Source organism: Phaenicophaeus curvirostris, unplaced genomic scaffold (genome assembly GCF_032191515.1).
Source record: "Phaenicophaeus curvirostris isolate KB17595 unplaced genomic scaffold, BPBGC_Pcur_1.0 scaffold_428, whole genome shotgun sequence".
In the NCBI taxonomy this organism is placed as follows: domain Eukaryota; kingdom Metazoa; phylum Chordata; class Aves; order Cuculiformes; family Cuculidae; genus Phaenicophaeus; species Phaenicophaeus curvirostris.
This window is the reverse complement of record NW_027207012.1, coordinates 1,333-68,987: the sequence shown is the minus strand read 5'-3', so window position 1 is coordinate 68,987 and position 67,655 is coordinate 1,333. Positions and strand designations below refer to the sequence as shown.

At 63.1% G+C, this 67,655-nt stretch overlaps 3 protein-coding genes across 3 annotated transcripts in view; all 3 read left to right on the top strand.

The window, feature by feature from the left end:
• Positions 1–3,070, top strand: part of MECP2 (methyl-CpG binding protein 2) — an 8,159-nt gene extending 5,089 nt beyond the window's left edge. Inside the window, exon 3 of the mRNA XM_069882944.1 lies at positions 1–3,070. This exon is cut by the window's left edge and continues 1,005 nt beyond it. Within this exon, the coding sequence (XP_069739045.1) occupies positions 1–118 (118 nt within the window). The 3' untranslated portion in view covers positions 119–3,070.
• A 7,553-nt stretch (positions 3,071–10,623) lies between these two features.
• On the top strand, positions 10,624–52,851 carry HCFC1 (host cell factor C1). Its single transcript, XM_069882946.1, has 27 exons — positions 10,624–11,165; positions 13,110–13,325; positions 14,534–14,682; positions 16,299–16,459; positions 17,459–17,667; positions 18,749–18,833; positions 19,855–19,961; positions 22,005–22,184; positions 23,204–23,608; positions 24,693–24,856; positions 26,776–26,967; positions 27,960–28,190; positions 29,863–29,967; positions 31,912–32,143; positions 34,599–34,741; positions 36,432–36,570; positions 39,124–39,329; positions 40,153–42,523; positions 43,382–43,518; positions 45,365–45,737; positions 46,424–46,738; positions 47,822–47,934; positions 48,351–48,476; positions 49,172–49,357; positions 50,240–50,534; positions 51,746–51,809; positions 52,732–52,851. The coding sequence occupies exons 1-27, from the start codon at positions 11,075–11,077 to the stop codon at positions 52,769–52,771; spliced, it is 7,035 nt and encodes a 2,344-aa protein (XP_069739047.1). The 5' UTR covers positions 10,624–11,074; the 3' UTR covers positions 52,772–52,851.
• A 393-nt stretch (positions 52,852–53,244) lies between these two features.
• Positions 53,245–65,100, top strand: RENBP (renin binding protein). The gene is made up of 11 exons (XM_069882945.1): positions 53,245–53,279; positions 54,387–54,490; positions 54,963–55,038; positions 55,235–55,310; positions 56,951–57,123; positions 58,313–58,552; positions 58,958–59,039; positions 60,047–60,222; positions 63,889–64,020; positions 64,716–64,803; positions 64,894–65,100. Exons 2-11 carry the CDS (start codon positions 54,396–54,398, stop codon positions 64,974–64,976), a joined length of 1,221 nt encoding a protein of 406 aa, XP_069739046.1. The 5' UTR covers positions 53,245–53,279; positions 54,387–54,395; the 3' UTR covers positions 64,977–65,100.
• The last annotated feature ends 2,555 nt before the right edge of the window (positions 65,101–67,655 follow it).

Sequence of the window (67,655 nt, the reverse complement as noted above, 5' to 3'; positions counted from 1 at the left end):
ATCGTCGCCGCCGCCGCCGCCGCCCCCCCCGCCCCCCAACGCCTCCGCGGTGCCGCGGCCGCCGGGCCGGGAAGAGCCGGTCGACACCAGGACGCCTCTTCCCGAGCGAGTCAGCTGACTGTGAGCCCGCACGGACGGACGCACGGACGGACGCACGGACGGACGGACCCACCCCCCCCCCCAACCCCCCGAGACACCCCCCCCCCACCGAGACCCCCCAATCCCCCCAGCACCGCCCCGCCCCGGTTTTGTTACGGAAAAGCACAGCGAGGGGCGACCCCCCCGGCACCTTCGGCTCCAAAAATGGGGGGGGAGGGGGGGGGAAAGTGGGGGGGGCGCTTCCCCTCCCCCCCCCGGCGCCGTTTTCCTCGTTCTTCCAGGGTTTGGTTCGTTTGTAGCCGGCGGGAGCCATTTGCACTAAGGGGGGGGGCGAGCTGGAGCCCATCGGGAGAGGGATCAATAGCGGCTGGAGCCGATCAGGACGGGTGATCGATAGGGACGGGGTCTGGGCTGGAGCCGATCAGGAGACGTGATCAATAGCGGCTGGAGCCGATCGGGACGGGTGATCAATAGGGATGGGAGCCAGGCTGGAGCCGATCAGGAGACGTGATCAATAGGTGAGGGATCTGGGCTGGAGCCGATCAGGACCAGTGATCAATAGGTGAGGGATCTGGGCTGGAGCCGATCAGGAGGGGTGATCAATAGGGGCTGGAGCCAATCAGGAAACGTGATCAATACAGGCTGGAGCCGATCAGGAGGGGTGATCAATAGGGATGGGATCCGATCAAGGCGGGTGATCAATAGGGATGGGATCTGATCAAGGCAGGTGATCAATAGGGATGGGATCCGATCAGGACAGGCGATCAATAGGGATGGGATCCGATCAGGACAGGCGATCAATAGGGATGGGATCCGATCAGGACAGGCGATCAATAGGGATGGGATCCGATCAGGACAGGTGATCAATAGGGATGGGATCTGATCAGGACAGGTGATCAATAAGGATGGGATCTGATCAGGACAGGTGATCAATAAGGATGGGATCTGATCAGGACAGGTGATCAATAGGGATGGGATTTGGTCTGCAGTTGGTTGGGACCCGTGATCAATAGAGGAGGAATCTGGGCTGGAGCTGATCGGGAGGTGTGATCAATAGGGATGGGAGCCAGGCTGGAGCCGATCGGGACAGGTGATCAATAGGGGCTGGAGCTGATCGGGAGAGGTGATCAATAGGGATGGGAGCTGGGCTGGAGCCAGTGAGGACTTGTGATCAATAGGGACAGGACTTGATCCGGACAGGTGATCAATAGGGACGGGATCCATTCTGGAGCCGATCAGGACAGGTGATCAATACAGGCTGGAGCCGATCAGGATGGGTGATCAATAGGGGTGGGATCTGGTTGAGCCGATCAGGATGGGTGATCAATAGGGGAAGGATCTGGTTGAGCCGATCAGGATGGGTGATCAATTAGGGCTGGAGCCAATCGGGACGGGTGATCAATAGGGACGGGATCGAGTCTGGATCCAGTCGGGAGCCACGATTTATTGGGACGGGATCTGGTGTGAGAGAACCCGGAGCAGCACGCGAGGCCTGGGGGATCCGGGCTGGAGCAGGATCTGGTTCAGGTGGGATCCACTCTGGAGCCACTTGGGATCCACTCAGTGGGGCTTTGGCTCTGGGATCCGCTCAGTCGGGATTTGGCTCTGGGATCCTGCAGGATCCACTCAGTCAGGCTTTGGCTGTGGGATCTGCTCAGTCGGGATTTGGCTCTGGGATCCCGCGGGATCCGCTCAGCGGGGGCAGGGTTGGTCCCCGGGCGGGCCGGAGCGACGCTGGGTGGGGGCGGGATCCGGCCGGGATCCAATCGGGAGTGGCTGTGGATTGGAGGGGCGGGTCCGGCCCCCACCCAGGGGATCCGGCCGGGACGGGGCGGGATCCACTCCAGAGCCTGTCAGGAGCGGGTCCCGTCCAGAGCCAATCAGGGCGGGATCCACTTTAGAGCCGATCAGGAGCGAACGTGGGTTGGGATCGGGTCTGGGATCCAGTTTAGAGCCGATTGGGTGTGAACGTGGGTTGGGATCAGGTCTGGGATCCACTTTGGGGCCGAGCATGTGAGTGTGAGCTGAGGGGGATCCAGTCCGGGGCCAATGGGGTGTGAATGTGCATTGGGATCCAATATGGGATCCAGTTTGGAGCTGATCAAGTGCAAACATGGGTTGGGATCAGGTCCGAGATCCAGTTTGGAGCCAATCTGCTGCAAGTGTGGGTTGGAATCTGGCCTGGGATCCAGTTTGGAGCTGATCAAGTGCAAACACGGGTTGGAATTGGGTCTGGGATCCAGTTTGGAGCTGATCAAGTGCAAACACTCATCAGGATCGGGCCTGGGATCCAGTTTGGAGCCGAACGAGTGTGAACGCAGGTTGGGATCGGGTCTGGGAATCAGTTTGGAGCTGATCAAGTGCAAACACTCATTGGGATCGGGTCTGGGATCCAGTTTGGAGCCAATTGGGTGCGAACGCGGGTTGGGATCTGGCCTGGGATCCAGTGTGGAGCCAATCAAGTGCAAAAACAGTTTGGGATCAGGTCTGGGATCCAGTTTGGGGCCGATTGGGTGTGAACATGGGTTGGGATCAGGTCTGGGATCCAGTTTGGGGCCGATTGGGTGCAAACACTCGTTGGGATCAGGTCTGGGATCCGGTTTGAAGCTGACCAAGTGCAAACACTCGTTGGGATCGGGTCTGAGATCCAGTGTGGAGCCGATCGGGTGCGAACGCGGGTTGGGATCGAGTTGTGGATCCAGTTTGGAGCCGATCGGTCTGGGATCCAGTTTGGGGATCGGGTGGGATGCGGTCGGGGGGTCCCCGTCCTGCACTTTAGGGGGGATCGGGGGGGATGGGGAGGGGCCCCCCTCCCTTCCAGCCCCTCCCCCGCGGCGGCTCCTCACGGCAATAAGGGGGGACGGGGGGTCCCACTATTTATTGCCCCGGGCGGGGGCGGCGCCGGGATCCCCCGCGATCCCCGGATCCCCCCGCGCCGCCCCCGCCCCCGCTATAAATCTGTGTACCCACAGCACGGCCCCGCGCCTCACTGGGGGTACTGGGGGGCACTGGGACGGGGTTAGGAGGGGCTGGGAGGCACTGGGACGGAGCTAGGAGGGACTGGGAAGGGACTGGGAGGCACTGGGACTGGGCTTAGGGGAACTGGGAGGGAGGATCCCGGGCCCTGGGAATCCCCGGGGGCTCTGACGTCACGGCAGTGACGTCATCGCCACGACGTCGCAGCCGCGGTGACGTCACCGGCTGCGGGAGGCCCCGCCCCCCCGGGCCGTCCCGCCGCGCTCAACATGGCGGCGGTTGCCATGGAAACGGGGGGCGGGGCTCCCGCCACCATGGGGAGGGACGGGGCGGACTGGGATGGGACTGAGGGGGACTGGGAGGCACTGGGAGACACTGGGAAGGGGTTAGAGGGGACTGGGAGGGACTGGGAAGGGGTTAGAGGGGACTGGGAGGCACTGGGAAGGGGTTACAGGGGACTGGGAGGGACTGGGAAGGGGTTCGGAGGGGACGGGGAGGGACTGGGAAGGGGTTTGGAGGGGCTGGAGGGGACTGGGACAGGACTGAGGGGGACTGGGAGGCACTGGGACGGGGTTAGAGGGGACTGGGAGGCACTGGGACGGGATTAGAGGGGACTGGGAGGCACTGGGAAGGGGTTCGGAGGGGCTGGAGGGGACTGGGACAGGACTGAGGGGGACTGGGAGGCACTGGGACGGGGCTGAGGGGGTCTGGGAGGCACTGGGAAGGGGTTAGAGGGGACTGGGAGGCACTGGGACGGGGTTAGAGGGGACTGGGAGGCACTGGGAAGGGGTCAGAGGGGACTGGGAGGCACTGGGAAGGGGTTAGAGGGGACTGGGAGGGACTGGGAAGGGGTTAGAGGGGACTGGGAGGCACTGGGACGGGGTTAGAGGGGACTGGGAGGCACTGGGAAGGGGTTAGAGGGGACTGGGAGGCACTGGGACGGGGTTAGAGGGGACTGGGAGGCACTGGGACGGGGTTAGAGGGGACTGGGAGGCACTGGGACGGGGTTAGAGGGGACTGGGAAGGGGTTACAGGGGACTGGGAGGGACTGGGAAGGGGTTACAGGGGACTGGGAGGCACTGGGAAGGGGTTAGGGGGGACTGGGAGGCACTGGGACGGGGTTAGGGAGGACTGGGACGGGCTGAGAGGGACTGGGAGGGACTGGGATCGGGCTGGGCGGGACTGGGAGCTGGCTAGGTGGGGACTGGGAGGGACTGGGACGGGGCTAAGGGGAATTGGGAGGGGCTGGAGAGGGACTGGAAGGCACTGGGGCGGGGCTAAGGGAAACTGGGAAGGGACTGGGAGGGACTGGGACAGGGCTAAGGGGGACTGGGAGGGACTGGGAAGTGGCATGGGGGGACTGGGAGGCACTGGGACACGGCTGGGGTGACTGGGAGGCAGTAACAGGCACTGGGAGGAGACTGGGTTAGGGCTTGGGGGGACTGGGATGGACTGGGGGGTGTGACTGGGAGGTACTGGGAAGACTGGGAGCCGCTGGGATGGACTGGTGAGGGGCACTGGGAGCACTGGAGGCACCAACCCCCCAGCGCCTCCCCAGTGTCCCCCCAGTCCCTCCCAGTCCTTCCCAGTGCCCCCCAGTCCTTCCCAGTGTCCCCCCAGTCCCTCTCAGTGTCCCCCGTGCCCCCCCAGTCCTTCCCAGTGGCCTCCCAGTGCCTCCCAGTGGCCCCTAGTCCCTCCCAGTGCCCCCCAGTCCCTCCCAGTCTCTCCCAGTGCCACCCCAGTCCCTCCCAGTGTCCCTCCAGTCCCTCCCAGTCCCCCCCCGTGCCCCCGCAGTCTCTCCCAGTCCCTCCCAGTGTCCCCAGTGTCCCCCAGTGCCCCCCAGTCCTTCCCAGTCCCTCCCAGTGTCCCCCCAGTCCCTCCCAGTCTCTCCCAGTGCCTCCCCCGTGCCCGCCGAGTCCCTCCCAGTCCCTCCCAGTGTCTCCCCGTGCCCCTCCAGTGTCCCCCCAGTCCCTCCCAGTGTCTCCCCGTGCCCCCCCAGTCCCTCCCAGTCTCTCCCAGTGCCACCCCAATCACTCCCAGTCCCTCCTAGTGTCCCCCCAGTGCCTCCCAGTGTCCCCAGTGCCCCCCCAGTCCTTCCCAGTGTCCCCCCAGTCCCTCCCAGTGTCCCCAGTGCCCCCCCAGTCCTTCCCAGTGTCCCCCCAGTCCCTCCCAGTGTCCCCCCAGTACCTCCCAGTGCCCCCCTTGTCCCTTCCAGTGTCCCCCCATTCCCTCCCAGTCTCTCCCAGTGCCCCCCCAATCCCTCCCAGTCCTTCCCAGTGTCCCTCCAGTCCCTCTCAGTGTCCCCCCAGTCCCTCCCAGTGTCACCAGTGCCCCCCCGTGCCCCTCCAGTGTCCCCCCAGTGCCTCCCAGTCCCTCCCAGTGTCCCCAGTGCTGCTTCGTGCCCTCCCAGTGTCCCCCTCAGGCCCCCCCCCCCCGTGCCCCCCGTCCCTCCCGGTGCTCTCCCAGTGTCCCCAGTGCCTCCCAGTCCCTCCCAGTGTCCCCCCAGTCCCTCCCAGTGCCTCCCCAGTGCCTCCCCCGTGCCCCCCGAGTCCCTCCCAGTCCCTCCCAGTCTCTCCCAGTGCCTCCCAGTGCCTCCCTCGTGCACTTCAGTCCCTCCCAGTGTCCCCAGTGCCCCCCTCGAGCCCCCCCCAGTGTCTCTCCAGTCCTTCCCAGTACCTCCCAGTCACCCCCCAGCCCCTCTCAGTGTCCCCAGCGCCCCCCCCCGCACCCCCCAATCCCTCCCATTCCTCCCCCCAGTGCTTCCCAGTCCCCCCAGCCCTGTCCCAGTTCCTCCCAGTCCCCCCAGTACCCTCCCAGTCCCTCCCAGTGTCCCCAGTGCCTAGCCCGAACACACCCCAGGACCCCCCCAATCCCCTAGTGGGGGCACTGGGGATACTGGGGGGCACTGGGGGTACTGGGGGTACTGGGGAGGGCACTGGGGACACTAGGGGATACTGGGGGGGCACTGGGAATACTGGGGGCACTGGGGGTACTGGGAGGCAATGGGGATACTGGGAGGCAATGGGGGTACTGGGGGGCATGGAGGATACTGGGGGCACTGGGGATACTGGGGGTGCGAAGGGGGGCACTGGGGGGATACTGGGGGGCACTGGGGGCACACTGGGGATACTGGGGGTGCCAAGGGGGGCACTGGGGGGATACTGGGGGGCACTGGGGGCACACTGGGGATACTGGGGGTGACAAGGGGGGCACTGGGGGGATACTGGGAGGCACTGGGGGCACACTGGGGATACTGGGGGTGACAAGGGGGGCACTGGGGGGATACTGGGAGGCACTGGGGGCACACTGGGGATACTGGGGGTGCCAAGGGGGGCACTGGGGGGATACTGGGGGGCACTGGGGGCACACTGGGGATACTGGGGGTGATAAGGGGGGGTCACTGGGGATACTGGGTGGGCGCTGGTGGGGCACTGGGGTTACTGGGGGAGCCAAGGGAGGCACTGGGGATGCCAAGGGGGGGCACTGGGGGGCTATGGGGATACTGGGGATACTTGGGATACTAGGGGGCAATGGGGATACTGGTGAGCACTGGGTATACTGGGGACTCGACTCTGTGGGGACACTGGGGACACTGGGGGATACTGGGGGGACACTGAGGGCACTGGGGGATACTGGGGAGGGCACTGGGGATAGCGGGGCCACTGGGGATACTGGGGGGCACTGGGCATACTGGGGGAGCCAAGGGGGGGGGCACTGGGGATACTGGGGGAGGCAAGGGGGGCACTGGAGAGACTGGGGGGGGCACTGGGGGAGCCAAGGGGGGGGCACTGGGGATACTGGGGGGGGCACTGGGAGAGCCAAGGCGGGGCACTGGGGATGCCAAGGGGGGGCACTGGGGGAGCCAAGGGGGGGCACTGGGGATACTGGGGGGGCACTGGGGATGCCAAGGGGGGGCACGGGGGATACTGGGGGGGCACTGGGGGAGCCAACAGGGGGCACTGGGGACACTGGGGGAGCCAAGGGGGGCACTGGGGATACTGGGGGGCACTGGGGACACTGGGGGGGCACTGGGGATACTGGGGGAGCCAATGGGGGCACTGGGGATACTGGGGGGGCACTGGGGGAGCCAACAGGGGGCACTGGGGACACTGGGGATGCCAACGGGGGGCACAGGGGATACTGGGGGTCACTGGGGGAGCCAAGGGGGGGCACTGGGGATACTGGGGGGCACTGGGGGAGCACGGGGTGGGGGGTGTCACCGTGTGTCTGGGATTTGGGGGCCGGGGCCGAGGCCCCCGCAGCGCCCCGTTTGGCCCCATGGGGGGGAGGGGCAGGGGGCGGGGCCGCTCTGCGCATGCGCGGGCTCCGGGCCCGCCTCGCCCCCCTCCCCCCGGCCTCCGCCCCGCCCCGCGCACGCGCCGCGCGCGCCGCCGCCCGTTGGCGCCACATCCGGGTCCCCGCGCGGCGCCATCTTGGTGGCGGGTGGAGGAGCCGCGTCCAAGATGGCGGCTCCCAAGAGCCCGTAGTCGCGGCGTCGGGAGGGCCCTTCTCGGCCTGTCGGCGAGGCGGCGGCGGCCCCGGGCGAGCGGCGGCGGCGGCGCGGAGCGGCGGGAGGCGGCGGCGAGCGAGCGAGAGGCGCGAGGAGGTGCGGAGCGGGCGGGGAGCCGCGAGCCCGGGCGCAGCGGCCGCATCCGGGTCCCGCGGCCGCCGCCATCTTGGAGCCGCCGCGGCTTCGCCCCCCTCCGCCATCTTGGGGCGCAGCATCCGGGCTCTTCCCGCGCAGAGCGGGACGACGAGGGTGGGGGGAGGGGGGGCGGCGCCATCTTGTCCCCCTCAGCCTCCCGCGCTCCTGTTCCCTCCGCGAGGCCTCGCGGCCGCTCGCGGAGGCTGCGGGGAGCGGCGGGAGGCGGGGTGGGAAGCGGAGGCGGTGGCTCCGCCCGTGAGGGCGAGCGGGAGCGGCCATTTTGGGAGGGAACATCCGGGTCCTTTCCCCGCCTGCCGCCATCTTGGGTGTCCGTGCAGGTGTTTTTTGTGGGGGTGGGGAGGAGAAGCGGGAAAGGCCGCGATGGCGGCGGCGCGCGGGGCCTTTATTTGTGGGAGGGGGGGATTAGGGTTGTAGAGGAGGAGGAGGAGGAGGAGGGAGAAGAAGAGGAAGGCCCAAAATGGCGTCGGCCAAGATGGCGGCGCGGTCCGTACAAGGAGGGGGGTGGGGGGGGGTGTTGTCTTTGTGCGGGGCCCGAGGGGGCGTGGCCTCGCCGGCCAGCCAAGATGGCGCCCGGGTGGGCGTGGCCTCGAGTGGCCCCGCCCCCCTTCTCCCCCCTCCTCCCCTCAGTGCGCGCGCGATCGTCCCGGCGCCGCCGCCTGGGTCCGCGCAAGATGGCGGCTCCCAGGGCGGCGTGAGCGTCGCCTTCGCCCCCGCCCCGCGCGGCCCCCGCGGCCCCCGCAGCCCCCGGGGCGGCAGCAGCGAGCGGAGACAGCGCCGACCGAGCCGGCGAGGCCCCCGGGAGCGGTGCGGGACGGGCCCGGGGCGGCGGCGGCGCCCGGCGGGGAGGGAGGAGGGGGCCGCCATTTTGCGGGCGGGCAGCGGCGACAAGATGGCGGCGGCGGAGGGGGGGGGGGGGGCAATTAGCGGGGGGGTAATTGGGGAGAGGGGGTGGGGGGGAAGCGGTGTGTGGGGGGAGTTAGCGGGGCGAAGGGGAGGGAACGGGGGGTAATTAACGGGGTGCGGGTAATTGGGGTGTTGGAAAAGGGGGGTGGGGTAATTAGGGGCAAGGGGGGCGGGAAGGGGGGTAATTAGTGAGGTGGGAGGTAGGAAACAGTGGGGTAATTAGCGGTTGCGGGTAATTGGGGGGCTGGGGGTAGGGAACGGGGGTAATTAGCGGGGTGGGGGTAATTGGGTGTTGGAAAAGGGGGGTGGGGTAATTAGGGGCAGGGGGGCGGGAAGGGGGGGGTAATTAGTGGGGTGGGGGGTAATTGGACGTCTGGGGGTCGGAAATGGTGGGTAATTAACGGGGTGGGGGTAATTGGGGTGTTGGAAAAGGGGGGTGGGGCAATTAGTGGGGCTGAGGGGGGCAGGAAAGGGGGGAGAGAAAGGGGTAATTAGCGGGGTGGGGGTAATTGAGCTCTTTAAAAAGGGTGTTGGGGTAATTAGTGGGGTCGAGGGGGCGGGAAAGGGGGGTAATTAGCGGGGTGGGGGTAATTGGCGATCTGGGGGTAGGTAATGAGGAGCAATTAGCGGGGTGGGGTAATTAAGGGGGCCGGGGGGGCTGGGAAGGGGGGTGATTAGTGGGGTGGGGGTAATTGGGGTATTGGAAAAGGGGGCTGGGGTAATTAGAGGGGCGAGGGGTAGGAAATAGGGGTGATTAGCAGGGTGGGGGTAATTGGGGTATTGGATGAGGGGTTGGGGTAATTAGTGGGGCTGGGTAGGCAGGACGGGGGTAATTAGTGGGGTGGGGGTAATTGGAGATCTGGGGGTAGGAAATGGGGGGTAATTAGTGGGGGGGTGATTAGTGCGGTGGGGGTAGTTGGGGTCTTGGAAAAGAGGGTGGGGTAATTAGAGGGTCAGGGGTGTGGGAAAGGGGGTAATTAGTGGGGTGGGGGGTAATTGGGCATCTGAGGGTAGGAAATGGGGGGTAATTAGTGGGGTAGGGGTAATTGGGCATCTGGGGGTAGGAAATGGGGGGTAATTAGTGGGGTGGGGTAACTGGGGTCTTGGAAAAGAGAGTGGGGTAATTAGTGGGGCGGGAAAGGGGGGTAATTAATGGAGTGGGGATAATTGGGGTTTTGGAAAAGGGGTTGGGGTAATTAGTGGGGCTGAGGGGGCGGGGAAGGGGGGTAATTAGTGGTGTGGGGGTGATTATGGTGTTGGAAAAGGGGGGTTGGGTAATTAGGGGGGTAGGAAAGGGGAGAGAGAAAGGGGTAATTAGTTGGGTGATGGTAATTGGAGTCTTGAGAAAGGGGTCGGGTAATTAGTGAGGTCGGGGGGAGGGTGTAGGGAAAGAGATAATTAGTGAGGTAGGGAGTAATTGGGGGCCTGGGAAAAGGGGGTTGGGGGGTAAGAAAGGGGTGAGAGAGAGAGGGGCAATTAGTGGGGTGGGGGGTAATTAAAGGCCTGGAGATAGGAAATGGGGAGTAATTAGGGTTTGGGGGTAATTGGGGTCTTGGAAAAGGGGGGTAGGAAAGGGGAGAGAAAGGGGTAATTAGTGGGGTGAGGGATAATTGGGGGCTTGAGGGGAGGAAATAGGAGTAGGAAAGGAGAGGTAATTAGCGGGGTGAGGGTAATTGGGGTCTTAGAAAAGGGTATTGGGGTAATTAGGGGGGCAGGAAAGGGGGGTAATTAGTGGGGTGAGGGTAATTGGGGTCCTGGGAAATGGGGGTGGCTTGGGAAAAGGGGGTAATTAGTGGGGGAGTAATTGGAGTGCTGAGAAAGGGGGTGGGAAAGGGGTAATTAGTGGGCTGGGGGCCAATTGGGGTGCTGTGGGGGGCAGGAAATGGGGGTGGGTGAGGGGGGGGTAATTAGTGAGGTAATTACAGTGCTGGGGGAGGGTCTGAGGGGGCAGTGGGGGGTAATTAGTGGGGTTGGGAGTAATTAGAGTCTCAGAGGGGCAGGAAGGGAGAATTTATTAGTGTTGTAGGTAATTAAGGCTTGGGGAGAACTGCGCCCTCTTGCGGTTAGCCGTATTATTGCGAGGTAATTAGTCAGTTGGGGTAATTACAAAGTTTCCCGTTAGTTAGATAGTTAATTATTATAGATGAAGATAAATGTTAGGCTGGGGGGGCAATTTCAGGCCCACCCCCCCGGTTAATTAGCCGGGGTAATTAGCCAAGTTGGGGTAATTGAAGTGCAGGCAGGGATCAGTTGTATGGTGGTAATTAGTTGCTTTGGGCTAATTAAACACTGCAAAAATAATTGCCTAGAGGAGGGGGAGGCACAGTGGTGCCCCCCAGAGCTAATTACATATATAGTAATTACTTGAGGTGGGGTAATTAGCTGAGTTGGGGTAATTGGAATAGAGAAGGGGCAGTAGCATGGCTGGAGATGTTAATTGTGAGGTGCAGAAGAAGAATAATTAGAGTAATTAAGGAGGTGGGGGGGCAAGTGCGCCCCCTGGCGTTAACTGCCTGGCTGGGTAATTAACCGGTTTGTACTAATTAGCTGGGGCGGGGTGGCGGCGAGTCCTTCTCTTGGGGGCTGGGGGGGGGCTGATGGAGGAGGGTAATTAAACACGGCGGGGTAATTAAAGGGAAATAATTAGATTGGAGGGGGGGACACAACCCGAGGGCCAGTTTTGGGGGTCAAACCCGTGTTTTTGACTGATTTGGGGGCTCGACCCTCCCCTTTTTTTGGGGCTCGACCCCCCCCCCCGGTTTTGACCCCAGATCCCCCATTTTTGCCCCCGGATCCCCCATTTTTGGCCCCTGACACCCCTTTTTTAGCCCCGGATCCCCTGTTTTTGGCCCTCAAACCCTCATTTTTGCTCCTGGATCCCCCATTTTTTGCCCCTGGATCCCCCGTTTTTGTCCCTCACCCCCCATTTTTGCCCCTGGATCCCACGTTTTTGGCCCTCACACCCCATTTATAGCCCTGGATCCCCCCATTTTTCCCCCCAGGTCCCCCATTTTTATCTCTCCGTCTCCCTGTTTTTATCCCCGGATCCCCCGTATTTGGCCCTGGAGTCCCTGGTTTTGCTCATGGATCCCCCGGTTTTGGCCCTCCACCCCTGGTTTTTGGCCCCGGATCTCCTATTTTTATCTCTTGATGCCACATTTTCACTCCCGAATCCCCTTGTTTTACCCCTTGATCCCCCGTTTTTGGCCCTGACCCCCCATTTTTGCCTCTGGATCCCACGTTTTTGGCCCTCGATCCCTCACTTTTGCCCACAGATCCCACATTTTTGCCCTCGGATCCCCTGTTTTTGGCCCTCGACCGCTCATTTTTACTCCCGGATCCCCTGTGTTTGGCCCTGGATCCCCCGTTTTTGTCCCTCGTCCCCCCATTTTTGCCCCTGGATCCCACATTTTTCCCCTCGGCCGCCTGTTTTTGGCCCTGGATCCCCCACTTTTGGCCCTCAACCTCTGTTTTTTGGCCCCAGATCTCCTATTTTTATCACCTGATGCTGCATTTTCGCTCCCGAATCCCCCGTTTTTGGCCCCTCGATCCCCGACTTTTGGCCCTCGCCACCCTGGTTTTGGCCTCGGATCCCCCGTTTTTGCTCCTGGATCCCACATTTTTGCCCCCGGATCCCCCCTTTTTGGCCCTCGACCCCCCATTTTTGCCCCTGGATCCCACATTTTTCCCCTCGGCCGCCTGTTTTTGGCCCTGGATCCCCCACTTTTGGCCTTCAACCCCTGTTTTTTGGCCCTGGGTCTCCTATTTTTATCCCTTGATGCCGCGTTTTCTCTCCGGAATCCCCCTTTTTTGCCCCTCGATCCCCCTTTTTTGCCCATTGTTCCCCCGTTTTTGGCCCCAACCCCCTGTTTTTGCCCTCGGTTCCCCCGTTTTTGGCCCTCGACCCCTCAGTTTTGCCCATGGATGCTGCATTTCTGTCCCCGGATCCCCTGCTTTTAGCCCTCGATCCCTCATTTTTACTCCCGGATCCCCTGTGTTTGGCCCTGGATCCCCTGTTTTTATCCCTCGCTCCCCCATTTTTGCCCCTGGATCCCACATTTTTCCCCTCGGCTGCCTGGTTTTGGCCCTGGATCCCCCATTTTTGGCCCTCAACCCCTGGTTTGTGCCCCTGGATCCCCCGGTTTTGCCCCTGGATCCCCCGTTTTTGTCCCTTGCCCCCCCATTTTTGCTCCTGGATCCCCCACTTTTGGCCCTCAAGCCCTGTTTTTTGGCCCCAGATCTCCTATTTTTATCCCTTGATGCTGCATTTTCGCTCCCGGATCCCGCGGTTTTGCCCCTGGATCCCACATTTTTGGCCCCGGATCCTCCATTTTTGCCCCTCGACCCCTTATTTTTGCCCCCGGATTCCCTGTTTTTGCCCCCCCGACCCCTCATTTTTGCCCCTGGCTCCTCCGTGGCTCGTCAATCCCCTATTTTTCAGCTCCCCCCTCCCGTCCGGTTGCAGGTCTCGTGGAGCGGATGGCGTCGCCGGGGGGGGGCTCTCCCCCGGCCCCCCCGGCCCCCGCGGCGCTGCAGCCGCGCTGGAAGCGGGTGGTGGGCTGGTCGGGCCCCGTGCCGCGGCCTCGCCACGGCCACCGCGCCGTCGCCATCAAGGAGCTCATCGTCGTCTTCGGCGGCGGCAACGAGGGCATCGTCGACGAGCTCCACGTCTACAACACTGGTACCTGGGGGGGGCCAGGGGGCTTCTGGGGGCGTCCCGAGGGGCTTTTGGGGTCTGTGGGGTTGAGGTGTCTCTGCTGGGGGGCTCTGGAGGGGCTTTGGGGGGTCTGGGGGGGACCAAAAGGGGCTTTGGGGGGTCTGGGGGGGCCAGAAGGGGGTTTGGGGGCCCAGAGGGGGTCTAGAAGGGGCTTTTGAGGGGTGGGGGGGCGTCCCGAGGGGCTTGTGGGCTCTGTGGGGCTGAGGTGTCTCTGCTGGGGGTCTCTTGGGGGGCTCTGGAGGGGCTTTTGGGGGTCTGGGGGGGGCAAAAGGGGCTTTGGGGGGTCTGGGGGGGGGCAGAAGGGGGTTTGGGGGCCCAGAGGGGGTCCAGAAGGGGCTTTTGGGGGCGGGGGGGCATCCCGAGGGGCTTTTGGGGTCTGTGGGGCTGAGGTGTCTCTGCTGGGGGGGCTCTGGAGGGGCTTTTGGGGGTCTGGGGCGGGCCAGAAGGGGGTTTGGGGGGTCTGGGGGGGCCAGAAGGGGGTTTGGGGGCCCAGAGGGCGTCCAGAAGGGGCTTTTGAGGGGTGGGGGGGCGTCTCGAGGGGCTTTTGAGGTCTGTGGGGTTGAGGTGTCTCTGCTGGGGGGCTCTTGGGGGGCTCTGGAGGGGCTTTTGGGGGTCTGGGGGGGGGGCAAAAGGGGCTTTGGGGGGGTCTGGGGGGGGGCAGAAGGGGGTTTGGGGGCCCAGAGGGGGTCCAGAAGGGGCTTTTGGGGGCGGGGGGGCATCCAGAGGGGCTTTTGGGGGTCGAGGCAGGGCCAGAAGGGGCTTTTGGGGCTCAGGGGGGTGTCCAGGGGGGCTTGTGGGGGTGGGGGTGGGGCCACAACGGATGTTGGGGGGCAGCGGGGGCCCGAGGGGGTGTTGGGGGGCCTAGGGGGTGTCTAGAGGGGCTTTTGGGGGGCTGGGGAGGGGCCAGAATGGGTGTTGGGGTGCGGGGGGCTGTCCAGAGGGACTTTTGGGGGGTCGGAAGGGGTGTCCAGAGGGGCTTTTGGGGGTCGAGGAGGGATTGGGGTGTCCCTAGTGGGGAGGTTTTGGGGATTTGGGGGTCCCAGAGGGTGATTTTGGGGTCGGGGGGGGTTGGGGTGTCCCCTCGGGGGGCCGTTTGGGGCCCGGGGAGGCCCAGAGGGAGATTTAGCCCCCCCCAGCCCCCCAGTTTTGACGCCCCTCCCCGTGTCCCTCAGCCACTAACCAGTGGTTCATCCCGGCGGTGCGGGGCGACATCCCCCCCGGCTGCGCCGCCTACGGCTTCGTCTGCGACGGGACCCGCCTGCTGGTGTTCGGGGGCATGGTGGAGTACGGCAAGTACAGCAACGACCTCTACGAGCTGCAGGTACGGCCGGGGGGGCGAGGGCAGGGGCTGGGGGGCGAGGGGAGGGGGCTGGGGGGCGAGGGGAGGGGGCTGGGGGGCGAGGGGAGGGGGCTGGGGGGCGAGGGGAGGGGCTGGGGGGCGAGGGAAGGGTCTGGGGGGTGAGAGCAGGGGGCTGAGGGGTGAGAGCAGGGGGCTGGGGGGCGAGGGGAGGGGCTGGGGGGCAAGAGCATGGGGTTTGGGGCAAGAGTAGAGGGCCTGGGGGGCGAGGGGAAGGGCTGGGGGGCGAGGGAAGGGTCTAGGGGGCGAGGGGAGGGGCTGGGGGGTGAGAGCAGGGGGCTGGGGGGTGAGAGCAGGGGGCTGGGGGGCGAGGGGAGGGGCTGGGGGGCAAGAGCATGGGGTTTGGGGCAAGAGCAGAGGGCCTGGAGGCAAGGAGAGGGGCCTGGGGGCAAGAGTAGAGGGCCTGGGGGCATAGGGGAGGGGCCTGGGGGCAAGAGCATGGGGCTTGGGGCAAGAGTAGGGGGCTGGGGGGTGAGGGGAGGGGCTGGGGGGCAAGAGCATGGGGTTTGGGCAAGAGTAGAGGGCCTGGGGGCAAGTGGAGGGGCCTGGGGGCAAGAGTAGAGAGCTTGGGGGCAAGGGGAGGGGCTTAGGGGCAAGAGCAGGGGGTTCAGAGCAAGGGGAGGGGCCTGGGGGGCAAAGGGAGGGGCTTAGGGGCAAGAGCAAGGGGTCTGGGGGCAAGAGCAAGGGGGCTGGGGGACAAGGGGGGATGTTGGGGTCAAGAGGAGGGGGCGGGGGGCAAAGGGAGCGGCCCAGGAGCAAGAGCAAGGGGTCTGGGGTCAGGAGCAGGGGGCTGGGGGGCAAGGGGGGGATGTTGGAGGGCAAGAGAAGGGGCCTGGGGGCAAGGGGAGGGGGGTTGGGGGTGAGAGCAGGGGGTTGGGGAGCAAGGGGAGGGGGCTGGGGGGCAAGAGCAGGGGGCTGGGGGGCAAGGGGAGGGGGGCTAGGGGTAAGGGAAGGGGAGCTGGGGCAAGAGCAGGGGGGTTGGGGCAAAGGGAGGGGGCTGGGGGGCAAGAGCAGGGGGCTGGGGGCAAGAACAAGGGTGTAGGGGCAAAAGTAAGTGGGCTGGGGTGCAAGGGAGGGGGCCAAGGGGGGGGAGAGCAGGGGGTTTGGGGCAAGAACAGGGGGCTGGGGGGGCAAGGGGTGAGGCCTGGGGGCAAGAGGAGGGGCTGGGGGGCAAAGGGAGGGGCCTAGGGGGTGAGAGCAGGGGGTTGGGGCGGAGGAGGGGGGCCTAGGGGGCAAGAAGAGGAGGTGGGGGGCATAGAAAAGGGGTCTAGGGGCAAGAGCAGGGGTTGGAGGGTCTTGGGGAGGGGCCAGGGGGCAAGAGGAGGGTGCTGGGGGGCAAGAGCAGGGGCGTAGGGGGCAAGGGGAGGGGCCTGGGGGGCAAGAGCAGGGGCGTAGGGGGCAAGGGGAGGGGTCTGGGGGGCAAGAGCAGGGGGGTAGGGGGCAAGGGGACGGGCCTAGGGGCAAGAACGGGGGGGTAGGGGGCAAGAACAGGGGCCTGGGGGTCAGGCTGGGGGTCGGGGGTCGGGCTGGGGGTCGGGGGTCGGGCTGGGGGGTCCCCATTGCTGTTTTGCCCCCCCCAGGCGAGCCGGTGGGAGTGGAAGCGGCTCAAGGCCAAGACCCCCAAGAACGGGCCCCCCCCCTGCCCCCGCCTGGGCCACAGCTTCTCCCTGGTGGGCAACAAGTGCTACCTCTTCGGGGGGCTGGCCAACGACAGCGAGGACCCCAAAAACAACATCCCCCGGTACGGGGCGCGGGGGGGCCCACGGCGGGGCGGGGGGGCTGGGGGGGGGCTGGGAGTGACCCACAGCGAGGTTTGGGGGGGCTGGGAGTGACCCACAGCGAGTTTGGGGGGGCTGGGGGGCTCTGAGAGTGACCCACAGCGAGTTTGGGGGGGCTGGGGGGCTCTGAGAGTGACCCACAGCGAGTTTGGGGGGCTCTGAGCCATCCACAGTGAGTTTGGGGGGGCTCCCAGGGCTCCCATTTGGTTTGGAGGGGCTCCCAGTTGGTTTGGGGGGGCTCCCAGTACTTCCAGTTGGTTTTGGGGGGCTCCCAGTTGGTTTTGGGGGGCTCCCAGTTGGCTTTGGAGGGACTCCCAGTTGGTTTTGGGGGGCTTCCAGTTAGTTTGGAGGGGCTCCCAGTTGGTTTTGGGGGGCTTCCAGTTAGTTTGGGGGGGCTCCCAGTACTTCCAGTTGGTTTAGGGGGGCTCCCAGTTGGTTTTGGGGGGCTCCCAGTACTTCCAGTTGGTTTAGGGGGGCTCCCAGTTGGTTTGGGAGGGGTTCCCAGTGCTCCCAGTTGGGATTTGGGGGCTCCCAGTTGGTTGGGGGGGGCTTCCAGTGACCTCTACTGGTTTTGGGGGGTCCCCTAATTTTCGGGGTGCCCCTGCAGCTACCTGAATGACCTGTACGTGCTGGAGCTGTTGGGGGCTCCCAGTGGGTTTAGGGGGCTCCCAGTTGGGTTTTATGGGCTCCCAGTGCTCCCAGTTGGGATTTGGGGGCTCCCAGTTGGTTTGGGGGGGCTCCCAGTAACCTTTACTGGTTTGGGGGGGGTCCCATTATTTTTGGGGTGCCCCCCGACCCCCTCATGTCCCCCAGGTAACTGAATGACCTCTCCACGTGGGAGCTGGGGGGGCTCCCAGTTGGGTTTGGTGGATCCCAGTTGGGTTTTAGGGGCTCCCAGTTGGGTTTTGTGGGGCTCCCAGTTGGTTTTGGGGGGTCCCCTAATTTTCGGGGTGCCCCTGCAGGTACCTGAACGACCTGTACGTGCTGGAGCTGCGTGCGGGCGCGGGGGTGGTGGCCTGGGACATCCCCATCACGTACGGGGTGCTGCCCCCGCCCCGCGAGTCCCACACGGCCGTCGTCTACACCGAGCGCGACTCCCGCAAGTCCAAGCTCGTCATCTACGGCGGGATGAGCGGCTGCCGCCTCGGAGACCTCTGGACCCTCGACATCGGTACCCGACCCCCAGCCTCAAATTTGGGGTCTCCTGGGGGGCTCTGGGGAGCTTCTGGTGGAGTTTGAGGAGGTTCTGGTGGAGTTTGAGGAGGTTCTGGTGGGCTTTGAGGAGCTCCTGATGGAGTTTGAGGAGCTTTTGATGGAATTTATGGGTTCCTGGTGGGCTTTGAGGAGCTTCTGGTGGAGTTTGAGGAGCTTCTGATGGGGTTTGAGGAGCTTCTGATGGGGTTTGAGGAGCTTCTGATGGGGTTTGAGGAGCTTCTGATGGGGTTTGAGGAGCTTCTGATGGAATTTATGGGTTCCTGGTGGGCTTTGAGGAGCTCCTGGTGGGCTTTGAGGAGCTCCTGATGGAGTTTGAGGAGCTTTTGATGGAATTTTTGGGTTCCTGGTGGGCTTTGAGGAGCTTCTGATGGAGGTTGAGGAGCTTCTGATGGAATTTATGGGTTCCTGGTGGGCTTTGAGGAGGTTCTGGTGGAGTCTGGGGAGGTTCTGGTGGAATTTATGTGTTCCTGGTGGGCCTCGAGGAGCTTCTGATGGAATTTATGGGTTCGTGGTGGAGTCTGAGGAGCTTCTGATGGAATTTATGGGTTCGTGGTGGGCTTTGAGGAGGTTCTGATGGAGTTTGAGGAGCTTCTGGTGGGGTTTGAGGAGCTTCTGGTGGAGTTTGGAGTTTGAGGAGCTTCTGGTGGAATTTATGGTTTCCTGGGGGGCTCTGAGAAGGTTCTGATGGAGTTTGGGGTCTCCTCGTGGGCTTTGGGGAGGTTGTGATAGAGTTTTGGGTTTCTCTGATGGATTTGGGGGGGGGTTATGATGGGTTTTGAGAAGGTTCTGATGGAGTTTGGGGTCTCCTGGTGGGATCAGGGGGGCTCTGGAGCAGTTTTTATGGAATTTGGGGAGGTTCTGATGGAGTTTATGGTCTCCTGGTGGGCTTTGGGGAGGTTCTTGTGGGCTTTGAGGAGGTTCTGATGGAGTTTGGGGTCTCCTGGTGGGCTCTGGGGAGGTTCTGGGGGGCTCTGGTGGGTCTGAGGAGGTCGTGGTGGGTTTCGGGGTCCCCTCTGATGGAGTTTTGGGGCGCGCAGAGACGCTGACGTGGAACAAGCCGTCGCTGAGCGGGGTGGCGCCGCTGCCGCGCAGCCTGCACTCGGCCACCACCATCGGCAACAAGTGAGGGGGACCCCGAAACGGGGGTGGGACCCCAAAAACGGGGGGTGGGACCCCAAAAATGGGGGGGGTGGGCTCCAATCTGGAAGGTTTTGGGGTCCATTTCTGGGGGGTTTGGGGTCCTGGGGGGTGTTTTGGGGTCCCGTGTGGGTTTTGGGGTCCAGTCCTGGGGGTTTTGGGGTCCCATGTGGGTTTTGGGTCCAGTTCTTGGGGTTTTGGGGTCCAGTCCTGGGGGTTTTGGGGTCCCATGTGGGTTTTGGGGTCCAGTTCTTGGGGTTTTGGGGTCCCATGTGGGTTTTGGGGTCCAGTTCCTGGGGGTTTTGGGGTCCCATGTGGGTTTTGGGGGGCAGCCCTGGGGGTTTTAGGGTCCCATGTGGGTTTTGGGGTCCAGTCCTGAGGGGTTTTGGGGTCCTCTGGGTTTTGGGGTGCTGGTGGGTTTTGGGGCTCCATTTGGTTTTGGGGTCCCGTCCTGTGTGAGTTTTGGGGTCCCATGTGGGTTTTGGGGTCCAGCCCTGGAGGTTTTGGGGTGCTGGTGGGTTTTGGGGTGCTGGTTTTGGGGTGCTGGTTTTGGGGTGCTGGTGGGTTTTGGGGTGCTGGTGGGTTTTGGGGTGCTGTTTTTTGGGGTGCTGTTTTGGGGTGCTGGTGGGATTTGGGGTGCTGTTTTTGGGGTCCTGGTGGGTTTTGTGGTCCTGGCTTTTGGGGTGCTGTTTTTGGGGTGCTGTTGGGTTTTTGGGGTGCTGGTTTTTGGGGTCTCCTGTGGTTTTGGGGTGCTGTTTTTGGGGTGCTGGTGTGTTTTGTGGTGCTGGTGGGTTTTGGGGTCCTGCTTTTTGGGGTCCTGCTTTTTGGGGTGCTGGTTTTGGGCTCCTGCTGGGTTTTGGGGTGCTGGGTTTTGGGGTGCTGGTTTTGGGGTGCTGTTGGGGTTTGGGGTGCTGGTTTTGGGGTCCCCTGGGGTTTTGGGGTGCTGTTTTGGGGTCCCTTGGGGTTTTGGGGTGCTGTTTCGGGGTGCTGAGCGGCGGCGTGGCAGGATGTACGTGTTCGGGGGCTGGGTGCCCCTGGTCATGGACGACGTGAAGGTGGCCACGCACGAGAAGGAGTGGAAGTGCACCAACACGCTCGCCTGCCTCAACCTGGGTGAGACCCCCGCGACCCACGGCTGCCCCATAGCAACCCGCGGCTGCCCCATAGCGACCCACAGTGACCCACGGCTGCCCCATAGAGACCTATAGAGACCCACAGCGCCCCACGGCTGCCCCATAGCGACCCCACGGCGACCCACGGCTGCCCCACGGCGACCCACGGCTGCCCCATAGCGACCCACACTGCCCCATAGCGACCCATAGCGACCCACGGCTGCCCCATAGAGACCCATAGCGCCCCCATAGCTGCCCCATAGCGACCCCATAGCGACCCACGGCTGCCCCATAGCGACCCACAGCTGCCCCACGGCTGCCCCATAGCGATCCACGGCTGCCCCATAGCGACCCATAGCGACCCACGGCTGCCCCATAGCGACCCACACTGCCCCATAGCGACCCACACTGCCCCATAGCGACCCATAGCGACCCACGGCTGCCCCATAGCTGCCCCATAGAGACCCCACAGCGCCCCCACAGCGCCCCCACAGCGCCCCATAGCTGCCCCACAGCGCCCCCACAGCACCCCATAGTGGCCCCATAGCGCCCCCACAGCGCCCCATAGCGCCCCCACAGCGCCCCACAGCGCCCCCATAGCGCCCCCATAGCGCCCCCATAGCGCCCCCATAGCGCCCCCACAGCACCCCACAGCGCCCCATAGCGGCCCCACAGAGACCCCATAGCGCCCCCACAGCGCCCCACAGCGCCCCATAGTGGCCCCACAGCGCCCCATAGTGCCCCCACAGCGCCCCCACAGCGCCCCCACAGCGACCCCACAGCGCCCCACAGCACCCCATAGCGGCCCCACAGCGCCCCACAGAGACCCCACAGCGCCCCCATAGCGACCCCATAGCGCCCCACAGCGCCCCATAGTGGCCCCATAGTGCCCCATAGAGACCCCATAGTGACCCACAGAGACCCACAGCTGCCCCATAGCAGCCCCATAGTGACCCACAGCGACCCACAACTGCCCCACACTGCCCCATAGTGAGCCCTGGCTGCCCCACAACTGCCCCACGGAGACCCACAACTGCCCCACAGCTGCCCCACAGCGACCCCTGGCTGCCCCACAGAGACCCACGGCTGCCCCACGGCAACCTAGAACTGCCCCATGTTGCCCCATGGCGACCCACAACTGCCCCACACTGCCCCCCAGCGACCCACAACTGCCCCCCAGTGACCCCCAGCTGCCCCACACTGCCCCCCAGGTCCCCCCAGGTCCCTCCTGCTGCCCCCCGAGTCCCCCCAGCTCCCTCCTGAGCTCCCCAAGTCCCCCCTTAGTGCCCCCCAATTTCTCTTTGAGCCCCCCTGGTGCCCCCCAAGTCCCTCCCAGGTCCCCCCAGGTTCCTCCTGAGCCCCCTGAGCTCCTCCTGGTGCCCCCCAGGTCCCTCCTGGTGCCCCCCATGTTCTCCCTGGTGCCCCTCAAGTCCCCCCAGCTCCCTCCTGAGCTCCCCAAGTCCCCCCTTAGTGCCCCCCAATTTCTCTTTGAGCCCCCCTGGTGCCCCCCAGGTTCCCCCTGAGCTCCATGAGCTTCTCTTGGTGCCCCCCAACTTCTCTCTGGTCCCTCCTGGTGACCCCAGGTCCCCTCAAGTCCCCCCAGGTTCCCCCTGAGCTCCTCTTGGTGCCCCCCAGGTTCCCCCCACTGCTCCCCCAGTCCCCCCAGGTTCCCTCTGAGCCCCCCGAGCTCTTCTTGGTGCCCCCCAAGTCCCCCCTGGTGCCCCCCAAGTCCTCCCAGGTTCCTCCTGAGCCCCCCGAGCTCCTCTTGGTACCCCCCAAGTCCCCCCTGGTGCCCCCCAAGTCCTCCCAGGTGCCTCCTGAGCCCCCTGAGCTCCTCTTGGTGCCCCCCAAGTCCCCCCTGGTGCCCCCCAAGCCCTCCCAGGTGCCTCCTGAGCCCCCCGAGCATCTCTTGGTGCCCCCCAGGTCCCTCCTGGTGCCCCCCAAGCCCCCCCAGGTTCCCTCTGAGCCCCCCGAGCTCTTCTTGGTGCTCCCCAGGTCCCCCCTGGGTGCCCCCCAGTCCCCCCCTGACGCCGTGTCCCCCCAGAGTCGATGGCGTGGGAGCCGATCGTGATGGACACGCTGGAGGACAACGTCCCGCGGGCGCGCGCCGGGCACTGCGCCGTGGCCATCACCACCCGCCTCTACATCTGGAGTGGCCGCGACGGCTACCGCAAGGCCTGGAACAACCAGGTCTGCTGCAAGGACCTCTGGTACCTCGAGACCGGTGAGTGCGGCACCTCGGGACCTCTTGGGCTCCGTCCCGAGGCCTTGAGATGTTCTTGGGTCCATTCCGGGGCCTTGAGATGTTCCTGGGGTCCATCCCGGGGCCTTGAGATGCTCCTGGGGTCCCTCCCGGGGCCTTGAGATGTTCCTGGGGTCCGTCCCGGGGCCTTGAGATGTTCCTGGGGTCCATCCCGGGGCCTTGAGATGTTCCTGGGGTCCCTCCCGGGGCCTTGAGATGCTCCTGGGGTCCCTCCCGGGGCCTTGAGATGTTCCTGGGGTCCGTCCCGGGGCCTTGAGATGTTCCTGGGGTCCATCCCGGGGCCTTGAGATGTTCCTGGGGTCCGTCCCGAGGCCTTGAGATGTTCCTGGGGTCCATCCCGGGGCCTTGAGATGTTCCTGGGGTCCATCCCGAGGCCTTGAGATGTTCCTGGGGTCCATCCCGGGGCCTTGAGGTGTCCCTGGGTCCATCCAGAACTCCATGGGAGGGACCTTCTTGGGTCTGTTCCGAAGCCAAGGGGGTGACACCAGTTCCATCCTAAAGCCTTGAAAAGCCTCAAGATGGAGTCAGGGATGTCTTAGGGCACCTTGAGGTTCTCCAGGATTCTCCTGGATGTTCCTGGGTCCCTCCTGTTGCTGTGAGGACCTCCAAGATGGGATCCAAGATGTCCTGTGGGGTCTTGGGGGTCTCTGGGTCCATCCTAAACCTGTGGATTCTCAATCCACGGGGCTCCTTTGAGATCTTGAGGTTCTCCAAGGTTCTCCTGGATGTTCCTGGGTCCCTCCTGTTGCCATGCGGAGCTCCAAGATGGGATCCAAGACGTCCTATGGGGTTTCAGGGGTTTCTGGGTCCATCCTAAACCTGTGGGTTTTCGATCTGTTGGGATCTTGAGGTTCTCCTGGATGTTCCTGGGTCCCTCCTGGGGCCGTGAGGAGCTCCAAGACGGGATCCAGGACGTCCTATGGGGTCTGTGGGTCTCGGGGTCCCCCCCCGGCGCCCCCTGACCTCGGTTTCTCTCCCAGAGCGGCCTCCGGCGCCGGCGCGGGTGCAGCTGGTTCGCGCCAACACGACGTCCCTGGAGGTTTCGTGGGGCGCGGTGCCCACGGCCGATTCCTACCTGCTCCAGCTCCAGAAATACGAGATCCCGGCCGCCGCCTCGCCGGCTCCCGCCGCCCCCGTCCCCTCGGTGCCCTCCAACCCCCCCAAGAGCCCGGCCCCCGCCGCGCCGGCCCCGCCGCCTGCCCCCCAGGCCCTGGGCGCCGTGGGGCTGACGCTGCTGACGCCGACGGCCTCGCCGGGAGCCGCCGCAGCCGCTGGAGCCGCCGCCGCAGCCGCCCCGGCCCCCGGCCTGCAGGTGCTGCCCCCCCCGGCCAGCGCAGCCCCCCCCGGCACCCCCAGCAGCACCCCCAGCGCCCCCCGCGCCCCCGGTGAGGAGATTGGGGGGTACGGGGGGGTGGGGGGCAGATATGGGGGGTGGGGGGCAGATTGGGGGGTGTGGGGCGGGTAGAGGGGGGGATATCAGGGGTGTGGGGCAAATAAAGGGGGGTGTGGGGCAGATATAGGGGGGTGTGGGGCGGATATGGGGGAGTGCGGGGCAGATAGAGGGGGCTGGGGGGTGGATATAGGGTGGATTGGGGGATGTGGGGTAGATATAGGGGGGATATCGGGGGTGGGGGCAGATAGAGGGGGAGTGTGGGGCAGATAGAGGGGGAGTGTGGGGCAGATAGAGGGGGTGTGGGGCAGATAGAGGGGTGATTGGGGGGGTGTGGGGCAGATAGAGGGGCTGTGGGGCAGATAGAGGGGTGATTAGGGGGGTGTGGGGCAGATAGAGGGGTGATTGGGGGGGCGTGGGGCAGATAGAGGGGCTGTGGGGCAGATAGAGGGGTGATTAGGGGGGTGTGGGGCAGATAGAGGGGTGATTGGGGGGGCGTGGGGCAGATAGAGGGGCTGTGGGGCAGATAGAGGGGTGATTAGGGGGGTGTGGGGCAGATAGAGGGGTGATTAGGGGGCTGTGGGGCAGATAGAGGGGTGATTAGGGGCTGTGGGGCAGATAGAGGGGTGATTAGGGGGCTGTGGGGCAGATAGAGGGGTGATTAGGGGCTGTGGGGCAGATAGAGGGGTGATTGGGGGCTGTGGGGCAGATAGAGGGGTGATTGGGGGCTGTGGGGCAGATAGAGGGGTGATTGGGGGGCTGTGGGGCAGATAGAGGGGTGATTAGGGGCTGTGGGGCAGATAGAGGGGTGATTAGGGGGCTGTGGGGCAGATAGAGGGGTGATTAGGGGCTGTGGGGCAGATAGAGGGGTGATTGGGGGGCTGTGGGGCAGATAGAGGGGTGATTGGGGGGCTGTGGGGCAGATAGAGGGGTGATTAGGGGGCTGTGGGGCAGATAGAGGGGTGATTAGGGGCTGTGGGGCAGATAGAGGGGTGATTGGGGGCTGTGGGGCAGATAGAGGGGTGATTAGGGGGCTGTGGGGGGGCCGTGGGGGCGCGGGGTTGACCCTCTCCCCGCAGGGGTCCCCGCGGTGCTGAAGGTCGGGGGGGCAGCGGCCCCCGCCCCGGCCGGGCCCCCCCTGGTGACGGTTCGCTCGGCGCCGCCCGGGGGCAAAACCCCCGTCACCGTCACCCCCCTGCCCGGCGTCCGCATGGTCGTGCCCGGCCAGGGCCCCCCCGGCACCGTGAGTGGGGGGGGGTAAATGGGGGGGGGTGGGGGTGAATGGGGCGGGAGGGGGGTAAATGGGGCGGGAGGGGGGTAAATGGGGTGGGAGGGGGGTAAATGGGGGGGGGTGGGGGTAAATGGGGTGGGAGGGGGGTGAATGGGACTGGGAGGGGGGGTGAATGGGGCAGGAGGGGCTGTTATGGGGCAGCAGGGTGGCTCTATGGGGCAGAGGGGTAGATCTATGGGGCAGGGGGTGGATCTATGGGTCAGAGAGTGGATCTATGGGGCAGAGGGTGGATCTGTGGGGCAGAGGGTGGATCTGTGGGGCAGAGGGTGGATTTATGGGGCAGAGGAGGGATCTATGGGGCAGAGGGTGGATCTGTGGGGCAGGAGGAGGCTCTATGGGTCCGAGGGGAGGATCTATGGGGCAGAGGAGGGATCTATGGGTCCAAGGGGGGGCTCTATGGGGCAGGAGGAGGCTCTGTGGGGCAGAGGGGCAGATCCGTGGGGCAGGAGGAGGCTCTGTGGGGCAGGAGGAGGCTCTATGGGTCCGAGGGGCAGATCTGTGGGGCAGGAGGAGGCTCTGTGGGTCCGAGGGGCAGATCTGTGGGGCAGGAGGAGGCTCTGTGGGGCAGAGGGGCAGATCTGTGGGGCAGGAGGAGGCTCTGTGGGGCAGGAGGAGGCTCTGTGGGTCCGAGGGGCAGATCTATGGGGCAGGAGGAGGCTCTGTGGGTCCGACGGGGGGCTCTATGGGGCAGAGGAGGCTCTATGGGTCCGAGGGGCAGATCTATGGGGCAGGAGGAGGCTCTGTGGGGCAGGAGGAGGCTCTGTGGGTCCGAGGGGCAGATCTATGGGGCAGGAGGAGGCTCTGTGGGTCCGACGGGGGGCTCTATGGGGCAGAGGAGGCTCTGTGGGTCCGAGGGGCAGATCTGTGGGGCAGGAGGAGGCTCTGTGGGTCCGAGGGGCAGATCTGTGGGGCAGGAGGAGGCTCTGTGGGGCAGAGGGGCAGATCTGTGGGGCAGGAGGAGGCTCTGTGGGGCAGGAGGAGGCTCTGTGGGGCAGGAGGAGGCTCTATGGGTCCGAGGGGCAGATCTATGGGGCAGGAGGAGGCTCTGTGGGTCCGAGGGGCAGATCTGTGGGGCAGGAGGAGGCTCTGTGGGTCCGACGGGGGGCTCTATGGGGCAGAGGAGGCTCTATGGGTCCGAGGGGCAGATCTATGGGGCAGGAGGAGGCTCTGTGGGGCAGAGGGGCAGATCTGTGGGGCAGGAGGAGGCTCTGTGGGTCCGAGGGGCAGATCTATGGGGCAGGAGGAGGCTCTGTGGGTCCGAGGGGCAGATCTGTGGGGCAGGAGGAGGCTCTGTGGGTCCGAGGGGCAGATCTATGGGGCAGGAGGAGGCTCTGTGGGGCAGGAGGAGGCTCTGTGGGTCCGAGGGGCAGATCTATGGGGCAGAGGAGGCTCTGTGGGTCCGAGGGGCAGATCTGTGGGGCAGGAGGAGGCTCTGTGGGTCCGAGGGGCAGATCTGTGGGGCAGGAGGAGGCTCTGTGGGGCAGAGGGGCAGATCTGTGGGGCAGGAGGAGGCTCTGTGGGGCAGGAGGAGGCTCTGTGGGGCAGAGGGGCAGATCTGTGGGGCAGGAGGAGGCTCTGTGGGTCCGAGGGGCAGATCTGTGGGGCAGGAGGAGGCTCTGTGGGTCCGACGGGGGGCTCTATGGGGCAGAGGAGGCTCTATGGGTCCGAGGGGCAGATCTATGGGGCAGGAGGAGGCTCTGTGGGGCAGAGGGGCAGATCTGTGGGGCAGGAGGAGGCTCTGTGGGGCAGGAGGAGGCTCTATGGGTCCGAGGGGCAGATCTGTGGGGCAGGAGGAGGCTCTGTGGGTCCGAGGGGCAGATCTGTGGGGCAGGAGGAGGCTCTGTGGGGCAGCGGTGCGGCGCCCCCCGCAGGTGCTGGGCAGCAGCCCCCAGATGAGCGGGATGGCGGCGCTGGCAGCTGCGGCCGCCGCCACCCAGAAGATCCCCCCGGCCTCGGCCCCCACCGTGCTCAGCGTCCCCCCCGGGGCCACCATCGTCAAAACCGTCGCCGTCACCCCCGGCGCCGCCTCCCTGCCCGTCAAGGTGGCCTCCAGCCCCGTCATGGTGAGCGCTGGGAGGGGGGACTGGGGGGCTTACTGGGGTTTCCTCATGGCTACTGGTCGGACTGGTGGCACTGGTGTCACTGGGTGTGACCCCCAGCTTGGGGATCACCCCTCATGGTGGTCTCCAGCCCCGTCATGGTGAGTACTGGGAGCACTGGGAGCACTGGGAGAGGGTACTGGGGGGCTTACTGGGGTTTGCTTGTGGCTACTGGTCAGTACTGGTGGCACTGGTGTCACTGGGTGTGACCCCCCAGCGTGGTGGCCACCAGCCCCGTCACAGTGAGTACTGGGAGCACTGGGAGGGGGCACTAAGGGTACTTACTGGTGGTACTGGTCGTACTGGTGGCTGTGACCCCCAGTTCCCCCTGGTGTCCCCAGTTCTAGTGTTACCGGTGTCCCCATTGTCCACATTGGTGACACAGATGCTGCTGTCCCCAGTGCCCCCAGTGTCCCCTGGTGTCCCCATTGCTCCCAGTGCTCCCAGTGCCCCCAGTTCCCCTGGTGTCCCCATTGCTCCCAGTGCTCCTGGTGTCCCCAGTGCTCCCAGTGTCCCCAGTGCTCCCAGTGTCCCCAGTGCTCCCGGTGTCCCCAGTGCTCCCAGTGTCCCCATTGCTCCCAGTTCCCCTGGTGTCCCCATTGCTCCCAGTGTCCCCAGTGCCCCTGGTGTCCCCATTGCTCCCAGTTCCCCTGGTGTCCCCAGTGCTCCCAGTGTCCCCACTGCCCCTTGTGTCCCCACTGCCCCTTGTGTCCCCATTGCTCCCAGTGTCCCCAGTGCCCCTGGTGTCCCCAGTGCTCCCAGTGCCCCTGGTGTCCCCAGTGCCCCTGGTGTCCCCAGTGCCCCTGGTGTCCCCAGTGTCCCCATTGCTCCCAGTGCTCCCAGTGTCCCCACTGCCCCTTGTGTCCCCACTGCCCCTGGTGTCCCCATTGCTCCCAGTGCCCCCGGTGTCCCCAGTGCCCCCGGTGTCCCCGCGGTGTCACGCTGTCCCCGTGCAGGTGTCGACGCCGGCCACGCGGATGCTGAAGACGGCGGCGGCGGCGGTGGGGACGGGCGCGGGGGCCCCCCCGGCCAGCAGCGCCGGCTCGCGGCCCATCATCACCGTGCACAAGTCCGGCACCGTCACGGTGGCCCAGCAGGCCCAGGTCGTCACCACCGTGGTCGGCGGCGTCACCAAGACCATCACCCTCGTCAAGAGCCCCATCTCCGTCCCCGGCGGCAGCGCCCTGGTCAGCCGGGACCCCCAAACGGCTCGATGGGGGGGGCTGGGGGCCCAAACGGCTGGATTGGGGGGGGCTGGGAGCCCAAACGGCTGGATCGGGGGGGGCTGGAACACCAAACAGCTGGATTGGGGGGGCTGGGAGCCCAAACGGCTGGATTGGGGGGGGCTGGGACACCAAATGTGTGGATTGAGGGGGGTTAGAGACGCCAAATGTCTGGACTTGGGGGGGCTGGGACCCCAAACAGCTGGATTGGGGGGAGCTGGGACACCAAATGTGTGGATTGAGGGGGGTTAGAGACCCCAAACAGCTGGACTGGGGGGGCTGGGATCCCAAATATCTGAGTTTGGGGGAGCTGGTGGGTTCAGGGACCCCCCAAACAGCTGGATTGGAGGGTCAGGGACACCAAACAGCTGGATTGGGGGTTCATGGACAGCAAAGATGTGGATTGGGGGGGGTTAGAGACCCCAAATATCTGGATTGGGGGGGCTGGGAGCCCAAACAGCTGGATTTGGGGGGGCTGGGACACCAAACAGCTGGATTGGGGGGGGGCTGGGACACCAAATGTGTGGATTGAGGGGGGTTAGAGACCCCAAATATCTGAGTTTGGGGGAGCCGGTGGGTTCAGGGACCCCCCAAACAGCTGGATTGGGGGGCTGAGACCCCAATGTGTGGATTGAGGGGGGTTAGAGACCCCAAATGTGTGGATTGAGGGGGGTTAGAGACCCCAAATGTCTGGACTTGGGGGGGCTGGGACCCCAAACAGCTGGACTGGGGGGAGCTGGGACACCAAATGTGTGGATTGAGGGGGGTTAGAGACCCCAAACAGCTGGACTGGGGGGGCTGGGATCCCAAATATCTGAGTTTGGGGGAGCTGGTGGGTTCAGGGACCCCCCAAACAGCTGGATTGGAGGGTCAGGGACACCAAACAGCTGGATTGGGGGTTCATGGACAGCAAAGATGTGGATTGAGGGGGGTTAGAGACCCCAAATATCTGGATTGGGGGGGCTGGGAGCCCAAACAGCTGGATTTGGGGGGGCTGGGACACCAAACAGCTGGATTGGGGGGGGGCTGGGACACCAAATGTGTGGATTGAGGGGGGTTAGAGACCCCAAATATCTGAGTTTGGGGGAGCTGGTGGGTTCAGGGACCCCCCAAACAGCTGGACTGGGGGGCTGAGACCCCAATGTGTGGATTGAGGGGGGTTAGAGACCCCAAACAGCTGGATCAGGGGGGCTGGGATCCCAAATATCTGGTTTGGGGGAGCTGGTGGGTTCAGGGACCCCCAAACAGCTGGATTGGGGGGTGAGGGACAGCAAAGATGTGGATTGAGGGGAGTTAGAGACCCCAAATATCTGGACTGGGGGGGGGGGGGGGGCTGGGAACCCCAAAACAGCTGGATTGGGGGGGGCTGGGACCCCAAACAGCTGGATTGAGGGAGTTAGAGGGAGTCGGGGACCCCCAAACATCTGGGTTTGGAGGGTCAGGGGCTTGAAACATCTGGATTGGGGGTGGGGGGGGGTCAAGGACCCTAAATATCTGGATTTGGGGGGGCTGGAGGGGGGTCCGGGCTGCCCAACAGCTGGATTGGGGGGGGCTGGAGGGGTCAGGGCTGCGCAACATCTGGACGGGGGGGGCTCAGGACCCCCCCAAACATCTGGATTGGGGTCCTTCTCCCCAGATCTCTAACCTGGGCAAGGTGATGTCCGTGGTGCAGACGAAGCCCGTGCAGAGCTCGGCCGTCACCGGCACCGCCTCCTCGGGGCCCGTCACGCAGATCATACAGGTAATTGCCCCCCCAGCCCCTTAATTGCCCCCCATGACCCCTTAATTGCCCCGCCCGATCCCCTTATTGCCCTCCTGACCTCCTTATTGCTCCCCCGATCCCCTTTATTGTTCCCTCTGACCCCAGATCATACAGCTGGGGGACCCCTTAATTGCCCCCCCAACCCCATAAATGCCCCCCTCCCCCCTTATTGCCCCCCCGACCCTCTTAATTGCCCCCCGATCCCTTAATTGCTCCCCAATGACCACTTATTGCCCCTAATTCCCCCCTTATTGCCCCCCCGATCCCCTTTATTGCCCCCTCTGACCCCAGATCATACAGCTGAGGGACCCCTTAATTGCCTCCCCAACCCCTTAAATGCCCCCTGTCCCCCCTTATTGCCCCCCCGACCCTCTTAATTGCCCCTCCAGTCCCTTAATTTCCCCCCCAACCCCTTTATTGCCCCTAATTCCCCCCTTATTGCCCCCCTGATCCCCTTTATTACTCCCTCTGGCCCCTGATCATACAGCTGGGGGACACCTGATTGCCCCCCCCCGACCCCCCTTATTGCCCCCTGGCCCTCTTAATTGCCCCCAGGACCCCTTAATTGCTCCTCCAGTCCCTTAATTGCCCCCATGACCCCCTTATTGCCCCTAATTCCCCCCTTATTGCCCCTCCTGATCCCCTTTATTGCTCCCTCTGACCCCAGATCATGCAGCTGGGGGACGCCTTAATTGCCCCCCTCCCCCCCTTATTGCCCCCCGACCCTCTTAATTGCCCCACCAGCCCCTTAATTGCCCCCCTGACCCCCTTATTACCCCCCCGATCCCCTTTATTGCTCCCTCTGACCCAGATCATACAGGTGGGGGACCCCTTAATTGCCCCCCCCGACCCCATAAATGCCCCCCTCTCCCCTTATTGCCCCCCCGACCCTCTTAATTGCCCCCATGACCCCTTAATTGCCCCCCAGCCCCTTTATTGCCCCCCCAATCCCCTTTATTGCTCCCTCTGACCCCAGATCATGCAGCTGGGGGACTCCTTAATTGCCCCCCCGACCCCTTAAATGCCCCCCTCTCCCCTTTATTGCCCCCCTGACCCTCTTAATTGCCCCCCCGACCCCTTAAATGCCCCCCCAGCCCCCACTATTGCCCTCTCCCTCCCTTTCTATTGGCCCCTCCCTCTGTTAATTGTCCCTGATCCCTGTTAATTGCCCCTCCCCTCATTAATTGCCCCCTCCCTCCACTATTGCCGCTCCCTCTCCCCATTTTGCCCCCCCACTCCTTTATTGCTCCCCTCCCCCGTTAATTGCCCCTCCCCCATTAATTGCCTCTCCCCCTGTTAATCACCTTCTTTCCCCATTAATCACCCCCTCTCCCTGTCAATCACTCCCCTCCCCTTTAATTGTCCCCCTCCCCGTTAATCGCATTCTCTCCCCATTAATTGCCCCCTCTCCCCGTTAATCACCCCCTCTCCCTGTTAATCGCCCCCTCTCCCCATTAATCGCCCCCCCATTAATCACCCCCGCCCCTTGTTAATCGCCCCTTCGCCTTGTTAATCGCCCCCCTCCATTAATCGCCCCCTCCCCCTGCTAATTGCCCCCTCCCCTCATTAATTGGCCCGTGTCCCACCATTAATCACCCCCTCCCTCTATTAATCACCCCCTCCCCCCATTAATTGCCTCTTCCCCCTGTTAATTGGCCCCTCCCCCCGTTAATCACCCCCTCCCCCCGTTAATCACCCCCTCCCCCCGTTAATCACCCCCTCCCCCCGTTAATCACCCCCTCCCCCCATTTATCACCCCCTCCCCCCGTTAATCACCCCCTCCCCCCATTAATCACCCCCTCCCCCCTTGTTAATCACCCCCCCTCCCCGTTAATCACCCCCTCCCTCTATTAATCGCTCCCCCTCCCCGCTAATCGCCCCCTCCCCCCGCTAATGGCGCCGTGCCCTCGTTGCCGCTGGCAGACGAAGGGCCCCCTGCCGGCGGGGACGATCCTGAAGCTGGTGACGTCGGGGGAGGGGAAGCCGACCACCATCCTGACGACGACGACGCAGGCCGGGGGGGCCGGGGGGGCCAAGGCGCCTCCCACCATCCTGGGCATCAGCAGCGTCAGCCCCAGCTCCACCAAGCCCGGCACCACCACCATCATCAAAACCATCCCCGTCTCCGCCATCATCACCCAGCCCGGCGCCACCGGTGAGGGACCCGCTAACCGGGGCTAACCAGACCCAACTAAACTCAACCAGACCCAACCAAAGCCAATGGAACGCGACTCAAATAGACCCAACCAGAGTTAACCAGACCCAACCGAGCCCAACTAGACCCAACTAAACTCAACCAGAGTTAACCAGACCCAACTAAACTCGGCCAGACCCAACCAAAGTCAATCGAATGCAACTCAACTAGATCCAACCAGAGTTAACCAGACCCAACCGGAGCCAACCAGACCCAACCGAGCCCAACCAGACCCAACCAAACCCAACCAGACCCAACTAAGCTCAACCAGACCCAAGCAGAGTTAACCAGACCCAACCAAGCCCAACCAGACCCAACCAAAGCCAATTGAACACACCTCAACCAGACCCAACCAGAGTTAACCAGACCCAACCGGAGCCAACCAGACCCAACTAAACTCAACCAGACCCAACCAAAGCCAATGGAATGCGACTCAAATAGACCCAACCAGAGTTAACCAGACCCAACCCAGCCCAACCAGACCCAACTAAACTCAACCAGACCCAACCAAAGCCAATCGAACACACCTCAACCAGACCCAACCAGAGTTAACCAAACCCAACCAAGTCCAACCAGATGCAGCTAAACTCAACCAGACCCCACTGAGCCCAACCAGACCCAACTAAACTCAACTAGACCCAACCAGAGTTAACCAGACCCAACCGAGCCCAACCAGACCCAACTAAACGCAACTAGACCCAACCAGAGTTAACCAGACCGAACCAGACTTCACCAGACCCAACCGAGCCCAACCAAACCCAGCCACACTTAATCAAGCCCAACAAACCAAACCAGACCCAACCAAGCCCAACCAGACTCAACTAAACTCAACCAGGCCCAACCAAAGCCAATCGAAGGCAACTCAACTAGACCCAACCAGAGTTAACCAGGCCCAACCAAGCCCAACCAGACCCACAGACCCAACTGAGCTCAACCAAACTGCTCTAGACTTAAGCAAGTCTGAGCAAGCCAAACTCAACCCGACCCAACTGGATTTAACCGAGCTCAACCAGACCCAACCTGACTTGACCAGACTTAGCCAGGCTTAACCGAACTCAACCAGACTCAACTGAGCTCAGTTAAGCAGACCCAACCAGAGTTAACCAGACCCAAGTAAACTTAACCAGACTTAACCAAACTCATCCAGACCCAACCAAACCCAACCACACTCAACCAGACTTAACCAAACCCCAGTCAACCCAAAGAGACTCGACCAAACTCAACTAAACTTGACCAAACCCAAGCGAATCCCACCAAACGCGACCAGACTCAACCAGAACCGAACCCACCAAACCCAACCCGACTCAACCAAACTTAACCAGACCCATCCAAACTCGACCAGAACCAACCCCACCAGGCCCAGTTGAACCCAACTGACCCAACCAACCCCAACCAGACTCAACTAGACTCAACCAAACCCAACCAGACCCAACCAAACTTAACCAGACTCAACCAAACCCAACCAAAGTCAACTAGAACCAACTCCACTAGGCCCAGTTGAACCCAACCAACCCAACCAGACTTAACCAGACTCAACTAAACTTAACCAGACTCAACCAAACTCAACCAGAACCAACCTCACCAGGCCCTGTTAAACCCAACTGACCTCACCAACTGCAACCAAACCCAACCGGACCCAACCAAACTTAACCAGACTCAACTAAATTTAACCAGAACCAACCTCACCAGGCCCAGTTGAACTCAACCAACCCCAACCAGACCCAACCAGACCCAACCAGGCCCAGCTGAACCTAACCGACCCAACCAACCCCAATCAAACCCAACCAACCCCAACCAGACCCAACCAAACTTAACCAGACTCAACTAAACTTAACCAGACTCAACTAAACTTAGCCAGACTCAACCAAACCCAACCAAACTCAACTAGAACCAACTCCACTAGGCCCAGTTGAACCCAACCAGACTTAACCAGACTCAACTAAACTTAACCAGACTCAACTAAACTTAACCAGACTCAACCAAACTTAACCAGACTCAACCAGACTCAACCAAACTCAACCAGAACCAACCCCGCCAGGCCCAGTTGAACCCAACCAACCCCAACCGAACCCAGCCAGACCCAACTGAACTTAACCAGACTCAACCAAACTTAACCAAACCCAACCAGACTCAACCACAGCCAACCAGACCCAACCAAACTCAACTACAACCAACCCCACCAGGCCCAGTCAAACCCAACCGACCCCACCAACCCCAACCAGACTCAACCAAACCCAACCAGAACCAACCAAGCTTAACCAGACTCAGCTAAACTCAACCAGAACCAACCCCGCCAGGCCCAGTCGAACCCAACCGACCCCAACCGACCCCAACCGACCCCAACCGACCCCAACCAGCCTTAACCAGCCTTAACCGGAGTGCACCCACCCAGCTAACCGAGCGGCGTGCGTTGCAGGCGTGAGCAGCTCGGGGGGGATGAAGTCTCCCATCACCATCATCACCACCAAGGTGGTGACGGGCGGCACGGGGACCCCGGCCAAGATCATCACGGCCGTGCCCAAGCTCGGCGCCGCCCACGCCCAGCAGGGCCTCACCCAGGTACCCCCCACTGCCCCCCCCCCCCCCCAACTGCCCCCCTGGGACCCAAACTGCCCCCCCAGCACCCCCAATTACCCCCCCCAGGGACCCAACTGCCCCCCTGGGACCCCCAGTTGCCCTCCAACTGCCCCCCCGCGACCCCCACTGCCCCCCCCGGGACCCCCAACTGCCCCCCCAGGATCACAATTGCCTCCCAACTGCCCCCCCAGGACCCCCAGCTGCCCCGCCCGGGACCCCCAACTGCCCCCCCAGGACCACAACTGGCCCCCTGGCACCCCCAGCTGCCCCCCCAGGGCCCCCAACTGCCTCCCCGGGACCCCCAACTGTCCCCCCCCGGGACACAACTGCCCCCCCAAGGGACTTCCAACTGCCTCCCCGGGACCCCCGACTGCCCCCCCCAGATCCCTAACTGCCCCCCCAGGCACCCCCAACTGCCCCCCTGGGGCCCCCAACTGCCCCTCCATGGACCTCCGACTGCCCCCCCGGCACCCCAAACTGCCCCCCCAGGGATCCAACTGCCCCCCCAGGGATCCAACTGCCCCCCCAGGGACCCCAACTGCCCCCCCCCGGGACCCCAAACTGGCCCCCCAGATCCCCAAATGCCCCCCCCAGCCCCATTTGTCCCCCTGGGACCCCAGTTTGACCCCCCCAGACCCCCAGTTGCCCCCCATTTGCCCCCCCATTTGCCCCCCCAGGGGTCCCCATTTGTCTCCCCCATGTCCCTGTTTGCCCTCCTGAACCCCTATTTGCCCCCCGGGACCCCAGTTTGACCCTGCCAGGGACCCTCAGTTGCCCCTCAGGGACCCAATTGCCCCCCCAGCCCCCCAGTTGCCCCCCTCAACCCTGTGTTGCCCCCTGTTTGCCCCCCCAGGACCCCTATTTCACCCCCCCCAGAGCCCCATTTGCCCCCCCATATCCCTATTTGCCCCCAGGGACCCCCATTTGCCCCCTCAGGGATCCCTGTTTGCCCCCCCAGACCCCCATTTGCCCCCCCAGAGACCCCCGTTTGCCCCAATTGCCCCAGTCCCCCCAGTTGCCCTAGTTCCCCCCCCAGTAGCTCCCCCTAACTCTTTATTGCCCCAGTTGCCCCCCAGCCCCCCCTAGTTGCCCCCCCGACCCTTTATTACCCCAGTTGCCCCCCCAGTCCTCCTAGTTGCCCCCCAGGTGGTGCTGAAGGCCCCCAGTCTCCCCCAGTTGCCCCCCTAGTTGCCCCCCCCATTGCTGCCCCAGGTGGTGCTGCAGCCCCCCAGTTCCCTCCCAGTCTCCCCAGTTACCCCCCAGTCTCCTCAATTGCCCCCCTGGACCCGCCTAGTTGCCCCAGTCCCCCCCAGTTCCTCCAGTCCGCCATTCCCCTCAGCCCCCCCAGTCCCCCCAGTATCCCCAGTCCCCCCAGTATCCCCAGTCCCCCCAGTTCCCCCCTTCCCCTAGTCCCCCCAGCATCCCCCAGTCCCCCCAGTTACCCCCTTCCCCTAGTCCCCCCAGTATCCCCCAGTCCCCCCAGTTACCCCCTTCCCCTAGTCCCCCCAGCCCCCCAGTATCCCCACTCTCCCCATTCCCCCCAGTCCCCCAGTCCCCCCAGTTCCCCCCTTCCCCTAGTCCCCCCAGCATCCCCAGTCCCCCCATTCCCCTCAGTCCCCCCAGTCCCCCCAGCCCCCCCAGCCCCCCCAGTGTCCCCATTATTGCCCCCCAGGTGGTGCTGAAGGGCCCCCCCGGGCAGCCGGGCACTATTCTCCGCACGGTGCCCGTGGGCGGCGTTCGCCTCGTTACGCCCGTCACCGTCTCGGCCGTTAAACCCACCGTCACCACCCTCGTCGTCAAGGGCACCACAGGTCAGCGCTAATTACCCGGCTCCGGCTCCTTAGAATGGCTAATGAGCACGTGCTGCGTTATTACAGGGGCTAATTAGCCTGTTCCACATCATTAGAATGGCTAATTACCGCATTCTGTGTTATTAGAGGGGTTAATTACCCAGTTCCACATCATTAGAATGGTTAATTACTGCATTCTGTGTTATTAGGGGAGCTAATTACCCTGTTCCGTGTCATTAGAATGGCTTATTATTGCATTTTACATTATTAGAGGAGCTAATTACCCTGTTCCACATCATTAGAATGACTAATTATCACATTCTGTGTTATTACAGGGGTTAATTACCCTATTCCGTGTCATTAGAATGGCTAATTATCGCATTCTGTGTTATTAGAGGGGCTAATTACCCTGTTCCATGTCGTTAGAATGGCTAATTACCACATTCTGTGTTATTACAGGGGCTAATTACCCTGTTCCGTGTCATTAGAATGGCTAATTATCGCATTCTGTGTTATTAGGGGGGCTAATTACCCTGTTCCATGTCATTAGAACAGCTAATTACTGCATTATGCGTTATTACGGGGGCAAATTACCCTGTTCCATATCATTAGAATGGCTAATTACCACATTCTGTGTTATTAGGGGGGCTAATTACCCTGTTTCACATCATTAGGATGGTTAATTACCATATTCTGTGTTAATAGAGGGACTAATTACCCTATTCTGTATCATTAGAATGGCTAATTACTGCATTCTGTGTTATTAGGGGGGCTAATTACTCTGTTCCACATCATTAGAATGACTAATTACCACATTCTGTGTTATTACGAGGGCTAATTACCCTGTTCTGTGTCTTTAGAATGGCTAGTTACCACATTCTGTGTTATTAGGGGAGCTAATTACCCTGTTCCACATCATTAGAATGGTTAATTACCACACTCTGTGTTGTTAGGTTGGCTAATTAACCTGTTCAGTGTTCTTAGAGTGGCTAATTACAAGGCCCTGTGTCATTAGGGTGGCTAATTAGCCAGCCCTGTGTTGTTACAGTGCCTAATTAGCATGCCATGTGTCATTAGGGTGACTAATTAGCTTGTTCGATGTCGTAAGAATGGTTAATTACCACATCTTGTGTTGCTAGGGTGGCTAATTAGCCTCTCCCATGTTGTTAGAGTGGCTAATTACCACACCCTGGGTCATTAGAGTAGTTAATTAGCCACAACATACCATTAGAGTGGTTAATTACCATGCCCTGGGTCATTAGGGTGACTAATTAGCCTGCTACATGTCATTAGGTTGGTTAATTACCACACCTTGTGTCATTAGGTTGGTTAATTACCTTGTTCCATATCGCTAGAATGGCTAATTACCATGCCCTGGGTCATTAGGGTGGCTAATTAACCTCTCCCATGTTGCTAGAGTGGCTAATTACCACACCCTGGGTCATTACAGTGGCTAATTAGCCTGCTGTGTGTCATTAGAATGGTTAATTATCATACTCTGTGTCATTAGGGTGGCTAATTAGCCTGTTCAATGTCATTAGAATGGCTAATTACCACCCCCTGGGTCGTTAGAGTGGCTAATTACCATGCCCCGTCTCATTAAGGGTGGCTAATTAGCCTCCCCCACACCCTAGAGTGGCTAATTAACAAGTTCCCACCCCATTAGAGTGGCTAATTAGTCCCTGACATTCCCTGCCAGCCCATTCGAGTGGCTACTTGGCCCTTGGTGTCGGTAGCCACATCATTAGAGCGGCTAATTAGCATGTCATCAAGCCATTAGCGTGGCTAATTAGTGCATCTCGTGCCGTTCGAGTGGCTAATTAGCCCTGAGTGTCAGTAGCCACATCATTAAAGCTGCTAATTAATACATTTGGAGGCCATTAGATTGGCAACTTGGTCCCCAGTGTCAGTAGCCACATCATTAAATCTGCTAATTAACACATTTGGAGGCCATTCGAGTGGCTACTTGGCCTGGAATATCAGTAGCCACATCATTAAAGCAGCTAATTAACACATTTGGAGGCCATTCGAGTGGCTACTTGGCCTGGAATATCAGTAGCCACATCATTAAAGCAGCTAATTAACACGTTTGGAGGCTATTCGAGTGGCTACTTGGCCTTGAATATCAGTAGCCACATCATTAACGTGGCTAATTAACGTGTTCCTGTGCTATTAGAGTGGCTACTTGGTCCCCAGTGTCAGTAGCCACATCATTAAAGCAGCTAATTAACACATTTCAAGGCCATTTGAGTGGCTACTTGGCCCTGGATGTCGGTAGCCACATCATTAACGTGGCTAATTAACACATTCCCACACCATTCGAGTGGCTACTAGACCCTAGATATCAGTAGCCACATCATTAACGTGGCTAATTAACATGTTCCTGTGCTATTTGAGTGGCTACTTGGTCCCCGGTGTCAGTAGCCACGTTGCTCAAGCGGCTAATTGACCTGCTCTCCTGCCATTAGAGTGGCTACTTAGCCCTGGACGTCAGTAGCCGCGTGGTTCCCGGGGCTAATTACCCCGCTCCCCGTGCTTCTCGGCCTAACGAGCGTCTCCTTCGTTACGGTGCAGGGGTGACGACGCTGGGGACGGTGACGGGCACCGTGTCCACCAGCCTGGCCGGGGCGGGTGGCCACGGGGCCTCGGCCTCGCTAGCCACCCCCATCACGACGCTGGGGGCCATCGCCACCCTCTCCAGCCAGGTCCTCAGCCCCTCCCCCATCACCGTCTCGGCCGCCGCCACCACCGCCTCGGCCACCGCCGCCATCGCCGTCCAGGTGGGCTACCGGGGGGGCTACTGGGGCTACCGGGCCGGGAGGGGGCGCGGCGAGGCCGGGGCTACCAGCGGGAGCTTGGGGGCTACCTGTAGGATCACGTGGCTACCTACGGGGGAGGCCAGGAGGGGGTTGGGGGCCACCAGAGGGACCTTGAGGGCCACCAGAGGGACCTTGAGGGCCACCAGTGGGACCTTGAGGGCCACCAGTGGGACCTTCAGGACCACAAATAGGACCTTGAGGGCCACTGGAGGGACCTTGAGGACCACCAATAGGACCTTGTGGGCCACCAGTAGGACCTCGAGGGCCACCAGTGGGACCTTGAGGGCCACAAGTAGGACCTTTTGGGCTACCAGTGGGAGGTTACAGGCCACCAGTAGGACCTTGTGGGCCACCAATAGGACCTTGAGGGCCACCAGTTGGACATAGAGGGCCACCAGTGGGACCTCGTGGGCCACCAATATGACCTCATGGGCCACCAGTAGGACCTTGAGGGCCACCAGTAGGACCTTGTGGGCCACCAGGAAGACCTTATAGGCCCCAAGTAGGACTTTGAGGGCCACTAACGGGACCTTGAGGGCCACCAGAGGGACCTTATAGGCCAGTAATAGGACCTTGAGGGCCACTAATAGAACCTTGAGGGCCACCAGTAGGACCTTGAGGGCCACCAGTGGGACCTTGAGTTCCCCTAGCAGGGGCCGTGGGCAGGGCCTGGTGGCCACCTCTGTCTTGGCGTGGTGGCCGCCCCGCGCGGTCGGTGGCCGCGGGGCCGTGCCTGTGGCCTGGGGCGGCCCCGGGCTACCACTGACCCTGGGTTGGCCACCAGCCGGTGGCGGCGCCGGCGCAGGTGACGCTGATCACGACGCCGAGCGGGGTGGAGGCGCCGCCCGTGCAGGAGCTGCCCGTCTCCATCTTGGCTTCTCCCACCTCGGAGTCGGCGGCCGCCGGGGCCCCCGAGGCGGCCAGCGAGGCGGCCACCGTCACCCTGCTGTGCTCCAACCCGCCCTGTGAGACCCACGACACGGGGACCACCAACACGGCCACCACCAGCCTGGTGGCCAACGTGGGCGCCGCGCTAGCCCCCCAGCTCCAGCTGCTGGCCGAGGGCTCGCCCGGGCCCGGCCCCGGGAGCCGCGGGGGCTCCGGGCAACCCGGAGAGCTCCACGAGGCCGCGGCCGCCGTGGCCACCGCCAGGTTCTGCTCCGCCTCGTCGGGTGAGGCCCAGGCCACCGTGGCTACCGGCACGGCCAGCGTGGCCACCGCCAGGTTCTGCTCCAACCCTCCCTGCGAGACCCACGAGACGGGGACGACCAACACGGCCACCACCACGGTGGCCACCGGCTCGAACTTGTCCTCCAGCTCTTCGTGTGAGAGCCAGGAGATGGCGGCTACCAGCACGGCCACCGTGGCTACCAGCAGGTTCTGCTCCAACCCCCCCTGCGAGACCCACGAGACAGGAACAACCAACACGGTGACGACCTCCATGGGCTCCAGAACCTTCTCCGGGTCTTCATCTGAGGCCCAGGGCACCGTGGCTACCAGCACGGCCACCGTGGCTACCAGCAGGTTCTGCTCCAACCCCCCTTGTGAGACCCACGAGACGGGGACCACCAACACGGCCACCACCACGTCCGCCATGGGTTCCAGAACCTTCTCTGGGTCTTCATCTGAGGCCCAGGGCACTGTGGCTACCAGCACGGCCACCGTGGCTACCAGCAGGTTCTGCTCCAACCCCCCTTGTGAGACCCACGAGACGGGGACCACCAACACGGCCACCACCACGTCCGCCATGGGTTCCAGAACCTTCTCTGGGTCTTCATCTGAGGCCCAGGGCACTGTGGCTACCAGCACGGCCACCGTGGCTACCAGCAGGTTCTGCTCCAACCCCCCTTGTGAGACCCACGAGACGGGGACCACCAACACGGCCACCACCACGTCCGCCATGGGTTCCAGAACCTTCTCTGGGTCTTCATCTGAGGCCCAGGGCACTGTGGCTACCAGCACGGCCACCGTGGCTACCAGCAGGTTCTGCTCCAACCCCCCTTGTGAGACCCACGAGACGGGGACCACCAACACGGCCACCACCACGTCCGCCATGGGTTCCAGAACCTTCTCTGGGTCTTCATCTGAGGCCCAGGGCACCGTGGCTACCAGCACGGCCACCGTGGCTACCAGCAGGTTCTGCTCCAACCCCCCTTGTGAGACCCACGAGACGGGGACGACCAACACGGCCACCACCACGTCCGCCATGGGCTCCAGAACCTTCCCAAGCTCTTCGAGCCAGAGCCAAGAGACCGGGGCTACCAACATGGCCACTGTGGCTACCGCCAGGTTCTGCTCCAGCTCTTCGTGTGAGGCCCAGGAGTTGGGGGCAACCGACACGGCCACCGTGGCCACCGGCAGGTTCTGCTCCAACCCCCCCTGCGAGACCCACGAGACGGGGACGACCAACACGGCCACCACCACGGTGGCCACGGGCTCGAGGTCGTCCTCCGGCTCTTCCTCGGAGAGCCAGGACGCCGCTGTGGCTACCACCGCGGCCGCCGTGGCCACCGCCGCTGCGTTCTGCTCCAACCCTCCCTGCGAGACCCACGAGACGGGGACGACCAACACGGCCACCACCACCGTGGCCACCGGCTCCCGAGCCTGCGAGCCCCCCGCGACGGGGACGACCAGCACCAGCAGCACCGTGGTGGCCGCCAGCTCCAGCTCCGGGCCGGCCGAGCCGGTGGCCACCAACAGCGCCGCGGCGGCCACCAGGCCGTGTTCCAACCCTCCCTGCGAGACCCACGAGACGGGGACCACCAACACGGCCACCACCACCGTGGCCACCGGCTCCCGAACCTGCGAGCCCCAGGAGGCCGGCGTGGCCACCACGGCCACCGCCACGCTAGCCGCGGGCTCCCGGCCGGCCGAGACGGTGGCCACCCCCGCCTTGACGGCCACCGTCGCCTCGCTGGCCGCCGACGCCGCCTCGCTGGCCGCCGGGGGGGCCGTGGCTACCGGCTCGGCCCCGGTGGCCACCGGGCCGTGTTCCTCACAGAGCCAGGAGGCCCCCGTGGCTTTGGGGTCCCCGCTGGGGGGGCCCCCGAGCCCCCGCGCCCCCCCCGGCTGCTCCAACCCCCCCTGCGAGACCCACGAGACCGGGACCACCCCCACGGCCACCACGGTCACCGCGGCCATGGGCGCCAACCAGGGTCAGTCGGGGGGGGGGCCCTCATTTTGGGGGGGCTGGGGGGGGGGTTGGGGGCCCTTTCTAGCTCCCCCTTACGGGTTTGGGGTCCCCTTTCTGCCCTCTCCCCATTCTATGAGGGGTTTGGGGGTCCCTCCCCCATGGTTTGAGGGGTTTTGGGGTCCCTTTCTGCCCCCCCTTATGGGTTTGGGGTCCCTTTCTGTCCCCCCTTATGGGTTTGGGGTCCCTTTCTGCCCCCCCTTATGGGTTTGGGGTCCCTTTCTATCCCCCCTTATGGGTTTGAGGGGTTTTGGGGTCCCTTTCTCCCCCCCCTTAGGCTTTTGGGGGTCCCTTTCTGTCCCCCCTTATGGTTTGGGGGGGGTTTGGGGTCCCCTTTCTGCCCCCTCGCCGTTCTCTGAGGGGTTTGGGGGTCCCTCCCCCATGGGTTGAGGGGTTTTGGGGTCCCCTTCTGCCCCCCCTTATGGTTTTGGGGTCCCTTTCTGTCCCCCCTTATGGTTTTGGGGTCCCTTTCTACCCCCCCCATGGTTTTGGGGTCCCTTTCTACCCCCCTTATGGTTTTGGGGTCCCTTTCTACCCCCCCCCATGGTTTTGGGGTCCCTTTCTATCCCCCCTTATGGGTTTGAGGGGTTTTGGGGTCCCTTTCTCCCCCCCACTTAGGCTTTTGGGGGTCCCTTTCTGCTCCCCCTTATGGTTTTGGGGGGGTTTGGGGTCCCCTTTCTGCCCCCTCCCCATTCTACGAGGGGTTTTGGGGTCCCTTTCTGCCCCCCTTATGGATTGGGGGGGGGTTGGGGTCCCCCCTGTGATTTGGGGTGTTTCGGGTTGTTTTGAGGTCCCCCCCTCACCCCCTTTCCCCCCCCCCCAGAGCCGCCCCCGGCCGCAGGAGCCCCCCCCGGGGGGGTGGGGGACGCGGAGCCCCCCCCGAGTCCCGGCCCCAGCGGAGCCCCCCGAGCCCTCACCACGGTCACCCAGGCCACGCCGGCCCCCGCGCCCGCCCTGCCGGTGAGGGGGGGCTCCGGGGCAGGAGGGGGGGCTGGGGGGCAGGAGGGGGGGTAAATGGGGCTGGGAGGGGGGTAAATGGGGCATGAGGGGGGGTGAATGGGGCTGGGAGGGGGGTAAATGGGGCTGGAGGGGGGGTGAATGGGGCTGGAGGGGGGGTGAATGGGGCTGGGAGGGGGGTGAATGGGGCTGGAGGGGGGTGAAGGGCTGGAGGGGGGTAAATGGGGCTGGAGGGGGGTGAATGGGGTGTGGGGGGGGTGAATGGGGCAGGAGGGGGGTGAATGGGGCTGGAGGGGGGTGAAGGGCTGGAGGGGGGTGAATGGGGCTGGAGGGGGGTGAATGGGGCATGAGGGGGGGTGAATGGGGCTGGAGGGGGGGTGAATGGGGCATGAGGGGGGGTGAATGGGGCAGGAGGGGGGTAAATGGGGCTGGAGGGGGGTGAAGGGCTGGAGGGGGGTGAATGGGGCTGGAGGGGGGTGAATGGGGTGTGGGGGGGGTGAATGGGGCAGGAGGGGGGTGAATGGGGCATGAGGGGGGGTAAATGGGGCAGGAGGGGGGTGAATGGGGTGTGGGGGGGGTGAATGGGGCAGGAGGGGGGTAAATGGGGCTGGAGGGGGGGTAAATGGGGCAGGAGGGGGGTGAATGGGGCTGGAGGGGGGGTGAATGGGGCAGGAGGGGGGTGAATGGGGCTGGAGGGGGGGTGAATGGGGCAGGAGGGGGGTGAATGGGGCAGGAGGGGGGGTGAATGGGGCTGGAGGGGGGGTGAATGGGGCATGAGGGGGGGTGAATGGGGCAGGAGGGGGGTAAATGGGGCTGGAGGGGGGTGAATGGGGCATGAGGGGGGGTGAATGGGGCTGGGAGGGGGGTAAATGGGGCATGAGGGGGGGTGAATGGGGCTGGAGGGGGGTGAATGGGGTGTGGGGGGGGGTGAATGGGGCTGGAGGGGGGTGAATGGGGTGTGGGGGGGGGTGAATGGGGCTGGAGGGGGGGTGAATGGGGCTGGAGGGGGGTGAATGGGGCAGGAGGGGGGGTGAATGGGGCTGGGAGGGGGGATAAATGGGGTGTGGGGGGGGTGAATGGGGCTGGGAGGGGGGTAAATGGGGCTGGAGGGGGGTAAATGGGGCTGGGAGGGGGGTGAATGGGGCTGGAGGGGGGTGAATGGGGCAGGAGGGGGGTAAATGGGGCTGGAGGGGGGGTAAATGGGGTGTGGGGGGGGTGAATGGGGCTGGAGGGGGGTGAATGGGGCGGGAGGTCTCTGTGGGGCAGTTGGGGGTCTGTGCGGGGGGCAGTTGGGGGGCAGCAGAGTCTCTGTGGGGCACTGAGGGCCCTGGGGGGGCAGTTGGGGGGCACTGAGGGCTCGGGGGGGGCAGTTGGGGAGCAGCAGGGGCTCTAGGGGCACTGAGGGCTGAGGGGGGCAGTCGGGGGGCCCTGAGGGCTGTGGGGGGGCAGTTGGGGGGCACCGAGGTCTCTATGGGGCACTGAGGGCTCTGGGGGGGCAGTTGGGGGGCCCTGATGGCTCTGGGGGGGCCCTGAGGGCTCAGGGGGGCAGTTGGGGGGCTCTGAGGGCTCTGGGGGGGCAGTTGGGGTGCCCTGAGGGCTCTGGGGGGGGCAGTTGGGGGGCAGTTGGGGGGCATTAGGGTCTCTGTGGGGCAATGAGGGCTCTGGGGGGGCAGTTGGGGGGCACTGGGGGCTCTGGGGGGGCAGTTGGGGGGCAGCAGGGGCTCTGTGGGGCCCTGAGGGCTGTGGGGGGGCAGTTGGGGGTCCCTGCGGGCCCCGGGGGGGCCGCTGGGGCCGTTGGGGTCTCCGGGGTCCGCCCCGTGCCTCCACCCGCCGTGTCCCCCCTCCCCAGCCCATCTCCTCCCTGCGGGAGCCCTCCCCGCCGCCGCCGCCGCCGTCGCCGCTGGCGCTGGTGGTTCTGCCGGGGCCGGCGGGGCCCGAGGCGCTGGGGCTGCCCCCGGAGCTCATGGCCGAGGGGCCGGGCGCCGCGGGGGCTCCCCCCGCCCCGGCCCCCCCCGCCCCGGCCCCGGCCCCTCCGGCCGCCGAGGCCCCCCCGGCCCCCGAGAGCCCCCCGGCCCCCGCGGGCCCCGAGGCGGCGGCGCTGACCCCCGAGGAGCTGGCGGTGACGGCGGCCGCAGAGGCGGCGGCGCAGGCCGCGGCCAGCGAGGAGGCCCAGGCCCTCGCCATCCAGGCCGTGCTGCAGGCCGCACAGCACGCCGTGCTCGGTACGGGGGGGGACGGGGGGGACAGGGGGGAGAGGGGGACGGGGGACAGGGGAAAAGGGACGGGGGGGAGAGGGGAAAAGGGGGTCAGTGTGGGGAGATGGGGGACAGACGGGTACAGGGGGGAGAGGGGGACGGGGGGGACAGGGGGGACGGGGGACAGGGGGGGACGGGGGGGAGATGGGGGGGAGAGGGAGACAGGGGGGACAGGGGGTCAGTGTGGGGAGATGGGGGACGGGGGTACAGGGGGGACAGGGGAACAGGGGACAGGGAGGGGACAGGGGGGACGGGGGGGAAGAGGGGGGGATGGGGGAACGGGGGGGGACAGGGGGACAGGGGGACAGAGGGGGAGAGGGGGGACGGGGGGGGAGGGGGTACAGGGTGTCAGTGTGGGGAGAGGGGGGACAGGGGGTCAGTGTGTGGGGATGGGGGGTGGGTTGGGGGGAGATGGGGGGTAGATGAGGGGTGGGATAGGGGGTCAGTGTGGGGAGAGGGGGGGTGGGATGGGGGGTCAATATGAGGGACGTGTGGGGCACGATGTGGGGTGGATGGGGGGCAGGTTATGGGGCGGCTCAGTGGCCCCAGAGAGGTCACGGTGGCCCCTTAAGGGCTTGATGGCCCCACAGGGGGTTGGTGGCCACACAGGGGAATCAGTAGCCCCCTCTAACTCTGTTCCCCACCCCCCCCAGGGTCTGCGGAGCCGCTGGCCGGGGCCTCGTCGGGGCCGGTGGCCGCGGTTGCCCCCGAGGGGGCCGAGGTAGCCGGGGCGGCGGCTCTGCCCCTCGTGCTGACTCAGCAGGAGCTGGCGGCCCTGGTGCAGCAGCAGCAGCAGCAGCAGCAGCTGCAGGAGCCCCCCCCGCCCCCGCCCCCCGCGCCCCACACGCCCCCCGCCCCACACCTCCCCGCCCCACACCTCCCCACGGAGGCGCTGGCCCCCGCCGACAGCCTCAACGACCCCGACGCCGCCTCCAACGGCCTCGCAGAGCCCCCCGCGCCCCCCGAATGTGAGTTGGGGGGCGCTATGGGGCTCTATGGGGCGCTATGGGGTGCTGGGGGGTGCTGGTGGGGTGCTATGGGGCTCCATGTGGTACTGAGGGGGCGCTATGGGGTGCTGGGGAGGCTCTGTGGGGCACTGGGGAGGCTCTGGGGGGTGCTGGGGGGCGCTATGGGGTGCGGGGGGGTGCTATGGGGCTCTCTGGGTTGCTGTGGGGGTGCTATGGGGCACTGGGGAGGCTCTGGGGGGTGCTGGGGGGTGCTATGGGGCTCTATGGGGCGCTGAGGGGGCGCTATGGGGCACTGGCGGGGGCTCTGTGGGGCTCTATGGGGCACTGGGGGGCGCTATGGGGCACTGGGGGGCTCTGTGGGGTACTGGGGGGCTCTATGGGGCAGTAGGGGTCGTTATGGGGCACTGGGGGGGCTCTATGGGGCACTGGGGGGGCACTGGGGGGGCTCTATGGGGCACTGGGGGGGCTCTGTGGGGCAGTAGGGGGCGCTATGGGGCACTGGGGGGCTCTGTGGGGCAGTGGGGGGCTCTATGGGGCAGTAGGGGGCTCTATGGGGCTCTGGGGGGCACTGGGGGGGCTCTATGGGGCACTGGGGGGGCTCTATGGGGCAGTAGGGGGCGCTATGGGGCAGTAGGGGGCTCTATGGGGCACTGGGGGGCTCTGGGGGGCACTGGGGGGGCTCTATGGGGCACTGGGGGGGCTCTATGGGGCAGTAGGGGGCGCTATGGGGCAGTAGGGGGCTCTATGGGGCTCTGGGGGGCACTGGGGGGGCTCTATGGGGCACTGGGGGGGCTCTATGGGGCAGTAGGGGGCTCTATGGGGCAGTAGGGGGCTCTATGGGGCACTGGGGGGCTCTGGGGGGCACTGGGGGGGCTCTATGGGGCACTGGGGGGGCTCTATGGGGCAGTGGGGGGGCTCTATGGGGCACTGGAGGGCCTCTATGGGGCAGTGGGGGGCGCTATGGGGCACTGGGGGGGCTCTGTGTGGGGCTGGGGTCCCTCTATGGGGCACTGGGGGGGCGCTATGTGGGGCTGGGGTCCCTCTATGGGGCAGCCCCCCAAGTGCCCCCCCTGTGCCCCCCAGCGCTGGCCGCCCCCGGGGCCTTCGTAGCCCCCCAGCCCGTGGGAGCCGCCCCCAAGCTGCAGGTGGCCACCGGCCTGCCCGAGGTGGCCAACGGCATCGAGCCCGGCCCGGGGGTGAGTGGGGGGCGCCGTGGGGCAGGGGAGGCCGCTATGGGGCAGGGGAGGCCGCTATGGGGCAGGAGAGGCCGCTATGGGGCAGGAGATGTCCCTGTTCTGCAACCCATGGAAGGAACCAACCTCCATGTGGCCACCACCTCGGCCGAGGTGGCCACCAGCCCCCCAGGAGGTCACTTGTGGGGCCGCTATGGGGCAGGAGATGATGCTATGGGGCAGGACAGGCCGCTATGGGGCAGGAGTGGTTGCTGTGAGGGTCGCTATGGGGCAGGGAGGTCCCTGTTCTCCAACCCATGGAAGGAACCGAGCTCTGAGTGGCCACCACCTCGGCCAAGGTGGCCACCAGCCCCCCAGGGGGCGACTTGTGGGGCCGCCGTGGGGCAGGGGGTGACCCCCGCGTGTCTCTGTCCCCCCAGAAGGCGGAGGCGCCGCCCCCCAAGGCCAAGAAGGAGAACCAGTGGTTCGACGTGGGGGTGGTCAAAGGCACCTCCATGATGGTCACTCACTACTTCCTCCCGCCCGACGACGGCCCCAGCCCCGACGTGAGTGGCCACCGACCCCCCCCCCGCGGGCTACCTGGGCTGGGGGGCTTCCCCGTGGCCATCACGGCCTCCTGGTGGCCACCGTGGGGTTCCTGGTGGCCATCGTTGGGTTCCTGGTGGCCACTCTTGGGGTCCTGGTGGCCACCGTTGGGTTCCTGGTGGTCATTATGGATTTCTGATGGTCATTATGGGTTCCTGGTGGCCACCATTGGATTCCTGGTGGCCCTATGGTTTCCCTGATGGCCATCATGGCCTTCTGGTGGCCACCATTGGGTTCCTGGTGGTCATTATGGGTTCCTGGTGGTCATTATGGGTTCCTGGTGGCCCTGTGGCTTCCCTGGTGGCCATCACAGCCTTCTGGTGGCCACCGTTGGGTTCCTGGTGGCCCTGGTGGGGTTTTGGTGGTCGTTATGGGTCCCTGGTGGTCATTACAGGTTCCTGGTGGTCGTTATGGGGTCCTGGGTGGGTTTGTGGTTCTTCTGGTGGGTCCCTGGTGGGTCCCTGGTGGTCGTTGTGGGTTCCTGGTGGTCGTTGTGGGTTCCTGGTGGGTCCCTGGTGGTCGTTGTGGGTTCCTGGTGGGTCCCTGGTGGTCGTTGTGGGTTCCTGGTGGGTCCCTGGTGGTCGTTGTGGGTCCCTGGTGGTCGTTGTGGGTCCCGGGTGGGGGTCCGGGTGCGGCTGGTGACGGTGTCTGGCAGGAGGAGGCGTCGGGGGTCCCGGATCACTCCCAGCTGCGGCGCCAGGAGCTCCAGCCGGGCACGGCCTACAAGTTCCGCGTGGCCGGGCTCAACGCCTGCGGCCGCGGCCCCTTCTCCGACCTCTCGGCCTTCAAGACCTGCCTCCCCGGCTTCCCCGGCGCCCCCTGCGCCATCAAGATCAGCAAGGTGAGCGCCACCCACGGCGCGACCCACGGCGCGACCCACGGCGCGAGCCACGGCGAGAGCCACGGGGCCTGGGCCTCCTCCTTCGGGCCTATAGGGCAGCCAAGATGGCCGCCCTGCCCCATAGATCCCGCCCTGCCCCATAGCACGACTTGTGGTGCCACCTATGGGTCCTGGATCTAGTCCCAGGGGTGACTCCTGCCCCATAGATCCCACCCTGCCCCATAGCGCGACCCACGGCGCGACCCACGGGGCCTGGGCCTCCTCCTTTGGGCCTATAGAGCAGCCAAGATGGCCGCCCTGCCCCATAGATCCCGCCCTGCCCCATAGATCCTCTCCCCTGCCCCATAGATCCCGCTGTGCCCCATAGATGCTCCCCCAGCCCCATAGATGCTCCCCCAGCCCCATAGATCCCCCCCAGCCCCATAGATCCCCCCTGCCCCATAGATCCCCCCCCAGCCCCACAGATCCTCTCCCCTGCCCCACAGATCCTCTCCCCTGCCCCATAGATCCTGCCGTGCCCCATAGATCCCCCCCCGCCCCATAGATCCCCCCCAGCCCCATAGATCCCGCCCTGCCCCATAGATCCCCCTCCAGCCCCATAGATCCCTCCCTGCCCCACACTGACCCCCAGCCCCATAGTGACCCCCCCAGCCCTATAGCGACCCCCCTCCTGTCCCCCCAGCCCCACAGTGACCCCTCCAGCCCCACAGTGACCCCCCCCAGCCCCATAGCGACCCCCCCAGCCCCTCAGTGCCCCCCGTGCTGTCCCCCCAGAGCCCAGACGGGTCCCCCAGCCCCTCAATGACCCCCCCAGCCCCTCAGTGCCCCCCCCAGCCCCTCAGCGCCCCCCCAGCCCCTCATCGCCCCCCGCTGTCCCCGCAGAGCCCGGACGGGGCGCACCTGACGTGGGAGCCGCCCTCGGTGACGTCCGGCCGCATCGTGGAGTACTCGGTGTACCTGGCGATCCAGGGGGCGGCGGGGGGCGAGCCCCGGGGGGGCCCCGCGCCCTTGGCCTTCATGCGCGTCTACTGCGGCCCCAGCCCCTCGTGCCTCGTCCAGGCCGGCAGCCTCGCCTCGGCCCACATCGACCACACCACCAAACCCGCCATCATCTTCCGCATCGCCGCCCGCAACGACAAGGGCTACGGCCCCGCCACCCAGGTCCGGTGGCTGCAAGGTGGGTTGGGGGGCTGCCCCACGCTCGGGGGGCGCCGGGGAGCGGGGACGGGGCTCCTAGGGCCTTCAGTGAGGTGATGGAGGCTTCGTGGTGGGTTTGGAGAACATCAGTGAGAAGGTTCCTGGTTGTGGGATAAGGATTTGGTGGCTCTAGAATGGCTGAGAAGTGAGTTATGGGGCTGCCCCACGCTCGGGGGGCACCGGGGAGCGGGGACGGGGCTCCTAGGGCCTTCAACTAGGAGGTAGAACCCTCATGGGGAGCTTGGAGAACATCAATGGGAAGGTTTTTAGTCACAGAATGTGACTTCAGTGGCTCTAACGTGGCTGAGAAGTGAGTTATGGGGCTGCCCCACACTTGGGGGGCAGAGGGGAGGGGGTACAGGGCTCCTAGGGCCTCCAAGGAGGTGGTAGAACCATCCTGGGGGGCTTGGAGAACATCAATGAGAAGGTTCCTGGTCACCCCGTATAGGTTTGATCACTCTAGAATAGCTGAGAAGTGAGTTATGGGGCTGCCCCACATGTAGGGGGCAGAGGGGAGGGGGTACGGGGCTCCTAGGGCCTCCAAGGAGGTGGTAGAACCATCGCAGTGAGCTTGGAGAACATCAGTGAGAAGGTTCCTGGTTGTGGGATAAGGATTTGGTGGCTCTAGAATGGCTGGAAAGTGAGTTACGGGGCTGCCCCACACTTAGGGGGTAGAGGGGAGGGGGTTCGGGGCTCCTAGGGCCTCCAAGGAGGCAATAGAAGCATCATGGGGGGCTTGGAGAACATCAATGGGAAGGTTCCTGGTCACATAGTGTGAGTTCAGTGGTTCTAAAATGGCTGAGAAGCAAGTTATGGGGCTGCCCCACACTTAGGGGGCAGAGGGGAGGGGGTACAGGGCTCCTAGGGCCTTCAATGAGGTGGTAGAAGCATCATGGTGGGCTCAGACAAGATCAACGAGAAGGTTTTTAGTCACAGAATGTGACTTCAATGGCTCTAACGTGGCTGAGAAGGGAGTTATGGGGCTGCCCCACACTTGGGGGGCAGAGGGGAGGGGGTTCGGGGCTCCTCGGGCCTCCAAGGAGGCTGTGGAACCCTCACGGGGGGCTTGGAGAACGTCGGTGGGAAGGTTCCTGGTGGCAGCGGGTGGGTCTGGGGGCTGAGCCAGGGCCGAGGGGCGAGCCGTGGGGCTGCCCCACACGTGTGGGTCGTGACGCCCCCGTCCCCCCCCAGAGTCCAGCAAGGACGGGGCCGCGGCCAAACCCGGCGGGAAGCGGCCGCTCTCGTCCCCCGACCTGTGAGTGACCGAGGGGGGGGGGCTGTGGGGCTGGGGGGGGAGCTATGGGGCTGGGGGGATCTGTGGGGCTGGGGGGAGCTATGGGGCTGGGGGGATCTGTGGGGCTGGGGGGAGCTATGGGGCTGGGGGGATCTGTGGGGCTGGGGGGAGCTGTGGGGCTGGGGGGATCTGTGGGGCTGGGGGGAGCTATGGGGCTGGGGGGGAGCTATGGGGCTGGGGGGAGCTATGGGGCTGGGGGGGAGCTATGGGGTGGGGGGGGAGCTATGGGGCTGGGGGGAGCTGGGGGGCTGGGGGGGAGCTATGGGGCTGGGGGGGAGCTGTGGGGCTGGGGGGGAGCTGTGGGGCAGGGGGGAGCTATGGGGCTGGGGGGGATCTGTGGGGCTGGGGGGAGCTATGGGCTGGGGGGGGAGCTATGGGGCTGGGGGGATCTGTGGGGCTGGGGGGGAGCTGTGGGGCTGGGGGGGAGCTGTGGGGCTGGGGGGAGCTATGGGGCTGGGGGGGATCTGTGGGGCTGGGGGGGAGCTATGGGGCTGGGGGGATCTGTGGGGCTGGGGGGGAGCTGTGGGGCTGGGGGAGGGATCTATGGGGCTGGGGAGGGATCTATGGGGCAGGGGGGGATCTGTGGGGCTGGGGAGGGAGCTATGGGGCAGGGGGGAGCTATGGGGCAGGGGGGAGCTATGGGGCTGGGGGGAGCTATGGGGCAGGGGGGAGCTATGGGGCTGGGGGGAGCTGTGGGGCTGGGGGGATCTATGGGGCTGGGGGGGATCTATGGGGCTGGGGGGGAATCTATGGGGCAGGGGGGGGATCTATGGGGCTAGGAATGGAATCTGGGGCTGGGGAGGGAATCTATGGGGCAGGGGGGGATCTGTGGGGCAGGGGGGATCTGTGGGGCAGCCCCCCATCTCCCCCCTTTTCCCTCTAGGAAATCGGCTCCAAAGAAGCCCAAGGCCGACGGGCAGTGACCCCCCCGCGCTCCTGCCCCACAGATCCGGGGGGGGGACTGACTTGGGGGGCGACTTATGGGGCGGGGGGGGGGGGGGGGGGGGGCGGCTTTTTTTAACCCCTTGCAGCCCGGAGGAAGTTTTGTACGCGCTGCCCCCCCCCCCCCCCCCCATGTACAGAACTTGGGGGGCGGCTGTGGGGCAGCCCCGTGTATCATAAAGGGGGGGGGGGGGGGCCCTCCCTGCCCCCCAAGTGCCCCCCCCCCGCCCCCCAAGTGCCCCCCAAGTGCCCCCCCCCGTGCCGTCGTCTCTGTCGTTTTTGTGCTATTTTGAACAATTAAAAAGACGTTTTTTTGGAGATAAAATTGGGGGGTTGGGGGGGGGGGGGGGCTCTGCCCCACACTTATGGGGCTGGGGGGAGGGGGGGGCACTTGGGGGGCGGGGCTGGGGAGGGGGAGGGGCCAGGAAATGGGGTGGGGGGGGGAGGGGCAAGAGCCGGAGTCCCGTGACGGGAGAGACGGAGAAGGGGGTGCGGGATCTGTGGGGCTGGGGGGGGATCTGTGGGGCTGGGGGGGATCTATGGGGCTGGGGGGGATCTGTGGGGCTGGGGAGGGATCTGTGGGGCTGGGGGGGGATCTGTGGGGCTGGGGAGGGGATCTGTGGGGCTGGGGAGGGATCTATGGGGCTGGGGAGGGATCTGTGGGGCTGGGGAGGGATCTGTGGGGCTGGGGAGGGATCTGTGGGGCTGGGGAGGGATCTGTGGGGCTGGGGAGGGATCTGTGGGGCTGGGGGGGGATCTGTGGGGCTGGGGAGGGGATCTGTGGGGCTGGGGGGGGATCTGTGGGGCTGGGGAGGGATCTGTGGGGCTGGGGAGGGATCTGTGGGGCTGGGGAGGGGATCTGTGGGGCTGGGGAGGAAATCTATGGGGCGTGGGGGGGGAATCTATGGGATTCAGGGGGGCTGGAGTGGATCTGTGGGGCTGGAGTGGATCTGTGGGGCTGGGAGGTCTGTGAGGCACCGGGATGTGGGGCAGGGGCTGGGATCTGTGGGGCTGGGGCGGCGCTATGGGGCAGCCCCACATATTCCAGCCCCCCCTCCCCCGGGTGGGGCTCTGGGGGCCATGGGGCAGCCCCATGGCTCATCTATGGGGCAGGGGAAGCTGTGGGGCACGGGGATGTGGGGCTGAGAGTGTCCCAGAGCCCATCTATGGGGCTGAGGGGGGGATCTATGGGGCAGGGGGGATCTATGGGGCGAGGGGGGGCCCAGGGTGCATCTATGGGGCTCGGGGGGGGATCTATGGGGCAGGAGGGGATCTGTGGGGCGAGGGGGGCCCAGGGCCCATCTGTGGGGCTGGGGGGGGATCTATGGGGCAGGAGGGGATCTATGGGGCAGGGGGGGCCCAGGGTGCATCTATGGGGCTGCGGGGGGGATCTATGGGGCAGAGGGGATCTATGGGGCGAGGGGGGCCCAGGGCCCATCTATGGGGCTGAGGGGGGGATCTATGGGGCAGGAGGAGATCTATGGGGCGAGGGGGGCCCAGGGCCCATCTATGGGGCGGGAGGGGATCTGTGGGGCAGGGGGGGCGTGTGGGGCGGCACTGAGGCGCCGTGGGGCGGGGCGTGGGGCTGCCCCATAGCTCTGCCCCATGGAGGCGCTGGGGGCCTGGCGGCAGCGGGTGGCGAGCGAGCTGGACGCCGTCGTCGCCTTCTGGGAGAGGAACTCGCACGACCCACAGCTCGGGTGAGACCCACACACTGACCCACGGATTGACCCACGGATTGACCCATAGACTGACCCATAGACTGACCCATAGACTGACCCACGGATTGACCCACAGAGACCCACAGAGACCCATAGGGACCAATAGGGACCCATAGAGACCCCATAGTGACCCACAGATCCCATAGGGACCCCATAGAGACCCCATAGAGACTCATAGGAACCCCATAGGGACCTCATAGAGAACCATAGGAACCCCATAGAGATCCCATAGGGACCCACAGGGACCCATAGAGACCCATAGGGACCCATACGGACCCATAGACACCCCAAAGAGACCCCATAGAGACCCATAGGGACCCCATAGAGACCCCATAGACGACTCATAGAGACCCCATAGAGACCCATAGAGATCCCATAGGGACCCCATAGACCCCATAGAGACCCCCAACCACCCCCTGCCCCACATCCTGACCCCCAAGTCTCCCCCCAGGGGCTTCTTCTCGTGCTTGAGCCACGAGGGCAACGTCTACGATGACACCAAATACGTCTGGATGCAGGGACGGCAGGTGTGGGGCAGCCGTGGGGCAGGGCGGGATGTGTGGGGCAGGATGTGTGGGGGGGGATGTGTGGGGAAGGACATGTGGGGCGGGATATATGGGGCAGGAGCTGTGGGGCAGGAGCTGTGGGGCGGGATGTGTGAGGCAGGGTGGGATCTATGGGGCACCCCAGGATCCATGGGGCACCCCACACGCTGCTCCCCAGGTGTGGGTCTATTCCCGCCTCTATCGAACCGTCCCTCGCTTCCGACGCCCTGAGCTGCTGGAGGCCGCGCGAGCCGGTGAGCTATGGGGCAGCTATGGGTCGCCGTGGGGCAGCCGTGGGTCGCTATGGGTCCCATTGGGTCCCATTGAGTCCCATTGGGTCCCGTTGGCTTTGGTTGGTTCCCATTGGGTCCCATTGGGTTCTATGGGGCTGGGGTCGCCGTGGGTCGCTGTGGGGCAGCCGTGGGTCGCTATGGGTCCCATTGAGTCTCATTGGGTCCCATTGACTTTGATTGGGTCCCATTGGGTTTCCTTGACTCCCATTGGGTCCCACTGGTCACTGTGGGCTCTGTGGGTCGCTATGGGTCACCGTGGGTCGCTATGGGGCAGCCGTGGGTCGCTATGGGTCCCATTGAGTCTCATTGGGTCCCGTTGGCTTTGGTTGGTTCCCATTGGGTCCCATCGGGTTCTATGGGGCTGGGGTCGCCGTGGGTTGCTCGGGGGTCGCCGTGGGTCGCTGTGGGGCAGCCATGGGTCGCTATGGGTCCCATTGGGTCCCATGGAGTCTCATTGGGTCCCGTTGGCTTTGGTTGGTTCCCATTGGGTCCCATTGGATCCCGTTGGGTCCCATTGGTCGCTATGGGGCTGGGGGCTCTATGGGGCGCTCGGGGTCGCCGTGGGTCGCTATGGGGCAGCCATGGGTCACTATGGGTCCCATTGGGTCCCATTGAGTCTCATTGGGTCCCATTGACTTTGTTGGTTCCCATTGGGTCCCGTTGGATCCCGTTGGGTCCCATTGGGTTCTATGGGGCTGGGGTCGCCGTGGGTCACTCTGGGTCGCTATGGGGCAGCCGTGGGTCACTATGGGTCCCATTGAGTCTCATTGGGTCCCGTTGGCTTTGGTTGGGTCCCATTGGGTCCCGTTGGATCCCGTTGGGTCCCGTTGGGCTCTATGGGGCTGGGGTCACCGTGGGTCGCTGTGGGTCCCATTGAGTCTCATTGGGTCCCATTGACTTTGGTTGGTTCCCATTGGGTCCCATTGGATCCCGTTGGGTCCCATTGGGTTCTATTGGGCTGGGGTCGCCGTGGGTCACTCAGGGTTGCCGTGGGTCGCTATGGGGCAGCCGTGGGTCGCTATGGGTCCCATTGAGTCTCTTTGGATCCCATTGACTTTGTTGGTTCCCATTGGGTTTCCTTGGGTCCCATTGGGTTCTATGGGGCTGGGGTTGCCGTGGGTCACTCAGTGTCGCCGTGGGTCTCTATGGGGCAGCCATGGGTCGCTATGGGTCCCATTGAGTCTCATTGGGTCCCGTTGGCTTTGGTTGGTTCCCATTGAGTCCCGTTGGATCCCATTGAGTCCCATTGGGTTCTATGGGGCTGGGGTCGCCGTGGGTCGCTGTGGGGCAGCCGTGGGTCGCTGTGGGTCCCATTGAGTCTCATTGGGTCCCGTTGGCTTTGGTTGGTTCCCATTGAGTCCCATTGGGTTCTATGGGGCTGGGGTCGCCGTGGGTCGCTGTGGGGCAGCCGTGGGTCGCTATGGGTCCCATGGAGTCTCACTGGGTCCCATTGACTTTGGTTGGTTCCCATTGGGTCCCGTTGGATCCCGTTGGGTCCCATTGGGTCCCGTTGGGCGCTATGGGGCTGGGGGCTCTATGGGGCGCTCGGGGGCGCCGTGGGTCGCTGTGGGGCAGCCCCCCAAGCCCGCCCGTGTCCCCAGGGGGCGAGTTCCTGCTGCGCTTCGCCCCCCTGGGCCCCGACTCGCCCCGCGTGGCCTTCGCGCTGACGCGGGACGGACGCCCCGTGAGGACCCAGAGGAACCCGTACAGCGAGGCCTTCGTCGCCGTGGGGCTGGACGAGCTGGGGCGCGCCGCGGGGGAGCCCCGATACCGGGTCAGGGGGCCCCTGCCCCATAGCGGAGCCCCTGCCCCACACATCCCCCCCATAGCGCCCCCCAACCCCATTTTGGGGCTCCTTGGCCTCATATTGTGGCTCTTTTACCCCATTTTGGGGTCCCCCCCCAATATTGGGGTCCCCCCCCACCTGAGAGACCCCCCAGTCCTGCCCCATAGCAGAGCCCCTGCCCCATAGCGGAGCCCCTGCCCCACACATGCCCCCCCCAGGGCCCCCCAGCCCCATTTTGGGGCTCCTTGGCCTCATTTTGGGGACCTATTGACCCGTTTTGGGGTCCCCCCACCCAGTATTGGGGTTCCCCTCACCCAGTATTGGGGTTCCCCCCTCAAGGGACCCCCAGTCCTGCCCCATAGCGGAGCCCCTGCCCCACACATCCCCCCCAGAGCGCCCCCCAACCCCATTTTGGGGCTCCTTTCTCTCATTTCGGGGTCCCCCCACCCAATATTGGGGTCCCCCCACCTTTAGGGTCCCTGTCCCCCACTTTGGGGACCCCCCCTTTGAGCCCCCCCCCCCTTTTGGGGTGTCCCCTCCTCACCTTCAGGATCACCCCCTCTTTGAGTCTCGTGTGTCCCCCCCACCCCAGTTTTGGGGTTCCCCCTGATGTCGGGTCCCCTCTCCTCATTTTGGGGTCCCCCCCCACCTTTAGGGTTCCCCCCACCTCTTTGGGTCCCCCTGCACTTTGGGGTCCCCCTCCCTGTTTCGGGGTCCCCTTCCCCTTTGGGTCCCCCCCCCCCCTTTAGCATCTCCCCCCTCCTCTTTGGGGTCCCCCCCTCACTTCTGGGGTCCCCCCCTCTTTGAGTCCCCTCCTCACATCTGGGGTCCCCCCCTTTTGATCCTCCCCCTTGTTTCGGGGTGTCCCCCCCACCTTTGGGGTCCTCCCCTCACCTTTGGGGTCCCCCCACTTTGGCTCCCCCCCCGCCCTTTGGGATCCCCCCCTGATGTCAGGGTCCCCCCCCTGTTTTGGGGTCCCCCCCTCACCTTTAGGGTCCCCCCCTTATTTCGCTGTCCCCCCTGGTTTTGGGGTTCCCCCTCCCCTTTTTGGGTCCCCCCTGGTTTTGGAGTCCCCCCCTCCCACCTTTAGGATCCCCCCCGGTTTTGGGGTCCCCCCTAATGTTGGGGTCCTCCCCTCACTTTTGGGGTCCCCCCCTCACTTTCGGGGTCCCCGTAGGCGGCGGGGCGCTCGTGGGCCCTGGCGCTGCTGGGCTGGGTTCGGGGGGCCCCCCTGGAGTTGGGGCCCCCCCAGTTTTCGGGGTCCCCCCCCCGGCAGGCGCTGGCGCTGCCCCTCATGGCCCTGACGGTGGCCGAGCAGCTGCTGGGGGGGGACCCCAAAACCCAGGAGCCGGGGGGGGACCCCCAAATCGAGGAGCTGGCCGAGTGGGGGGCCCACGCTGCGCTCCGGCACCTCCAGGTACCCCAGAACCGCCCCCCACCCCCCGAAATCTGAACCCCCCTGCACCCCCAAATCCCCTTGATTCCCCCCCAAATCCTCCCTGCACCCCCAAATCCCCCTGATTCCCCCCCAAACACCCCCTGAACCCCCAAATCCCCTTGATTCTCCCCCAAATCCCCCTGATTCCACCCCAAACCCCACCCTGCACCCCCAAATCTCCCTGATTCCCCCCTAAATCCCCCCCTGCACCCCCAAATCCCCCTGATTCCCCCCCAAACACCCCCTGAACCCCCAAATCCCCTTGATTCCCCCCCAAATCTCCCTGATTCCCCCCCAAACCCCCCCTGCACCCCCAAATCCCCCTGATTCCCCCCCAAACCCCCCCTGCACCCCCAAATCCCTCCCTGCACCCCCAAATCCCAGCGGGGCGACTCGGTGGTGCTGGAGAACGTCTCCCCCGAGGGTCGGGAGCTGCCGGGGAGCCTGGGGCGCCTCATGAACCCCGGTAAGTTTGGGGGTGCCCCCCACACACACACATTTTGGGGGCCCCCTCCCTTCCCCACTGCTCCCCTGACCCACTTTTGGGGTGTCCCCCCCATTTTTGGGAGGTCCCTTTCCCCATTTATGGGGGGTCTCTCCTGTTTTTTGGGTCCCCTTTTCCATTTTTGGGGTCCCCCCCTTGCTTTTGGGGTCCCCCTCCCCACTTTTGGGGTCCCCTCCTCACTTTCGGTGTCCCCCCTTCACTTTTGGGGTCCCCCTCCCCACTTTTGGAGTCCCCTTCCTCACTTTCGGGGTGCCTCCCCCCTCTTTTGGGGTGGCTGGAAGTGGGGTGTCTGCTCTTGGGGTCCGTGGGGGGGTCCCTATTTTGGGGTCCCCCCTCACTTTTGGGGTCTCCCTTCTCCATTTTTGGGGTCCCTTTCCCTACTTTTGGGGTGTCCCACCTATTTTTGGGGTACCTCTTCTCCACTTTTGGGGTCCCCCTCCCCACAACGGGGTCCCCCCTGGCTGGAGGCTTACGGGGTCCAGGGGGGTTCCCCATTTTGGGGTCCCCCCTCCCTCTGGAGTCCATGGGGGATCCAGGTTTTGGGGTCCCCCCTGACTCAGGGGTCCATGGGGGGGTCCCCACTTTGGGGTCTATAGGGGGAAGTTCCCCATTTTGGGGTCCCCCCTCTCTCTGGGGTCCATTGGGGGGGTCCCCACTTTGGGGTCCATGGGGAGAAGTCCCTGTTTTGAAGTCCATGGGGAGGGGGTGTCCCCATTTTGGGGTGTCCCCTCTCTCTGGAGTCCACGGGGGATCCAAGTTTTGGGGTCCCCCCTCTCTCTGGGGTCCATTTGGGGGTCCCCACTCAGGAGTCCATGGTGGGGGGGGGGTCCCCATTTTGGGGTCCATTGGGGGAAGTCCCTGTTTTGAAGTCCATGGCGGGGGGGTGTCCCCATTTTGGGGTCTTGGGGGGGGGGTGGGGGGTGTTCCCCATGTTGGGGTCCCCCCCCTGATTTTGGGGTCCCCCGCAGGCCACGCTCTGGAGGCGGGGTGGCTGCTGCTGGGGTTCTCGGGGCGCCGGGGGGAGGCGGCGCTGGGGACGCGGGCGCTGGGGGCGCTGGTGACGGGACCCCTGGCGTGGGGCTGGGACCCCCAGCACGGGGGGCTCTTCGCCTTCCTCGACGCCGACGGACACTGCCCCACCCAGGTACCCCAAAACCTCCTGCACCCCAAACCCCCCCCGACACCCACCCTCCAGCTTAGACCTCACTTTCCCTGGTTTAGTCTCATTTTCCCATCATTTTCCCTATTTTATTATCATTTTCCCATAATTTTCTCTATTTTATTCCCATTTTCCCATCATTTTCTCTATTTTATTATCATTTTCCTAGCCTTTTCCCTATTTTTTTCTCATTTTCCGATCATTTTCCCTATTTTATTATCATTTTCCCATCATTTTCCCTATTTTATTCCCATTTTCCCATAATTTTCCCTATTTTATTCTCATTTTCCCATCATTTTCCCTATTTTATTCCCATTTTCCCATCATTTTCCCTATTTTATTCTCATTTTCCCAGCCTTTTCTCTATTTTATTCTCATTTTCCCTATTTTATTCTCATTTTCCCATCATTTTCCCTATTTTATTCTCATTTTCCCAGACTTTTTTTCTATTTTATTCTCATTTTCCCAGCCTTTTCTTTCCACTTTAGATCAGTTTTATCCCTTTTCCTCATTTTCACCCTTTTTTCCTCATTTTTCACCCTTCTTCACCCATTTTTTCGGCCTTTTCCCTCATTTTTCATCCCTTTTTCCTCATTTTCACCCTTGTCCCTCATTTTTCACCTTTTTTTGCTCAATTTTTCATTCATTTTTCAGCCCTTTTCCTCACTTTTCATCCCTTTTTTCTCATTTTTCCACCTTCTTCCTCATTTTCACCCTTTTTCCTCTCATTTTTCAACCTTTCTTCTTCGTTTTTCATCCATTTTCCTCATCTTCACCTTTTTCCCCTCATTTTTCACCCTTTTCCACTCAGTTTTCACACTTTTCCACAATTTTTCAGCCCTTTTCCTCATTTTCACCCTTTCTTCCTCATTTTTCATCCTTTTCCCCTCATTTTCACCTTTTTTCCTCATTTTTCACCCCTTTTCCTCATTTTTCACTCTTTTTTAGCCTTTTTCCTCATTTTTCACTCTTTTTTAGCCTTTTTCCTCATTTTTCCTCCCTTTTTCTTCATTTTTCATCCATTTTTCACTCATTTTCAGCCTTTTTCCTCGTTTTTCACCCTTTTTCCTATTTTTTAGCCTTTTTCACTCATTTTTCATCCTTTTTCTCTCACTTTTCATCCCTTTTTCCTCATTTTCACCCTTTTTCCTAACTTTCACCCTTCTTCCCTCATTTTTCACCTTTTTTTCTCATTTTTCACCTTTTTTTCTCATTTTTCATCCCTTTTCCCTCATTTTCACCCCCTTCACTCATTTTCACCCCCTTTCACTCATTTTTCTGCTTTTTTCCTCAATTTCACCTCATTTTCACTAATTTTTAGCCTTTCTCCTCATTTTTCATCCCTTTTCCCTAATTTTTTCATGCCTTTTTCCTGATTTTTCACCCTTTCTTCCTCATTTTTCACCCTTTCTTCCTCATTTTTCACCCTTTTCCCCTCATTTTTTTCTTTTTTCCTCATTTTCACCTTTTCTTCATTTTTCATCCCATTCCCCTCATTTTTCTGCCTTTTTCCTCATTTTCACCCTTTCGTCCTCATTTTCAGCCTTTTTTCCTCATTTTTCAGCTTTCATCCTCATTTTAAATAATTTTTCCTCTTTTTCCACCCTTTTTCACTTATTTTTCAGCCTTTTTCCTCATTTTCACCCTTTTTCCTTATTTTCACCCCTTTTCCTAATTTGTCAGCATTTTCCCTTCATTTTAACCCCTTTCCCCTCATTTTAACCCTTTTCCCCTCATTTTCCACCCTTTTTTTCCTATTTTTTCTTCATCTTCACCCTTCTTTTCCCCACATTTTCACGGTTTTTTTCCTAATTTTCGCTAATTTTTACCCTTCTTTCCTCATTTTTGGTTCCTTTTCCTCGTTTTCACACCTTTTCCCCTCATTTTTACCCCCTTTTCACCATGTTTTCCTCATTCTCACTCCCATTTCCTTATTTCACTCCCTTTCCCCCCCTAATTTCACCACCATTTTCCTCATTTTTCACTCCTTTTCTCTAATTTTCCACTTTTTTTCTCATTTTTGAGCCCTTTTCACTATTTTTTTGAACTTTTTCCTCATTTTCACACTTTTTCCCTCATTTTCAAACTTTTTTCCTCATTTTTCACCCATCTCCCCTCATTTTTCACTCCTTTTCCCTCATTTTCCACTTTTTTGCTCATTTTTCAGCCTTTTTCACTACTTTTTTGAACTTTTCCCTCATTTTTTCAGCCTTTTCCTCATCTTCACCCTTTTCCCTCATTTTTCAACCTTTCTTCCTCATTTTTCACCCTTTTTCCCCTCATTTTTCACCCTTTTCCACTTATTTTTCACGCATTTCCACAAATTTTTCAGCCTTTTTCCTCATTTTCACCCTTTCTTCCTCATTTTTCATCCTTTTCCCCTCATTTTCACCCTTTTTTCCTCATTTTTCATCCTTTTCCCCTCATTTTCACCCTTTTTTCCTCATTTTTCATCCTTTTTCCTCATTTTTCACCCTTTTCCCCTCATTTTCACCCCTTTTATCCTCAATTTTCCCTCTTTTATCCCACTTTCTCCCCATTTCCCTCATTTTACCCCATTTCCCCCCCAGTTCCCCACCTTTCTCCCCATTTTCTCCCATTTTTATTCCAAGTTTCTCTCAATTTCCCACAATTTTCCCTCAATTTCCATCAATTTTCCCTCAATTTCCCATCAATTTTCCCTCAATTTCCCATCAATTTTCCCTCAATTTCCCTCAATTTTCCCTCAATTTTCCACAATTTTCCCTCAATTTCCCTCAATTTTCCCTCAATTTCCATCATTTTCCCCTCAATTTTCCCTCATTTCTTCCATTTCCCCCCCATTTTTTTACCCTTTCCCCTCATTTTTCCCCTTTTCTCCACATTTTTCCCTATTTCCCCTCAAATTTCACCTCCCCCCCCGCCCAAGCTGGTCCATGAAGCTCTTGGTGGCCACACCTGGAGGCCACGGTTGCCCTTGTGGGAGCCCAGCCCCATTTTGGGGGCCAACCCCCCCATTTTTGAGGCGAATCCCCCCATTTTGAGGCGAACCCCCCATTTTTGAGGCAAACCCCCCATTTTTGAGGTGAATCACCCATTTTTGAGGCAAATCCCCCCATTTTTGAGGCGAATCCCCCCATTTTGAGGCAAATCCCCCCATTTTTGAGGTGAATCACCCATTTTTGAGGCAAATCCCCCCATTTTTGAGGCAAACCCCCCCATTTTTGAGGAGAATCCCCCATTTTTGAGGCAAATCCCCCCATTTTTGAGGCGAATCCCCCCATTTTGAGGCAAATCCCCCCATTTTTGAGGCAACGCCCCCATTTTGAGGCGAATCCCCCCATTTTTGAGGCGAAATGCCCCATTTTTGAGGCAAATCCCCCCATTTTGAGGCGAATCCCCCCATTTTTGAGGCGAAATGCCCCATTTTTGAGGCAAATCCCCCCATTTTTGAGACGAACCCCCCATTTTGAGGCCTGAACCCCCATTTTTGGGGTCTTGCGTCCCCACCCCCGGCTGCTCTGGACCACGAAGCTCCGGTAGCCACGGTTGCCACCACCATTTGGGGCTGGAAACCTCCCTTTTTGGGGGGCCGTCGCCTTCATTTTTGGGGTGAAACCTCCTGGTTTTGGGGTGTAACCCCCCAGTTTTGGGGTGTCCCGCCCCCAACAGCTGGAATGGTCCATGAAGCTCTGGTGGCCACATCTGGAGGCCATGGTTGCCCTCCTGGCTGCCTACGAGCACCGCCCCGACCCCAAGTTCTTGGAGGACTTCGATCGCGTGGCCACCTACGCCTTCGATAAGGTGGGGGGGGACCCCAAAAAAAGAGGGGGGGGGGCTAGTCTCCAAAAAGGGGGGGGTCGGACCCCAAAAAGTAGGGTTGGGCCCCAAAAAATGGGAGAGAGGGCCCCAAAAAGTGGGTGGAGACCCCCAAAATGGAGGGTTTGCACCCCAAAATGGGAGGTTGGACCCCCCAAAACGGGGGGCTGGATCCCAAAAATGTAGGGTGGAAGCCCAGAAAGGGGGGAGGGACCCCAAAAATGGGAGGGAGGGACACAAAAATGGGTGGAGACCCCCCAAGATAGGGGGGTTGGATCCCAAAAAGGGGAGGAGGGACCCCAAAATGGGGGGGAGGACCCCAAAAAGGGGAGGAGGGACCCCAAAATGGGGGGGAAGGACCCCAAAAAGGGGGGGTTGGACCCCAAAAAGGGGGGGGTTGGATGCCAAGAAGGCGGGGTTGGACCCCCAGAAGAGGGGGAGGGACCCCAGAAAGGGGGGTTGGACCCCAAAATGGGGGGGAAGGACCCCAAAAAGGGGGGGTTGGACCCCAAAAAGGGGGGGGGTGGATGCCAAGAAGGGGGGGTTGGACCCCCAGAAGAGGGGGAGGGACCCCAAAAAGGGGGGTTGGACCCCAAAAAGGAGGGATGGACCCCAAATAAGGGGGGAGGGACCCCAAAAAGTTGGGGTTTTCCCCTCATTTTTATGTTTTTTCCCCCCAGTTCCGCGACCCGGAGCATGGCGAGTGGTTCGGGTACCTGAGCCGTGAGGGCAACGTCGCCCTGAGCCTCAAGGGCGGCCCCTACAAGGGTGGGTGAGCGCCCCAGACCCCCCCCTTTACTGGTTTTGCTGGTTTATACTGGTTTATACTGGGAGCCCCCCCTTTCTCCCCCTTTCCAGGCTGTTTCCACGTGCCGCGGGCTCTGATGATGTGCGAGGAGATGCTGGGACGCATCCTGGAGCGGGAAGGAGCCTCAAAATAAAGCGGGGGGCCCCCAAAATAAAGGGGGGGACCCCCTTTTGCCTCCCCCCAACCCCCCCAGTAAGGGGTTTGCCCGCGCCCAACATGGCGCCGCGCGCGTCGCCATTAAAGCTGCCCGCACTCAAGATGGCGCCGCCGCTTCCACTCAAGATGGCGCCGCCCCATCCAAGAGGGCGCCTCTGCCCTCACTCAAGATGGCGCCGCCGCATAGAACGCGGCTCGTGCGCCCGTACTCAAAATGGCGGCGCCGCCCTCACTGCGCCCCGGCCCCCGCCGCCCTCGCTCTGCGCATGCGCCGATGCCCCCTCCCCCTTTCGGCTGTTCCGCCGCGAGCGCTCCCCCCCCCCCGCCCCCCCCACGGCTGTTCCGCCGCGAGCCGCTCCCCCCCCCGCCGCGCTGCGGCTCTGCCCGAGCCCGCAGGGATGGAGGCGCTGAACCAGGTGAGACCCCCCCCCCCCAAAAAACAGGGACCCCCCACAAAAACAGGGACCCCCCCCAAATAAATGAGGACCACCCCCATAAAACCCGCCCCCACCCCTAAACCGGGATACCCCCCCAAATAAATAGGGACCCCCCCCCTTAAATAAATGCCCCCTCCCAAATAAACGCCCCCCCCCAAAACCAGAGACCCCCCCCCAAAACCAGGGACCCCCCCCCCCCGAATAGACGGGAACCTCCCCAAAACGGGGACCCCCCCCCAAAACAAGGGCACCCTCCCAAAACAAGGACAGCCTCCCAAAACAGGGACCCCCCCCCCCAAATAAATGGGGACCCCCCTAAACCGGGACCCCTCCCCAAAAACAGAGACACCCCCCTAAAACAGGGACCCCTCCAAATAAAAGGGACCCCTCCCCAAAAATAGGGACCCCCCCCAATAAACAGGGACCCCCCCCCAAAACAAGGACCCCCCCAAAAGCGAGACCAGCCCCCCCCCCCAAACCAGGAACCCCCCCAAAAAACGGGACCCCCCCAATATACCGGGACCCCCCCTGAAATAAATGACCCCCCCACCCCAATATACCGGGACCCCCCCTTAAATAAATGGGGACCCTCCCAAAACAGGGACCCCCCCCAATAAAAGGGGATCCCTCCAAGACAGGACCCCCCCCCAAAACAGGGACCCCCCCTTAAATAAACCGGGACCCCCCCAAATAAACGAGGCGCCCCCTCAAAACAGGGACCCCCCCAAAAAAAGGGGGTTTGGGGGGGGCAACTGGATTGGGGGGGGAAAGCTTGGATGGGGGGGGGGCACCTCATTTTTTGAGGGGGGGGCGCTTGGATTTGGGAGGAAAAGGTTAGATTGGGGGGGTCACCTTCATTTTTTTAAGGGGGGGGCGTTGGATTTGGGGGAGAAACCTTGGATTGGGGGGGGGCACCTTTATTTTTGAGGGGGGGGGCTTGGATTTGGGGGAGCCAGTTAGGTGGGGGGGGCAGTTGATTTTGGGGTGGGGGGGCACCTGGATTTTGGAGGGGGGGTCTTGGGGGTTTAGGGGGGGGTCCTGGGGGTCACTTCACCCTTTTTTTTGGGGGGTGGGGGGGCACCTGGATTTGGGGGGGGGCTCTTAGGTATTTTGGGGGGGTCCTGGGGGTCCCTTTACCCTTTTTTTTTGGGGGTGGGGGGGCTCTTAGGTATTTTGGGGGGGGGATGGGGGTCTCTTTACCCTTTTTTTTTGTGGTGGGGGGGGCTCTTGGTGATTTGGGGGGTCCTGGGGGTCCCTTTACCCTTTTTTTGGGGGGGGTGGGGGGGGCTCTTAGGTATTTTGGGGGGGGGATGGGGGTCTCTTTACCCTTTTTTTTTGTGGTGGGGGGGCTCTTGGTGATTTGGGGGGGTCCTGGGGGGTCCCTTTACCCTTTTTTTTTGGGGGTGGGGGGGCTCTTAGGTATTTTGGGGGGGGGGATGGGGGTCTCTTTACCCTTTTTTTTTTGTGGTGGGGGGGCTCTTGGTGATTTGGGGGGGTCCTGGGGGTCCCTTTACCCCTTTTTTTGGGGGGGTGGGGGGGCTCTTAGGTATTTTCGGGGGGGGATGGGGGTCTCTTTACCCCTTTTTTTGGGGGGTGGGGGGGGCTCTTGGTGATTTGGGGGGGTCCCTTCTCCCCTTTTTTTGGGGGGGGTTGGGGGAGCACCTTGTTTTGGGGGGGGTCTTGGGTATTTGGGGGGGGTCCCTGTGGATTTGGGGGGGGTCCCTTTCCCTTTATTTTTTTTTGGGGGGGGGGCGCTGGTGCCGCAGTGTCAATGGGGGGGGGGTGGAGGGGAGGATGATGATGCAGAAGGGGGGGCTGTGACGTCACCATCTCGTCACGTGTGACGTCACACCCCTCCCCCCTCCACAAAAAAAGAGGAATTTGAGCCTTTTGGGGTGTTTTGCTCCATTTTTGAGGGACTTTAACTCCTTTTTTGGGGGGGTTGCCCCTTTTGGGGGGGTTTGTTTCTTTTGGGGGGTTTTGCCCTTTTTTGGGGGGGTGGTCGCCCAGTTTTGAGGTTTTTTTCAACTTTTTTTGGGGGTTTTGCTCATTTTTGGGGTGTTTTGGCCCCTTTTTTGGGGGGGTTGCCTCTTTTTTGTGCTTTTTTCCCCTGTCTTGACGTTTTTGCTCCTTTTGGGGGGGGGTTGCCCCTTTTTTGTGCTTTTTTTGCTCCTTTTTGTGTTTTTTTGCTCCTTTTTGTGGTTTTTTTGCTCCTTTTT

Bases quoted from the DNA above. Each gene is read 5' to 3' on its own strand.
- RENBP (XM_069882945.1), top strand. From the start codon at position 54,396: ATGGAGGCGCTGGGGGCCTGGCGGCAGCGGGTGGCGAGCGAGCTGGAC. The intron at 58,553-58,957 runs GTACCCCAGAAC...CCCAAATCCCAG, and splicing joins CTGCGCTCCGGCACCTCCAG to CGGGGCGACTCGGTGGTGCT. The intron at 59,040-60,046 runs GTAAGTTTGGGG...GGTCCCCCGCAG, and splicing joins GGGGCGCCTCATGAACCCCG to GCCACGCTCTGGAGGCGGGG.
- HCFC1 (XM_069882946.1), top strand. From the start codon at position 11,075: ATGTTAATTGTGAGGTGCAGAAGAAGAATAATTAGAGTAATTAAGGAG. The intron at 48,477-49,171 runs GTGAGTGGCCAC...GGTGTCTGGCAG, and splicing joins ACGACGGCCCCAGCCCCGAC to GAGGAGGCGTCGGGGGTCCC. The intron at 50,535-51,745 runs GTGGGTTGGGGG...GTCCCCCCCCAG, and splicing joins CCAGGTCCGGTGGCTGCAAG to AGTCCAGCAAGGACGGGGCC.